The sequence below is a fragment of the Carya illinoinensis genome, chromosome 11 (assembly GCF_018687715.1).
Source record: "Carya illinoinensis cultivar Pawnee chromosome 11, C.illinoinensisPawnee_v1, whole genome shotgun sequence".
Classification (NCBI taxonomy): Eukaryota; Viridiplantae; Streptophyta; class Magnoliopsida; order Fagales; family Juglandaceae; genus Carya; species Carya illinoinensis.
In genome coordinates this window covers 16,394,731-16,462,546 of record NC_056762.1, presented here as the reverse complement: position 1 = coordinate 16,462,546, position 67,816 = coordinate 16,394,731, and the positions used below count along the sequence as shown (strand labels likewise).

The 67,816-nt window shown below is 37.3% G+C and overlaps 2 protein-coding genes and 1 long non-coding RNA gene across 5 annotated transcripts; 1 reads left to right on the top strand and 2 right to left on the bottom strand.

Annotated features, from left to right (window-relative positions):
* Nucleotides 1-7,303: 7,303 nt before the first annotated feature.
* LOC122281858 lies at nucleotides 7,304-24,216 on the bottom strand. Of its 3 annotated transcripts, none has more exons than XM_043093673.1 (7): nucleotides 23,749-24,213; nucleotides 21,147-21,235; nucleotides 20,963-21,038; nucleotides 16,962-17,011; nucleotides 16,536-16,877; nucleotides 15,686-15,724; nucleotides 7,304-7,608 (listed from the first exon to the last, which is right to left on the bottom strand). In XM_043093673.1, exons 1-7 carry the CDS (start codon nucleotides 23,939-23,941, stop codon nucleotides 7,432-7,434), a joined length of 966 nt encoding a protein of 321 aa, XP_042949607.1. In that variant the 5' UTR covers nucleotides 23,942-24,213; the 3' UTR covers nucleotides 7,304-7,431. The 3 variants fall into 3 exon arrangements, with proteins under 3 accessions (XP_042949607.1, XP_042949608.1, XP_042949609.1); XM_043093674.1 differs by lacking the exon at nucleotides 23,749-24,213 and adding an exon at nucleotides 23,605-23,738; XM_043093675.1 differs by lacking the exon at nucleotides 7,304-7,608 and adding an exon at nucleotides 7,711-8,029 and having other exon boundaries at nucleotides 23,749-24,216.
* Nucleotides 24,217-29,187: 4,971 nt separating this feature from the next.
* On the top strand, nucleotides 29,188-29,898 carry LOC122280549. Its single transcript, XR_006229933.1, has 2 exons — nucleotides 29,188-29,346; nucleotides 29,454-29,898. It is a non-coding gene; the product is annotated as an uncharacterized LOC122280549 (long non-coding RNA).
* Nucleotides 29,899-65,153: 35,255 nt separating this feature from the next.
* On the bottom strand, nucleotides 65,154-65,645 carry LOC122282261. Its single transcript, XM_043094215.1, has one exon. The coding sequence runs from the start codon at nucleotides 65,643-65,645 to the stop codon at nucleotides 65,154-65,156; it is 492 nt and encodes a 163-aa protein (XP_042950149.1).
* Nucleotides 65,646-67,816: the final 2,171 nt, after the last annotated feature.

Below are 67,816 nucleotides of genomic sequence, written 5' to 3'. Positions count from 1 at the left end.
GTTATATTATGTTTAAGATGTAGTCATCATAGTGCATAGACCGGTGATGGTGTGGTAACTAACAGGAGCATGCGGTGCAAAGGGGAACTGTGTTGTTTCCACTCTCTGAACAAGTATATGAGTTCCCATGTTTATGGATCACTTGATGCAAATCTTGTGATATTCTCTGAAAAGAACAAGTTACGTTAAGGTTAACAAGAAAGAAAAGAAAGTAAAGTTATTTTCTGAAAATATTAAGTCTCCATCACAAGTTTTTAAAGGTGTACAATGCCTGAGTTACGATTAGGTTTCAATTATGAGTTAAGTACATGTCCATGCATGCATTGCATGAAATACCTCTTGTATTCTTGTGTTAACTGTGGTATGTTGTGTAATTACTTACTAAGATTTCTTGAAATCTTACTATTACAATTTTTTCACTATCATTCCTCTCCCGGAATGGTAGAAGTTGTTACAAGACTAGAAGGTAATGCCGATGGCCAAGAGGAAGAGGACAACACCTCCTTTGGAGAGGATTGTGCCTAAGATGGACATAAGTAGGCCCGAGCCCACTATTTTGGAGCACCTAGAGTCTATAGATCAGGAGATTTCTAAGATCCTCCAGTTTATTGAGGAGTTGTGACGCCTCAATAATAGGGATAAGGACTAGGTTTTGGAGAAGTGAGTAAAGCATGAACCACTATGACTAAAAAAGAAAATAGAGAGATTCCTAGAGTTGGGACCTCGTTTCCCACAAGGGGAAATGCTTTTGGAAACTTGATATATTTTGAGAAGTAATTTGGTTCCGTGTTTTGGAAACATAAACTCATATTATGTTTTGATAACTCTCTTTTAATTAACGATGACAATGATGTGACAAAGTTGGGTAAAAGTTTTTTTTATATATTTTTTTTAAAGTTTGTACCATGTACAATGCAATTACCCATGGCATTGTTTAGATTTCTTTACTTTTTCTATTTTCCGCTATATGTTTATTGCATACTGTTAGAATATTTAGGAGCATTGCATATTATTTATCATGTATGAGGTGTATGTAGCCTTGTATTATATGTCCCAGCATCTCATTCACCGCCAAATCTCAAGTAGAGGCTGGAGGTGCCACACATAAAAACAACTAAAATGAATTGATGACTCAGTAATTTACTGGCCGATACACTTAACCTTGTGTACAAGGTTGTACACTGGCCCCAAATCCTCCTGCAGCGAGGGGAGTTGCTAATAGTATTCTAGCATATTATGATGGACCATGCTTAACTCCATGGCTTGCACATCCACTCATAAATCGCATTGGTACCATGCATCTAATGGTCATTTTATTAACTAATCTGAACTTATCTTACACTTGGTGTTATGAAAGTTTACGTATTTAATGCAATGTGAGATACATAATACATATATAACTATAATATGCAGAATGATGAATGACATGCTTGCAATACATGACATGTATGGTACGTAAAAACTAGCTTCGAAAGAACTGACTTTAATATTAATATATATAACTAGCTAACATATGCTAATCCTAATTTATGATCAAGCTACTTACCTTATAGTGTTGCTTCCTAAAATTTTCGATACAAAATCGATCACAGTGTTTGATTGTGAGGTTTATGGTTTTTGTTTTCAAATAACATGGGATAGGGAGATATTTATAGAAAGATTTGGGAGAGGTGACGACTAGTTTGAGTTGGACTCCATTAAAGAGTTTTAACATGAAGATGACTTGTAGAGTTGTATCCCTGTTGGAATGGGATGCCGAGGAGTTTGAGTTGAACTTGATTTCGATCATTCAAGAAGAGAGTCTGAATTTAAAAACATGATCTAGTAATTCATTCAATGTAGGGTTACTGAAACTGTGTAGGGATCTTCAATCAATGATGAGTTTAATTTGAAATAAATATCTAATAGCCAATCTTTAAATTCTAAAAAGAGTCTAACTCATTTAATAAATAATAAATATGATTTAAAATAGTTATTGAGCCTAATTAAAACTCCTAATCAATCTCAATAATTTCTCGCTTGTGAGCTTATCCAATATGACCTATTAAATCTAATTTAGGCCAAATAAAAATTATGAATATTCGAGCCTTAGAATTATTAGGCCGGGTCGTTACAACCTCTCCTCCTTATAAAAATTTCGTCCTTGGAATTTGCTACACCTTAAATAACTTACATACTTATCTACTATAATGTGCTTGTTTTTCAGTCTCTCATCCTCACTGCACAATAGATCTTGGAGGTCTGTCTCCTGGTGGAGATTTCGTCACTATAACTCATGTCGTAAGGTTGAAGAAGCCCCTGTGGAGAAGCTTGGCCAAAAGGTCCCCCAAGTAGTCTAGTTCCCCCCCCCCCCCCCTCTTATCTTCTATCCCTTGTTTCTTTATGTCCCATCCTCTTTCCTTTATGTCACTTTTCACATTTTCCTCTTGACAACCCATATTGTCTCAATCTTTTGTCCCCCTCCTCCCTTGTCTCTTTCTTCCTCTTATGAGACCCCCTACCTTGGGCTAGACTTAGAAAACCACTTTGGGTATGGTAGATTTTATACCTTCCACACTACACAGTTAGCTTGCCACGCCAATATAATTTTAAATAATAAAAAATATTAAAAGTAGAAAAACAAATATCAAGAATTACAAACAATAACAAAAAAAAATTAAACTTCAAAATAAGAAATAACACCAAGATTCATAACCTAATCTTTTTTTTTTTTTTTAAGTAATGCAATTAAAATAACAAACTAAAAATATAAAAGATACAATAATATTAAATCAACTAAAAATTAAACTCAAATACAAAAAACAAAAACTTAAAAAGAAAAGGCACCGGTGGCCATTAAGGACAATTGCGGGGTGGCTGTGGCCTTAGACAACCACCCCAAGGATCACTGATGGTTTGTTGAGTGCCCCTAGGGTATTGGCCACCATCTGTCACTTTGCATATCCATTCTGTAGGTAGCGGCCCAAATCAGGCCACCCATGGCCAGACGTGGGATGTTTTGTCCTTTTTTTTATTTATTTTTTTAATTTATTATTATTTTTTTTAAGCTCAAATGGTTGACTATATGGATAATATGAATATTAAAAAATATATATTTAGCATTCTTATACTGTACACATGTTTTTATTTTTATTTTTTTAACAGGCCTATATAAAAAAACTCTATGACACATGTCCTCTTACCTATAGCTATGACTTGGTAGATATGTTAACGTCGATTTTTTGGTCATAGAACTAACGAAGGCTTGGACGGATGAAACCTTCTGAATTAGGCACCTAAAACAATAACGCACTCCTTTTCTACACCTCTTTTCTTCTTGATTAGTTGATGGCATATAAATAAAAGGTTGTATTTTTTCATTAACTATTTAAGACGTTTATTGAAAAGGCAAAAAGAAAGCAAGAGTGATTCCTGTACTTCTCTAGACGATTCAAGAGCACCCTTATGAAAGGGTTCAGATAAAATAAAAATAAAAAGATCGTACCGCTAGATCAGGCCATCCCCACGGTGGCCCAACCTATGGCCTCCACGGTGGCTAAGATCTAACCACCACAAGGTAGCGAGAAAGTGTGTGCCAATCACCACATTTCGCCTTTAAGCCTTTTGCAATTTTTTTAAAGATTAATGCTACGTACAGTCGTAAAATATACAAGTATCGTGTAGTCATTTTGGAAAAAAAAAATTGATCTTATTATTAAAAAATTAATTTTCTTTTCATGTAGGTCTTATATTTATTCACATTTTTAAAAGTGATTGCATGTACTTATAAACTCATAACTGTAAATATTATTTTTTTTAAATATAAAATCTAAAATTGAAAAAAAAAATGTTGAAGACTGATTAGTACCCCAACAAGTTACTAGGGCTGTTCATCCGGGTTCCGACCCAGAAACCCGGGTATACCCAAACCAGAATCCGGATTTGAAATCCGGGCCGAAACCCGGACCGGATTAGTCCGGGTCAGATTTGGGCCGGAACCCGGATGAACCGGGTTTTGTAAAACCCGAATTCCGGGTTCCGGATTGAACTCGGGTCTTTTTGGAGAGGAGCTTGTTCTCGTTTCTTGCGGCCATCGCCTTCGGTGGTGTTGCTCGCCCCTTCTTTCCGGAACAGATAAACAACAAACAACAAACAACAAAGAACAAACAGATAAACAACAAACAGATAAACAAAGTTTTTTCGAGAAAGTAAAAAACTTCGAATATCAAAACACTACATCTAAAGCTAGGAGATTGATCCTATGGAGATAAACCGCCAGGTAAAATCAGAAAACGCTTACACTTCTCGCACACCATTGCTGCCCTCTCTCAATTTCCCCCTTCTCTGTAAGTAGAAAAATCGAAGCCCTAATCAGAAACCGTTCCAGATTGGGCCTCTACTTCGTACGAGCGTGTTGTTATATTTATAGAACAAAGTATGAAGGCCCAAAATGAGAGAACAAAACAAAGACATACCTGTGGATGAAAACGACGGCACGGGGATGGAAACGAGGCTTTGATCGGTAGAGGAGGCTGGGTTTCGGCGAGAGAGAGAGAGAGAGAGAGAGAGAGAGAGAGAGAGAGAGAGACGACGAAGACGACGACAACGACGCAGATAGACCCACAAAATAGAGACGACGGCACGAGGAGGAAGGGGCGCGAGGATGAAGGCGACGGGTGAGACACGAGGGGGGAGAAGGGCCGCGTGAGACACGGCGGCGGCGGCGGCTAGGGTTACGAAGTTTCTTTCGCTTGAGAGAGAGAGAGAGAGAGAGAGAGAGAGAGAGAGAGAGAGAGAGAGAGAGAGAGAGAGAGAGAGAGAGAGAAGGGGGTGTTGGGACGTCGACTGGGTAGGAACCGTAGGATATTTTGGTTTTATACCAACCCGGTTGTACTGGGTATTGAATACAGAACCCGGGTTTCATACCCGGGTCCGGACCGGCTGTTCTGGTTATTTTAATTGCGGATTTCGGCCTGGATTTGATCCGGTCTGAAACCCGTAACCGAAACCCGGTTATCCGAGTTCTGGACCGGGCCGGATAAAAATCCGACCCGGATGAACACCCCTACAAGTTACAACCATGAGTGGCTAAGATATGGTCACTGCGTGGTGATATGAACTTGAACACGTCTAGATCTGGCACCCCGTGGTGGCCCAATCAATGGCTTCCATGGTGGCAAAGATCTAAGCATCGCAAGGAGGACTAAACATGTACGTGTGCCAGTCACTACAGTTGGCTTTAGACCATTTTTCATAATTTTATTTTATTTTTAATCTAAAATTTATTTTTTACTTCCTAAGTAAATGTAAAATTGACGTGTGAAGACATGATTGACCTCATGTTTTCTTCTTTCCATTAACATTGATGGATGAGAAGATTCGTATAGGGTTCCATTTTGATCAACTCATGCCACATTTTTTTTTTTTTTTTAAATAGAGAAAATGGTTAATTACAAAATAATGGTTTTTCACAGTGTTTATAAATTGAGACTTAATTTTCAACTTTCACAAAATTTGTACCCGTAAACCTAAGGTTTAAGTGTCATATGGTTTCATTCCTACTTATGGATTGTGATTATAACAAATAAAGAAATTCAAGAATGAGGGGAATCTCAAGTTGTTTGCATAATGATAATTGAAAGAGATAGATGATATTTATAGTCGTAGACCCAATATGTTTAAAAAAAATGAGTAAATATGAGATTCATATGATAAAAAAAATTAATTTTTTATTAGTGGATCACATTCTTTTTCAAAAAGATTACATGATATTCAACGACTGTATCTAACATTACTCTTAAAAAAACAATAAATCAAGCATGAGCCAAAAAAAAAAAAAAAGAGCAAGCTTGCCAGTGAAGTGTAAGAATTTTTTTTGTACATTTCTTTTTAATTTAAAAAATTTCTAACGCTCAAACATATTTCTAAACTCACGATAATCTCATTTGCATCATTTGCATTTTGAGAAATGGAAGAAACTTTTTAATATTTGCATGATAAAAAAAAAAAAAAAATGAAATATGCTTTTTGTCTTTAGATATGCAAAAAGGAGTAAGGTTTTTGACGTTTGCATGAGAAATTTTGAAAACGAAAGATGCTCTTTTTAATATTTTCAGAGAGGAATGAAACCTTTCGACATTTGCATGAAAATTTTGAAGAACGAAATATACTTTTTGAAATTTACATTGGTTAAAAAGAAAGAAGTTTTTTACATTAGAATTGAAAACTTGAAAAAGGATCTTATACAACTGGAAACAAGCTTTCTCGTATCTGTATAAAAAACCCATTTGAAATTTTCTTAAATAAAACAATTACAAGCTCTATAAGAATCATTCATCAAAAGCTCATAATCTTTCTTTTTCAATATTGAGCCTCATAACTTATTCTGCTTTATAAAGATATAATTTGCGCCATATTATTTCATTTTATTCATCTATGAGTGTATCATGATAATTTATCCACCATTAGTCTTCGAGTGATAGCAAAAGAGTGTATAATTCTGGTGAGTGTAATAGGAGCTCTAGATAGGGGAATAGTTGAACCATTACTCGTACAGTAATGGCAAGTATAGATGACGTTTTACATAGATTTCTTAAAGTAGAATTGCTTAAATGGATAATAATTTTATATTTCCACCTAGAGCAAGATTGAATAGCAAACTTAAGAATCCTCAATGAGTACCTTAAAGCAATAACATATGTAATGGGGTTGAGCCTCGATAAATTCCATTGAGTATATATAGTCTAGGCAACAAAAAAATAAATTCAAAACATTCACAAGTAGGTATATATATTATTATCATGAGAAAACAATCGAGTGATCACCATAAGGCATACTAATGCCACGTTTAATCTTTAATTGGCTTACACGTGACATCAATATGTCACATTGGTCAACCAAAGGTAGGTGTTACATGGCATATCTCAATCTTGTTTCGAATTAGTTGCAAAATCAGTATGAGGTTTTCCAATTTTACAAATTGACGTTTAGGTTCTTTAAAAAATTGACTCTTGAATATCGAAATCTCACAATTAGGTATTTTTGTCTAATCTTTCGTTTGAAGTTTCAACGGCATAAAATTTAAAGGAATGGCAAATATCAAAACGAACCTTGAGGCAAGAAGATTAATTGCCTTGCGATCTTAACGACAAAAGGAGAAAAGAAAGTCCCCGTGATCGGTAGTTCAACTCTTCGAGTACATAATCTATTAGTACACTTGTGTGCGAAGTAATGTAGTTTTCTACTTTTTTTTTTTTTTTTTTTTTTGGGTCGTCGAAAATGATTCTGCCCAGTGCAAAGCCAAAACCAAGTCTAAACCCCTGGGTTAAAGAGTATAAGTTGATTTATTTATCATTTTTTTTTTCCCCATTTTTTGATAAGGGTATAAGTTGAGAGTATTAGGTAAACCACTTATATCGTTCTATGGCAAAGTGCTTAAAATCGCATACAAATCTACTTTTTTCTTTGCTTTCTTCGGCAATCAAAGCAATCAGTGCACAGATACTTATTTCTAGTTGAATAAGTAGCTTGAAACTTGCTGGGTGGTATTTTCAGATCTTCCATTAGTACCTGGCGAAGCTTTTCATTTTCCTCCACGAGCTCCTCAATGACTTGCTGGTGTTTCAGTACCTAGAATGCATGGCAACTCAGTTAACTCGACCATTTCAACAAATTCTTCACGCCAGTTGGATGATAAATTTCAAAGCTTCGGAGTATAAACACACAAAAAAGTTACTCAAAAGAGTCTTGCATGAGCAGTCCCCAAATGGAGACTGTACGTAGCATTACTCTAACTATATTCATTATCATTTCATTTGTTTTTATGATTGTGTAATTCAAGCAACAACTCCAAATTAGACACGTACGGAAGTTATAAACTGTTGTGCCAAGGCTACAAACAAATCATCCAACACAAATTTTCCTGCTCAATTCCCAATATATTATTACTCTTGTTTACTAGTGATTTCGCTGCCCAGGAATCAGATAATCCGGAGAAAACAGACATGCACGAGAGCTTGTCCAACTTCCCCATAAAAATCAGCCATCAAAACTGTAATAGAGTAAATATGTTGGGTTTAGTAACCAGTCATTTATTTCTACGTATTGGGCGCCTAGATTGTCAAAGAATAATACATCGAAGGTACACCTAGGTTTTATTAAATTAGGAACGAAAATCTGAGAAGACATGCTACTTTCATAGAACCCTATTTTATTTCTTAAAATAATCTCTTTCTACATTCCTTAAGATTTATTAGCAATCCAAAGTAACTTCTAGTTATTGCAGCATAATCTAACATAATCAGGAGGCATCAAAGCAGAAATATGTCCTTGGTCTCGCATCAAAAGAAATTGCAATACTAGGATATTAAGTTTCAACTTACGTCATGTAGGAAAGACTTGATGAGTTAGAGGTTCGTTCGTTGTTCTTGCAAGGAAGAGGCAAAATTGAATAATTAAAAAGATAGTATTGTTCACGTTCTTGGACAAAATGTGGTTGTAGGGTTGTGATAATTACTTGAGTCAGTTATTGATTGGGATTCACCTCCACTGTTTGATGAAGAATATTTTGTTGTGATAAATAAGTAAGAAATTTATTAAAAACATAATTACGCATAGCCCAAATACACTAAGTGTACAAGAGAGAGACACCTAATTACAAGCTAACCCTGAAAACTCATGATCAAACAGTACAAGCTAACCATAACACCAAATTCACCACATCTTTTGCATATAAAGCACCAATCCATTGCAACGATACCACACTTTCTTAACTTATCAATGGTAAGAATTTTCTTGTGAGAAGCCAACCACCCAAAGAAAGCCACCTTAAGAGGCACCTTGCATCTCCAAATATTTTTCCAAAGAAAAAAGTCAATAGAAAAATGCGACGCTAAGACCTTGTATAAAGATCTAACGGAGAATTTCTTATTACCAAACTGATTCCAAAGTAATCTATCCTGAGCCTATTTGTTAGGGTGCTTCCTTTGCAACATGCTTGTGCACGGCGGATAGTGTTATGGCACCTAGTGCTACACACATTGTTGCTTTGGGTGTTATTCGGATGATGTTGGCCTTGCTTCCATGGGGTTGAACTTGAACTCTATTTTTCATTGTACATTCAGTTGGCCTCATGGCGGCTGGGCCTGTGTGTTTGTTTGCTTCCTATTTGACACACCTATGCATAGCAGATGGTGTTATGGCACCCAGTGCTACACACTTGCTTCATTGAGGGGGCTTCCAGACCTTGATGGCCTTGTTTCCATGGGATTGAACCTTGCTGGTTTGGCTTGGCTCCCCTGGGGTTGGACCTCAACAATATATTGTTTTACTTTCTCCTCTTATTTCCCATGCCTAGCGGGGCAGGGGTTGTGGTTCAAATTGTTTGATGTTGTGGTTTGGCATACGTAACAGTGCGTGAGTGGTGATGAGGTTGTATGTCTTGACAGGCTCTGTGCTTGCGCATCGAAATATTAGGCGTGCTCCTCCTCACAAAGGCTCCTCTTGTGAATTGCATGTTGGCCTACTGAAGGGTTCCTATGTTACAGACCTACATGGATGGAATTTGTTCCTCCCGTTGCCCCATTTCCTTGCCAGTGCGCGTCTTTGGGTGCTGGTTGGACTTTGAAGTTGTCCACGTGTCACCATGCATACCTTCAAGTTTACGTTGTTTGTCATGGACCATGTGGGCATTCTCGTGCTCTTGGATGCAGAATCTCGACTCAACAAAGCAACCATGTTGTCCTACCTATTTAAAGTTTGAGAATAGGTCGAGGGCGTTGCACCCCTGACGCATCTAATCAGTAGCTTTAGCTGATAGAACTCGCCCATGAGCTCCAGCTATCCTAAGGGAAACTTCGGAGGGAACTAGTTGCTAGACGGATCGATTAGTCTTTTACCCCTGTATCCAAGTCAGACGAACGATTTTCACTTCAGTATCGCTGCGGGACTCCACCAAAGTTACCTTTGGCTTCGCCCCACTCAGGCATAGTTCACCATCATTCAGGTCTCGACAGGTATGCTCTCACTAGAACCCTTCTCAAAAGATCAAGGTCAGTCGGTGGTGCAACCCACAAGAGGATCCCACCAATTAGCTTCCTTGCGCCTTACGGTTTTACTAGCCCGTTGACTTGAACACATGTCAGACTCCTTGGTCTGTGTTTCAAGACTCCACTCTTGAGTTTATGTTTAAAGCATAAAGCAAGCTGTAAAAATAAGTAATGTCCTCCATTTCTCAATCTTGGACATCTCTAATAAAGCTTACTGACCACTGAACAAATATCCAGCAGTATTATCCATGTAAACAGCCACAGAAGCACCTTTATTCGAAGCAATTCTGAAGAGAGAGGGGAAACATTCTTCAAGGCCTCATCCCCACACCACAAATCATGCCAAAAATTGATCCGGTTTTCCCTACCCACCTCAAATATGAAATTTCTAAAGAATTCCCCCATCCATTATGAATGAATTTCCACACTCCCACACCATATGCCCCTCTTATTTCGTTAGAGCACCAACCACGCCAATAATTCTCATACTTGGCACAATAACAATCCTCCAAAGAGCCTCCCCTTCTTTATGATACCTCCACAACCATTTGATCCTTGGTATTGAAGTTTTGACTTTTACGGTGCCTAACAAGGTGAACAATGCAATCTTTTGTTTTTCATTCCGTTCTGGCCGGAATGGTAGGAATGTTTCATGCTGAAACAATAACCGGCACGGATATGTGAGATATTTCATTCTGGCAAGAATTCCGGCCTGTTTCGGTGCATTCTGACCGGATTCCAGTATTCTAGTCAGAAAGGACATTTCACTCTGAAATTAGTCATGATGGGAGTCCAACTGCGTTCCATTCCGGTTTGGGTTGAACCAAAGTGAGTGATATCATTGATATGACCATTCTAGTTGCTAATGACCGTTTCGTTTCAAAAGCCCAACTCATGGATTATGTGATATGACAAGGTCGTCCTTTTTGGTAAGAGTGATATCACTGATGAAAAGCTCATGGATTGTGTGATAAGGAATCTGTTGGTTCATGAAGCTAATTTCAGCAACTACATTTTTATCAATGTATATATATATAACATATATATTCCAGTTATAGATATATAAGTAATTTATTCATATAACTATCCCGAAACGGTATACCGAAATATACTAGTATTGAAATATTCCGTTCCCAATTGGAACAGTCACCGGAACAAATTTTTTTTTTTTTTTTTTTTGTAAGTATGGAACAGAATGTTAATGACATGTTTTGCACACCGGTCACTAGACTCCTGCAACACAAAGAAGGTGAGTGCTCGGGGTTTATGAGTCACCTTTGATGCCTAAGTTAGTTTGTTGATCCTCAGAGAGAATTTTAGTATGTGAGAGAACATAAGAAGGTATTCTAACCTGGGATTCAGATTTTATACTCCCTGCTGACATGGTCCCCCGTATCTTGTGTCAGAGGAGCCCATCCTTTGTACAGGGTACCTCGTTCTCGCCTTTAATGCGGTGCGACTCCCCTGATCATATCCTTTGTGGCGTTCCGTATATGGCCCTTAAATGCAGTGTGGCTCTACTACTATGTGCGTATGCAGGGTCATGTCAGAGAGGTTATCGTCCCATCATTCCATGTCGACCCTCTTCCTGCATTGGCCTTGGGCCTCCTTCCTTTTATCCTGACTCATGGGCCAACTATGCTTTGGTTGTTGGGCCTCCCAGGAACAAGTTAGGCTCAGCCCGGTGGGGAAGTGTGAACATCCCTTCCACAAAATTCAAAACTTTGGAACAATGGCCTCTTCATGATTGATGGATCTTTGAAGAGACAAGGGACACTTCACCAAATATTGCTTATCAAATGTTATTGACTGGTATATAGGATCTCCGAAAGGCGGCTGTGAGTTTTCAAACAAATTTTTCTTCAAGTCACAACGATCTTGTGGGAAAAAGTTTTTACAACCTTTTTATACCTCTGTTTTAAATGGAGGGTATTTAAGTAAAATAGAGTTAAGTATCATTATTTTGGGTAAAATCTCAAAAGGAAATGCTAACAGACTTAATCATTGTGTAGAATTAATTAATAATTTAAGTAATGGAAAAGTGACCCCGTCAAACAAGAGTCAAGTAGCGATGCCTGCTTAGATGTGGGAGCTTCAACTCTTTTCTTATACACTATCAGCATTAAGATCTAGACAGTGATTCTCTAAGCAAAGTAAGATAATGTATTTAATAGGTAAAATAAGATTTTATTAAATCAAGTAAATATGAGAAGATCAGCCCATGTACATAGGAAGTGTGTGTGTGTGTGTGTGTGTGTGTAGAGAGAGAGAGAGAGAGAGAGAGAGAGCAGCTAGTGACATGTTTGGAGCTAGAGATGGATACAAGAAAATCATGAAAGATAGGCCCATTGAGGACAATGACAGAAGCCCACAAGAATAAAATGTGGAAGAAGAAACATCTAAAGATCATCCAAAGAGCTTTCTCTCTGGGCCTATACACCACTAGAATTAGTCGAGTATTTTTCTTGGACACCTGGTGCCAATAAAATAAAATAAAAAATAGAAAAGAAAAAAAGCATTTTCTATCTTCAAAGTTCCAACCATTTCTTTCTAGCCAAATGCGCCACATGAGACATAAGGGAATTATATGCCACACTGTAGCAATTTGGTTATTACCCTAAAGGCCTCTCCAACTAGCAAGGAGATCTACCACCCTCCTAGGCATTAACCAAGTAAGTCCGGTCTTGCTAAAAACCTCATCCTATAAGGCCCTGGCCACCTCAGAGTGCAGTAATAAATGATCCACATTTCACCACTTTTTTTTACACATAGCACCAATCCATAAATAACAACAAGCCCTTGCTTCCTCAGATTGTCCATGGTTCAGATTTTCCCAAGAGAAGCAGTCCAAACACAGAAAGCAACCTTGGGAGGCACCTTGCTCCTACATATGCACTTCCAAGGAGAAGGACTGAATAGCGAACTTCCTACTCCCCAAATGAAACCAAACCATCTTATCCACCTTGTTGCTACCAATTCTCTATGCGTGCATCAAGTTGAAAAGTTAGGAAATAGCCCCATCTTCCCAATCTTGAGCCACTCAAGTAAAATGAGCATTCCACTGTAAGGCTCTTTACTAGAACCATCCAAAAGATCTGCCACCAAGGCCTCCAAGTCATGTGCAATAATCCAAAATCGGGCAAGAAATAAAATCTTGAGAGCCCTTTTGCCACACCAAATATCATGCTAAAATCTGACCCTGGATTCCTCGCCAACCACAAATCTTAAGTGACTTGCAAAACCCCATCCATTCCTAATATTTTCCCACAATCTCACACCAGCACACCTCTTCATTTCATTCGAGCACCAACCCCCAAGCACTCTCATACTCAAAATCAATTACAATCCTCCACAACGTCTCCCCTTCTTGATGATACTACATAACCACTTCCCAAGAAGAGACTTGTTAAGAATCCTCAACTTGCAAACCCCCACCCCTCCGCTTGAGATTGGGGCCTAAACCTTATCCCAATTAACAAGATGAAACTTAGCCTTATTGCCAATTCCACCCCCACAAAAAAGCATGAAAAATCTTCTTGATATGGTTTCCACACCTATAGGTAAAGAAAATAAGGATAGAGAGTATGTAGGTAAGGTTAGAAAGAGTGCTCTTGATTCTCCCCTTTTGACAAGTACATCCTTTTCCAGCCTATCAACTTTCTCTCATTCTTGTACCAAAGCCCCTTTCCTCTTTAGGGCTCCTACTGCTGCCTAGTTCTTTTGTCATTTTGAATCGGAACAGGTACGACCCAGATCATCTGATTACTACAGGGATGAACCCAATCCAGAAGAAAAACCAGAAAATGAAAGACCTATTGAACCAATCACGGGAATACCAGTTACAGTACCTATCAGCCAAAGAGGAATCCTTCTAGTAGTATCAGCCATTTTACCCCACTTTCCCCATTCCGTCTTGGCCTACTAGCTGTTAGGAGAGAGAGCTGCTGCAATGCCTTTACTTGATAGGGCTCACCTTCCTTTACACCACCTTTCCCCAAACCCGCACCTCCCAATCAAGTAAAATAGAAACTCCCAATTCACATGGTCATGAGCCATGTCCACATCCAGCTTACATAAAATACCTGGCACTTCCTCTTTGATTCTACCATCCAAATATTTAGAGGCAATTAGCACTGAGTCAAGCATCTAGGGTTTCAAAATAATCTTCTTCACGATCACACTTATACAATTGGCAAGACAAAGCCGTCGATGTGAAGCATCACAGTGGCCCCCTAATGGAAGAACTTTGAGCATTTATCCCCTTCATTCAACCAAAGAGCCCTAGATTTTTGCCTCCACGAAATCTCCTCCAGCAAGATTACCTTCTCAAGGTTAGACACGATGACTTTTCCTCAATATCACCTCATCCTAATGCACCACCCTCCAAGGGCTGCAACTCCTCCAGAAGAGAAGACTTCAACCATCAACATTCCATAAAAGTTCCGCATTCCACATCTTTAGGTCATTCTTCAAAGCTTTTAGTTTGAGAGCCAGCATAAAACTCGACGTTCCATGAATCTAATAAGAAGACCATCACTGTCTTACCTTGTTTACAACCATCAAATTTCAGCCACATATTTTCGAACTTGAAATATCAGTGCCCTTGTTCTGAACAAATCCAAGGCAATCTTTTCTGGCACACCTTAGGGAAATCCCACAAAGGTAAAACCAGGAAATTGTTCAATCTAGACCAAACCCCAATGTTGGACCACGTGAATGCACACCCCACGAGGGGCAAAGGCAAATCCAAAAGGCCCAAATCAAAGATAAGCATGGGAAAATCTGTAAACTGAGGCACCTCCTGCCAGCTATACAAACCAACAATCACATCCAATAATAGTCTCATGAAACTATCTAAATTCCAACCATAAATACCTACAAAAGCCCACACAAACCCATCCTCCACATTCTTGAAGAAGCATGACACCAAATAATCACTACTGCTCATTAATGCTGTGCAGTCCTCCACCATGCATGCTTGCCACCTCACTGCGGTGCTACCAATGCTAACCTCCTTTACCACCTTTCTACTTCTTTCCATGATACATATAACACCAGCCCCATCCAATACAAATTCAAACACTTATACACTTATGCATCCACCAGCAACTTCCTCAATGCCCCCCAACCCACCGTAATAATGAAACGAGGAGATTGACAATAAGACTAATGAAAAGGGGATAACAGTTGAGGAAACATGATTATTTTCAGTGAGAAGCACCAGAGACAAACATTTGGAGAAAATTTCACAATTAAGCCAGACAATTGCATTATGACTCTCTTTAAGCAAAGTAAGATTAAACTCTGGAAAAAAAAATTGTGAGTTGATTTCCATCTCTCTTTCCTGTCATAAGCCCTAAAGAATTGTATTCATTTCCGCAAAGCTGCATGATATTGAAATATTCTCTATACAATTATAATGAAAATCAAAGGCAGGTTGCATTGAGAAAAAAACTAATTTAATTCCATTCTACTCTTTAGGTTTTGTTTGCTGTTTCACCACAACAGTTAACTATTGCAGCATTATCTAGCTGGATCATGATGTCATGCAAACCATTCTTTCTAGTGAAAAAGAGGAGTTTTCTCACTGGATGCCAGTATTTTCATATGAAATAATCATGACTTGATATATTTGAAAATACCAGTAAATTTAACATTACCATTTGAAGCACGTTGTTTTCTGACCGCAACCGCCCAGCCTACAAAGGTAAAATCCAGGAATTAAAACGCAAGTACGTGAGAAGGCATACATGTGTAGAGGCTATACATATCAAACAGATTAAAGTCAGACATGGTATAACTCAAATATCTCCCTACTCGATAACCTTTTGCTGGATAAAAATTTTGACAAGTTGACTGTCGGATTATACAATGTTTTATACCTATTCATGCATCCCAAATTTCATTTGATTATTACTGTCTAATCCAAAACTCACACATTTGGCATATTTTTAAAATTTAAGGAAACTTTTCTTTCAAACATTTTGTAGAGGAGAGATATTTTAATCTCCAATCATCTTGATATTGTAAGGATGATGAATGTGTAGAGAAAATGTATCAAGCTGTCAGTTTGGAATAATATTGATTGAATAATTGGTTGAGTGAAATAACATTATTATAGGTTACACTAGGTGTAACGTTGTCAATAAATGATAATTTCAAAAATAAATTTAGGATCAAGTTACATTGCATTTTAAACAGTCGATAGACAGTTAATCAGGTCTGATAATGTTACAATTGGGGCCCTTTTTCTGAACAGTCGATAGGCAGTTAAACAGGTCTGATAATTCTTAAAGCAATTCTTTAACAACTGTTACCTAGGTGGCTTTAAGGCACTACTAATTCAAAACAGAGCCTAGTTTGACAGAAAAAAGCTACATCGCTTTTCTTCTTTTTTCCTTTTCAGATAAGTAGGATAAAGCTATATCCAAGTAAGTTACAGTGCCTATGAAAAGGAAAAAAAGGTTTGCATTCTACTGTAAAACTAGACAAGTTCCATTTGGTGCTTACCAAGTTATTCAGTTCAGTGTCCTCCCCTTTCAAAACTGGGTTCTGCAGAAAGCTGCTGATAACTTTTTCTGTCCGACTGCTGAAAGATGAGTCAGTTGGAGTGCCCTTTGATGCAAAACTCTCATAAGTTGAACCTGAACCTATATTTTCATATCCCGGCAGACCTTGACGAGTGTCTTCAGGTCCCTTGGTTCCCAGCTGCATGATACTTCCCATTGGGTTTTGACCTAAGGACTGATTCATCATGCTCATGCCACCCTGCAAAGACACTGGAAGGGCACCTTGTCCAATGGGTAAATTCGGAGCAATTCCAAACTTCAGCATCATCTTTGTCATTGCTTGCTAGAAAATTAACAAATAAAATGTTAGACGCACGAAGCTGTGACAATTCATGCGTTGCAGTAGTTATGACAGAAAAATACATACTACAAGACAAGATTGCATTTGATTCAACACCCCAGGTTTGACAGCAAGGCCTGCAATAGAAACTCACTGTTTCAGATATCATGTATGATGATTGTTAAAACAATTAAGTTTAGCAAATTATAAAATGCAGTAAAGGCTTCTATCTCCTAACCATGAGCTGCTCTAATAAATCTCACATTCCACTAGTGGGGGGATTACTAGATATTTCCAATACAGAGGCATCCTTAATATGTATAATCCCCACAGTCCTCCACTTTCTCCGCCACCCTTCTGTCCCACATTAGTAATATTGAACTAAGCTAGACTACTAATATAAGGCATACACCGATGCTGCTACACCATTCGAACTTACAACCCACGGGATGGAGCAATTGAATTGACTTGTTATTGGACATGGAGGAGAGAGCAGCCCAAAACTTGCTAAACCAGGTAAGCCACTAATCAGAAGCATTGGTGACCTATCTCCAGCATTTTTTTTTTTTGGGGATGTCAGGAAACCTCTCAAAGGCAGGGCCCTTCAAATCCACCCCTGCAGAGTAAACCCCAGCCCCGTGCACCGCACCGTCGGAAGTTTCCCTAAACGGAACTGGTTAAATCACTGGCTTTTCACTAGGAAGTGTGGCCCCAAATGATTATTTGCACTCATGAGGTGTTGAACCTTGGACCTTAAGGGTAGTGATACCCCAAAACCAAGGCCTTCACCACTTGGCCAACCCCTTGAGGTTATCTTCAACATATATGCTGGCATAATATTAGTCATTTTAACACCATTCATCCTAGAGGTGCCCAATTGTCATGAACGGGACTTGATAGATCTCCAATCATTGACACGTCTATAATAATTTATATGCAGGAGATGGTGAGGAGGAAATGATGGGGTTGTTGTTGGTGCCTTGTGAGGAGGAATATTTAGTGCTTGGTGTACAGTTTGGAGCTGAGTCCGAGGAAGATGTTGTCCCCCTAATATCTCCACCGATCAACAATATAGCTAGTTCATCATCGGATTGGGTTTTGCAAAAGGTTAATGAGATGCAACACTATGTGGGGATTACATGTGGAGGATTTGAGGATCAATCCACAATACTACTCATTGCAATTGAGGCAGGTCACTTACTTGGAACAAAATCAAGATCTAAGAAGAGTAGGAAGTCAAAGCGTCTTACTTGGGCAATGAACTACGACTCTTAAGGGAGGTAGTCCAAGTAGAGGGAGGACTAGAGTGAGGGCAAAACCAGTTGTATTACGCCCAAGATTTTAAATTGGAATGTCCGAAGACTAAACGAGTTTAATAAGCATCTCCAAATTAAAAACTTTCCCCGTTCATGGAAAGTTGATATTGTCTGTTTGTAGGAAACGAAAATGGAATATATTTCTCTTAAGATCGTTCGGAGTTTGTGGAGTTGCCAATACGTGGGATGGTCCTATTTAGCTTCTAAGGGAGCTTCAGGTCGAGTATTAGTTACATGAGATACAAGGGTGGTTGAGCACATTGAGGAGTGTGTTGAGGAATTTATAGTGGCTTGCTTTTTTTAAAAAGGTGGTAGATGATTTCAAGTGGGCCTCTGAAGGAGCTTATGGGCCAGCTAGATTGGTGGGACATATCTTGGTGCGTTGGTGGTGGCTTAATATTACCTGGTTCCCAAGTGGGAGATTGGAGGAGGAGTGTCTTTGTCCCAAGCATGAGGTTGGGGGATCATTCACATGGTCATCCAATCAGGCTTGGTCTAGATTGGATAGGTTTCTAATTTATCCCTCTTGGGCTTTCTTCAAATCATTTCCCTATAATAGGCTTAATTTTCAGAATTTCCTTGTATCTATTTCTGCTTCCTAGCTAGATGTTTTCTCTTTTATACATCCCGCATACCTGACTATGCTTATTGATAGTAACAAATTCTTACTTAAATAAAAAATAATAATTTTCTGTTCCAACATCACTAAAATTTCTTATACCCTTGTATAGGGATGAGCAAAAATCTGAAAATCTGACTCTAAATCCGACTTCACTCCAACTTCAACAAAATGGAGTCAAAACTGGATATTTTTAATTTCAGTTGAAGTCAAAGGTGTCGCTGGATCGACTCCGACTCCGATATTGTACATATGTTATAAAAATATGTATGTATCTATATATTTATCATATATACTAGTATAGTTATATAGTTATATAACTAGAACTTATATAGTTAAACAATAATATGCTAGTCTATGTAAATATCATAGTATACTACCATACATAATCAAGTATAGAAATAAGTTAGATACTAATATTTAAATAAGTCTAGTATAACAAGTAAATAACACATATACTAATTTACTAAAGAATAATAACATGTAATTAGACACCAGAAAGTCTAGTATATAATTAAGTTTGAAATAATTTAGAGATTAGTATAATAACATTTAACTATAGTATAAGTTTTGTATAGCAATATATTAGAAACTAATACAGAAATAACTAATAAGTCTAGTATAATAAGTTAATAACACATAAAAATAATTAACTAAAGTATAATCACATGTAATTAGACACTTATAAATAAGTTACACACTAGTATAATATAATAACATGTAATTAGACACTCAAAATAATATGTAATACTATAGTATGATAACATGTACTCAGACACTATAGTATAAGTCTAGTATAAAAAAAAGTTAGATATTAGTATAGAAGTAAATTAGCAGTGGATGGTTTAGTTTTAGTTTTTAATCTTTTGGAAAAATTGAAATTTGAAAGCCCACAAAAATTCATTTTTAAAATGGGCTAAATATGAAGATAAGAAAACAAAGCCCAAGCTTAAAGCCCAAATCCGAGTCCACTCCAACAAGTCGGAGTTAGATCGGAGCCTACACAAGTTGGAGTCAGATTTAGGGGAATCTGACTCCGATTAAGTCGGTGCTCACCCCAACACTTGTACAGTAAAGGTATTGGAATACTCATGATCGATTATTTCAATGAGAATCTATTGTGCATGAACTCAATAGGCTCGTTATGTAAAAATAATAAAAGAAAAAAGGAAGTTGATGCAACAAGAAAAAAGAACTAAATTTCTAACATTACAAAGCGTGGGGGACTATGTTAGCACTAGTTTTTGATAATTCCACACCAGCCCCTCTCACACAGTAAGTCCCACATGGGCCCCACCAAACGAGGGGTCGTTCGGAAATATCATTTCCATGATAACTTTTTTAATGACGTGGAACTTCACCCAAGTAGGTCCTTCAAACCTACCCCTGGGGTATAAACCCTAGATACACAATCCCACTGCCAAACCCTGATGTTAAATAACAAAACTGTAAACTTATGACCTACATTTTGGCATTTACGATTGATTTTATCAATAATACAACTGGATCTGGCATTATTTTCACACATTTAGTAACATATATTATAAGAGTGCTTCTATTAGATGGAGAATGATTCCTATGTGTTTAATGTGGTATATATGGCTGGAAAGGAATGGAATATGTTAGATAAAGAACGTTCTTTTGATGATCTTCGTTATTTTTTCTTTTCTACTTTGACTTTGTGGGCTAGGATCTTTGTAAGGAATGATGATAATGCACTGAATCTGTTTCTACCGTAGTTTCTTGCTTTCTAGTGTGTGGTAGGTATTTCCTTTGTATACTTCATGTGTACTTGGGCTTTGCCTATTCTTGGTAATAAAATTCTTATTAACTAAAAAAAAAAACGCATATAGTATAAGTTCAATTTGATTAAATATTCACCATTTTATTAGATATTCACTTTTTTCAAAGAAACTATGATTTTTAAATCTATTTTACCATTTTAAAATGCCATAATGTGCATCCCTTGACATAAAGCCACATTTGGACCTCATATATTTCCATCCACTTACAAAATGTTTGAGTGAATGGTGGCTAGATGGAAAAGGCTCATGGACCGTGCCCTTTATTTCTTTACAATTTAGTCCTACCCATGTATGGATTAGAAAAAACATAGGACCAATATCTTCCCTTAAGAGTTCAGTGTGTCATACCAACTCCAAAACCATGGCCGAAGCCAACACCACAACCGATGCCTGCTTCAACATTCTTAGCTCCCAACTTCCTTAGCTAAAAAAGGAGACAGATAAACTATTGTTATTAAAAAAAATTAATTTTGGTATATAAACATTTTAAGTAAGTAGTAGAAAACAAATAGAAAGATCAATTTTGACTTACAGATTCATTCACATGTCTGCTAACACCAGAAAAAGCATCAGTTGCCCCTCTGGTGGCACTCATAACTTGACCCAGCATTGGTAATGCACCTGAGAATAGGTCAAATCAAATTTTCTCAGAAACCAGTATCCCGCTAATAAGGTAAATAAAAAACCAATAAAGCACCTACTCTCAAGAGTATTACTATTGAACAATACACAACGTGTTGTGTAGCCCCCCCCCCCCCCCCCCCAAAAAAAAAAAAAAAAGAACCATCCATTTCATCTCATATTTTGAAGACTCATTCCTTATCCTACTCTTAAGCAAGATCAAATGAATGTCCATTGAAAGAAGTATAAAATTACAATGCTGAAGTAATGGGATAGAAAAACTAGAAAACAAGACAGAACTTGGTACCATGATGGTCTCTAATCTTTGTATCAGGCTTTTGCCTTCTTTTGATAATATAATTTATTTTACTTATCAAAAAAAAAACTTGGTACCATGATGAAATTGCATGATTAATGATAAGAAAAATACAAGTTCAAATAATTGAAAGAATTGTAGCTTTTTAGCACGTCAATACCATGTCCAGGAGGAAGCTTTCGGTGGGAAGGGGGTTAAGGAATCAAGGAATGATCAATTCATTTTAATCATCAGTGAGACCACAGTCAAGTTAGCAATGAGGAAAGAGTTAAATAACATCCACTAGTTACATTCTATCTCAGATGTTAGGCAATTATAAGGGTTAATTATGTCCTCCCCCACCTCCCCTGAAAGAACTATTACCCCCCCCCAAAAAAAAAAAACTTCAACTTGCTGCACCCCTGTAGAATAAAGTTCCAGTGTTTAGTTACACCCCATAGTAAATATGTATAAATCACCATTAACTTAATGAAAATATGTGCAAATGTACAAATTAACCTTAATATTAAAATAAAGCCTTCTGATAAAATAAAGGGTAATTTCATCTGACTATATATTTCATTAATGTTGACAATGATTTGGAGCGGAAGGAGAGTTTGGGGGGGGGGGGGGGGGGGGGGGGGGGGGGGAGGGGACAGACTAGCACTAAACTAGAATGAGGGTCTGTGTTACACTCGCTCAAAGTTTATCAGGTAAATCACAATGGTGCAGTAGTTTGTGGAGTAAGGGAGAAATGTAACTATCACCAAACCGAATATGACGAGACTTGTCTCATTAAACAAGATTGGGATCTTTGAAGTTGAAAATTAATTCCAAAGTGCTTAGTTGCATAAGCCCAAAAAAATTAGAGTCATGCTAGATACAATCCAAGGGTGTGCAAGTCCACGCAGTCCCTTTGAAAAAACAGGGGGCCAACATGAAAAAATAGGGTTTTTCATGTGGGTCCCAGGTGTGCCCCATTTCATTTAAGCATGTATCTATTTTGACTGCCACCTTGACAATGAATCTGAAGCACAGAGAGAATAACAAGGGATTTTTTTTTTTTTTTTTTTATGATAAGTAGAATGCCAAGGAAAAATAGAAGCCCTCTTTAGGTGGTACCCAGGGTTGCACATCCTTTGGGCTCCTTGGATGCTCACTTGGTTCTTTAGTACTGTTCACATGGCTCTATATTATCTTGGTGCTTATGGTTAATTTGTCCTACTATCATTATTGATTTAACAAATAACTCAATCCAAAATAAAGCCTAATTGTTAAGATTTTTCATGCTGTAAACCCTATAGAACTGCATCATACACCAAGAACGCATTTGTTTCCTTTTTAAAATAATACCTTATATAATAGACTAGCAAACTTAACAGGATCTTCATACATTTTTAAAAATGTTGAGGGTGGATAAATCATCAAATAAAAGATGGCCAATCAAACAAATGCATTGAACTCAATTATAAAATAAGACTTGGAGCCTATAAGGATATCCAATGCAACTTAACCAAGTGAAAGAGTATTTATTCCTAGAGAACAATAATAAAGAATACGCCCATAACATATTACAAAGAATGATAGAATGGGATCACTTTGAACAAAAAAAAAATGATCACTTCTATGCATCTAGTGTACTTAGGTTGCGCCTTTTGTGCTTTTTAATAAAGATTTCGTACTTATAAGAAAAACGCATGACATGACAACATTTTAAATCTTCGATGAAACAATTATATATTTTGCATCAGTTTCAATAATAGATTATCGGCAAAAGAAAACTGAGACATTATATAAAGCAATAGTTTTTAATGGAACATTAAGCATGCCTCCATAAAACAAATTTTACAGAACACGCCCACAATAATGTATTCTTCACTACTTTTTTCTCTTGTTTTGTACATTGTTCAAGTATTCTCTTCTATTATTTTGGTTAGCTCTAAGTAACACACCCAAGAAACAGGAATTAGATTAGCCATTACCATTCTCTCCAACAAAACAAAGCACCATTCAAATGGAAAGGAAAAAAAGAAAAAAGAAAAAAGCAAAACAAGATAACATAAAATGAACCTACATGGTTGCTTAGACGCTAATAAACGGGTTTCACCATCTTTGGGTTTGAAGAGCTTTCCCAAGTCCATCCTCCAAATAATTTAGAATTTAAGATGCAAAATATCAGGAGGAAAGTGAGGAGGAGTTGGGGGAGGTCGGGTGTTACCTAGATTTATAGGGCGGCCAACGCCGATACCAATACCACAGCCGACGCCAAAGCCAGTAAATACTTGACCAACTTTGAAAGTAAACGGATTCTCTATTCGGAATCCCTGAAACTCTTTTGCCTTTCTCTGATTCGGCACTACGCTACTGTTACTATCAATAGCACCGTTAGTGGTACTACTCCCAGCCTCCATTCTCGAACAATCTTCTTCTACCTTTGAGGCTTTTTCTATTTCTAAAAGCTAAAGCTACTAGCTATCGTTGTCTGGAACTTTTGGTCGGTGAACTTTCCTGTCTCTCGCTCGCTCTGAAACATTATGTACAGAGGACATTGGAACAACATAACGGAGATGTCCGTGCTACCATATGGTCGTTGAGGAATCAGTTGTACCTAAGTAGTAAGCTCCTAACAAAATGTCAAATTAGGAGCGTACCATTAAAGTCAATTCCCACGAGTTGGGTTTGATAGGGTTTTGGGGGGTTCACAGAATCACAACGTTAGAGACTCCATTAAAAATCCTGTAAAATTTTCTTTTCGAATTTTGTTACGTATAAGTAAAGTTACATATTAATTTATGTATAAATATTGATTCTTTTATATTCAAAATTTAAATTAACATTATTTTTAATAAATTCTATTTTTTGATCAATCATATTAGATTAGTACACATATTAATATACAGTTATACTTGTAATTAGATTTTTCCTTTTCATTTTTATCTTCAACTCCCCAAAGGGCATTAATACTGTAGGAGGCAGATTGTACAAGTTAGCTAGCTATAAGGGGATATTTTAAGATGTGTAAAGAGCGTTGACAAATGTAAACACATATATAGCTAATAATCTCATTTTTCTACTGCATTGGGTAAGCTATATGCAAATTTTTTGCTTACTGTAAACAATATTTTTATATATTTCTAAATCTATTGTTTAACATTCATCTTTTATTGGTAGAAAATGGAAAAGGCTTGCAAGAGAGAGGGCTATCAGCACTAATTTGAACACTAGGAAAGCTTTAACAGAAATCTCTAATAACCCTTTGAAGATCTATACTAGAGGTAGTCTCAAAAGACATTTTGATGAGAAGGAACATGAGGGGAAGAATCAAAAGAGAAGGGTGGACCAAACTGAAAACCTTCAACCAATGGCAGTGGCTGGTTCCCAGCCCTGCCATAATCAATGAGTCTCCTAACATGGAACTGCCGAGGGCTTGGGAACCCTCGGTCAGTTAGAATCCTTAGGAATCTTACTAAGGAAAAGAACCCATTCTTAGTTTTCTTGATGGAAACTAAGAGCAGGAAACAAAAGCTTGAGGAAGTGAGGCTGCAGTTGCACATGTATGGGTGTTTTGCAGTCGATAGTGTCAATCTAAGTGGAGGAATTGCTCTTCTGTGGAGGGAGGAATGGCAAGTCAAAGTCATTAGCTACACAAAATGGCACATAAGTGCACTAGTACATGAGGTTGAAACTGGCCAAACATGGCAATTCACAGGATTTTATGGACACCCGGTAACTGCAAAGAGAAAGAGTAGTTGGACCCTACTTGAAATGCTAAAACCATCCAATCCTACTGCCTGGCTCTGTGCTGGAGATTTCAATGAAATATTGGACCAAAAAGAAAAGGTAGGTGGAGCTAGAAGACCTTATAATCAGATAGAAGACTTTAGAAGAGCAGTAGAAGCATGTGACCTCAGTGATATACACTCTCAGGGACCTCAATTTACCTGGTCAAACAATAGAAGTGGGGGAGATTTCACAAAGGAGCGATTAGATAGAGCAATGGCAAATAAAGAATGGAACTTGATGTTTAGTGATGCAACCTGCAGTGTACTAGCAGCAGTAAAATCAGATCACTCTCCTTTGCATATCACAAAACAGAAACCAAACAGTAGCAGGAGGAGAAAGGGTTTTTGTTTTAGGTATGAAGCAGCCTGGGATCTAAGTGAAGAATGCCAAAGAGTTGTTTCTGAGGGGTGGAAGAGCCTTAATCTTGGAGGGCATGGGGCAGCTACAGTGAGACATAAACTGGAGGCATGCCAAAGGGGTCTGCAGAAGTGGCAGCAAGAAACTAAGTTTTCCAACCAGAAGGCCACCAAACTAGCTTTGGACCAGATTCGACACTACCAACAAGTTGGTACTGGGACACATATCCCCTCCATGATTCAACTACAGAAAACAGTAGAAGATTCAATGGCAGTTGAGGAGCTAAAGTGGCGTCAGAGAGCCAAGCAACACTGGCTGCAGTTTGGTGACAGAAACACACGGTTCTTTCACTTACATGCATCTCAGAGGAGAAAAAATAATACCATAAGATGTGTGGAGGATCCTCAAGGTAGGATTGTTGCTGAGCAGGAGGAAGTAGGGGAGGTATTCACAGGTTATTTTTCTTCCCTTTTTAGAACTTCTGTCCCAACTGGTTTTGAAGAGTGTTTGGGGTCTATGAGCTCAAAACTGAATGATGAGATGGCACAGTGGCTTAAAAATCCTTTCACCAAGGAAGAGGTAAGAGAGGCAGCCTTTCAAATGAACCCTCTTGGCTCTCCAGGCCCTAATGGTTTCCCTGCCCATTTCTTTCAGAAGCATTGGGAGGTAGTTGGAAATGAGGTCTGTCTTTTTGCCCTGCGGGTACTCAACCATAATGGCTCTCTTCAGGAAGTCAATGACACTTATATATCACTCATTCCAAAGGTTGCAAGGCCAAAGAAAGTTGGTGAATACAGACCAATTAGTCTTTGCAATGTTATTTACAAGATTGTTTCTAAAACAATTGCAAATAGGCTGAAAGTGATATTGCCTAGACTCATTTCCTTGAACCAAAGTGCTTTCGTGCCTAATAGACTCATTTCAGACAATGTTCTAGTTGCCTATGAAGTATTACACTCTATGAAGTCAAGGATGTCAGGGAAAAAAAGGTGCATGGCCTTAAAACTAGACATGAGTAAGGCTTATGATAGGGTAGAGTGGTCTTTTGTCAAAGCAGTTATGGTAAAGATGGATTTCCCCTCCCACTGGATTAACCTCATTCAATCCTGCCTCAACTCAGTTTCATACTCTATCTTGGTTAATGGGGAAGCTCAAAGGAAGTTTAGACCCTCTAGAGGCCTTAGACAGGGTGATCCCGTGTCCCCTTATATCTTTATTATGTGTGCTGAAGCTCTCACTGCTTTGTTGAACAATGCAGAACAGTCTGGTCTAATTACACCTGCACCAATAGGGAGAGGTCCCATATCGGTCAACCACCTATTTTTTGCAGATGATAGCCTTCTCTTCTGTCAATCCAACCCCCAAGAGCTGGCTACTGTGCTTGACATTCTCACAGTTTATGGTAGAGCCTCAGGCCAAGTACTCAACAAAGAAAAGTCTTCCATTTTCTTTAGCAAGAACACCAATCGGGGTGTGAGGGACCAAGTTCTGAAACAGGCAGGGGTAAATTCTTGTAGCAATTTTGAAAGGTACTTGGGATTACCAGCTCTTGTGGGTAGAAGGAAAATTGCAGAGTTCCATAATCTTGTGGACAGGACTTGGGCTCGAATTACCAACTGGAAAGCTAAGTTCCTATCTGCAGCAGGTAAAGAAGTTCTTCTCAAAGCAGTATTGCAAGCCATCCCTACCTATTCCATGAGTATTTTCCTGATTCCAAGCTCAATAACAAGAAAGTTGAATCAATTACTAAGGAAGTTCTGGTGGGGCTATAATGAGGAATCCTCAAAGATTCAGTGGGTCAACTGGAAACAGATTAGTCATAGCAAAGAGAGTGGGGGGCTTGGTTTTAGAGACTTTAGAAGTTTCAACTTGGCTTTACTCTCAAAGCAAGGGTGGAGAATCCTTCAGAATCCCACTTCCCTAGCAGCAAGGGTACTCAAGCAAAAGTATTTTAGCAAGACTAATTTGTTGGAAGCACAATTGGGGTCAAGACCATCCTTTGCATGGAGGGGCATCCAGGCAGGTTTGGGGATTCTGAAAAAAGGCCTCCTGTGGAGGGTAGGGAGTGGAAGCAAGGTGCACATATGGAAGGATAGCTGGGTCCCTTCCCTCCCTGCATTCCAGATTACATCTCCTCGACCAGTTGATTGCAGGTGTGATCAGGTCAGTGACCTCATTGAGGTACATTTGAAGACCTGGAAGGACTCACTGTTACAACAGCTATTTTCACCAAGGGAGGTTGAAGCAATAAAAGCCATTCCAGTAAGCGTGGGAGGTAGAGAGGATAGGATGGTTTGGCCGTATACTACCAATGGACAGTACTCAGTAAGGAGTGGATACCATTTCCATCAACAATTGGAGGATGAATTGGAAGGGGAGTCATCAAATAGAGCTCGGGACAAGCATATTTGGAAGGGTATATGGAAGCTGAGAATCCCCCCTAGGGTCAAGATGCTTGTGTGGAGAGCATGCAATGAGGCATTACCAACCATGGCAAATCTGAAGAGAAGGAAGATTGTGGGTGATGATTTGTGTTTTATCTGCAAGCAAGCACCTGAAACTTCTAGCCATGCATTATGGAGCTGCCCTGCTACACAGGATGTTTGGAACCAAAGCAGCAAAAAGATCCAGAAGATGGTATGCCATAGTGACTTCATCTTTGATGTGTGGTCTCTCCTTGCTGAGAACTTGGACTCTATTGAGTTAAAACAATGTGCTGCAGTTTTGAAGGGTGTCTGGTCCAGGAGGAACGATGTCCTCCATGGAAAGAACTTCTTGCATCCCACAAGTGTGTTTCAGAAGGCAGTAGAAGAGGCTAGAGCTTATGAAGAATCTGTCACACCCTCAGGTGAAACCAGTGAAAGTGTTCCAGTAGACATCCAGAGGTGGAAGAAACCTAAAAGTAACTGGTTTAAACTTAATTGGGATGCTGCAATTAGAGATAGGGAGGGGCGTATTGGCATAGGTGCTGTGGTCAGAGACTCCCAGGGATTGGTTATAGGTACTCTCCGTGCTCAAAGGTCTCTCAAAGGCTGCTCATCGGATGCTGAAGCTTATGGTCTACTTGTGGTTGCAGTTTTTTGCAAGGAACTTGGTCTGCAGCAGGTCTGCCTGGAGGGTGATTCTAAGCATGTGGTGAATCTGTTACTTAGCAAGGAAGTGGACTGGAGCATGGGGGGTTGCCTGGTTGAGGATGCTAGGAAAATACTAAACTCAAGCATCAGGTGGACAGCGTCTCATGTCAAAAGGGAAGCAAACAAGGCTGCCCACCAGCTAGCAAAGTTGGCTTTGGAGGAGTCCGAGGATATCTATGATATTGAAGTGTGTCCTCAATGTATTAAGTCCATTGTGGCTTCAGAGCTGTTGTAATTTTCTCATCACTATGCTTGGTGTGTTGTAAAGTGTAGTGTCTGATTGTAATATCTTGGTTAATGAGATCAGTATTTCAAAAAAAAAAAAAAACATTCATCTTTTATTTTATTATTTTTTTCTCCCTCCTTCCACTTGCTCTCTCTCTCTCTCTCACCCAACAGACTTGTTTTTTTTTCTCTCCTCTCAACTTTTCCTTTTCTCCTCACATTTGATAGACCCTTCTCTCGATGGACAAACCCTCATCTCTCTAGATGGCAAATGATGGAAACTCCACACAATCTCGACGGATCTCATGATGGTTCAAGTATGATTTTTTCCATCTATTCTCTATTTCTTCATTCTTTCTCTCTAGCCGAGTGAAATTTCCTATCTCTCCCTCCCAAAACTCTAATCCTCTGTTATGATTTTCAGGTTTTCAATCTTCCATGAGGACATTGCACTTCCTCCATCAACGTCGTTGTTATCACCCTTCCCAAAACACTTGTTTGGTTGATGTTCATTATCGACAACTAGGGTAAAAAATACTTGTTGGTTGTTGGTTGCATGATAATGGATTTTGATACAGGGGATTTTTAGACAGCTTTCTGAATGGAATGTAATGTAATGGAATGTGGCATTGATTTTTAGACAACTTTCTTAAACGGATTAATGGAATTTTTTGTATTACATATATATTCATGTAATGTAATAGAATGTGGCATTGATCTTGAGATAGCTTTCGGAAATGTGTAGATGGAATTTTTTGTATTACATATATATTCATGTCATGTAATGAAATGACATGATTTTGACACATGGAATTTGTATTGTAGACAATTTTCTGTATATTGAACCAGTTTGAGACAATTTTTTGAAATTAGTTGATGTTCAATTTTAAGTTGATGAAATTGTTGTATATTTTTTTATGTTCAATTTTAAGACAGCATAATTGGCATATATTTGTAAATCTTATGTTGTGGAAATACAAAATATATAAAAAAATTAATTTTAAGAAAAAATAATTATAATAATTAAAAAATAATATTTTATTATTATTTTAGCTAAAAGATGCTTAATCCGTGGACTAATCCGTTAGATATGTCAAAAGCCTATAATAGGGTGAAGTGGAATTTTTTAGAGGCCATTTTGATTAAGTTGGGTTTGGCATGAAGTGGACTAAACTTCTGATGAGCTGTGTCAGAACAGTCACTTACTCCACCGTCATAATTGGGATCCCAGGAGAGATAATCACACCTACAAGAGGTTTGAGACAAGACGACCCCTTGTCACCTTATCTATTCCTACTGTATGCTGAAGCCCTTAGTTCCCTTTTGAGTAGTGCTGAACAGAGAAATCTCATCAAGGGGGTAGCAGTGTCAAGGAATGGCCTAAGAATAAATCATCTTCTTTTTGCCGATGACTGTGCAATATTTTGTAGAGCTAAGCTGGTAGAATGGTACCAGGTTAATGGACTTTTGTCAGTGTATCAGGAACCATCAGGTCAAACACTGAATAAGAGAAGACAAGTGTATTTTTCAGCTCTAATACAAAGGTGGAAACAAAGGATTTTATTTTGCAGCAGGTAAATGGCTCAAGATGTAACAATTATAATAGGTATCTCGGGGTCCCTATAGTTGTGGATAGATCAAAATACTACACCTTCAAAAGTCTTAAGGAAAAGGTGTGGAAAAGGGTAAATAACTGGAAGTACAAGTTTCTATCCTCAGCAAAGGAAATTCTAATAAAGAGTGTGTTACAAGCCATCCCAACCTATGCTATGAGTGTATTTAAGGTACCTGGAAAGCTATTGAAAGAAATTGAAGCTATTATAGCCAAATTCTGGTGGAACCAAAAAGAGGTAGGAAAGGGCATCCATTGGAAGTCATGGAGCAGTATGGGGGCAGTTAAAAACCAAGGAGGGTTAGGATTCAGGGACCTCAATAGCTTCAACAGAGCCCTCTTAGCAAAGCAACTATGGAGAATGATAAAAGAGCCAATGTCCTTCGTCTCAAGGGTTTTCAAACAGAAGTACTTCTTGAACTGTGATGTGATGGAGGCTGAGCTGAAGGGATCTCCCTCGTACATATGGAGAAGTATTTGGTCTAGTAGGAACCTGGTGAAGGAAGGGTTAGTGTGGAGGGTCGGAAATGGAAGAGATATACAAATATGGAAGGAAAAGTGGCTGCCTCGACCAGTAACATTCCAAGTACAGACTCCCATCAATACTTTAGATTCAAATTGTAAGGTGAATGCATTAATTAATGTAGATACTAATTCGTGGAATGGGAGTTTAGTCAGGCCATTTTCAGTGAAGAGGAAGCAAACTTGATTTGTTCAATTCCCATAAGCAAGAGGGGCGCAAGAGACAAAAGGATATGGGCAGGGTCTTCAAAGGGCATTTTCACAGTCAAAAGTGCTTACTACATGGACACTAAACTTTGAAATAGAAGCAGGGGTGAGTCTTCTTCAGGAGGGGGAAATGCAGGGTTGTGGAAGAATCTATGGCAGTCAGAAGTCCCGGGGAAGACATAATGTTTGTATGGAGGAGCCTATCCAACATCCTTCCAACAAAAGACAAGTTGTATAGAAGGAACATTGTGGAGATAACCTTTGTCCAATCTGTACAGAAGAGGCTGAAACTGTGTTACATACCCTGTGGGCCTGTCCAGCAGCTAGAGATGTGTGGGGAGGTGATAGTAGCAAGCTCAAGAAGTGGAACAGCTTTTATTGTGACTTCCAGTAGCTGTGGGAAGAAATGTCAACAAGACTAGATAGAGAGGACCTACAGATGGCTGCAGTATTGTGTTACCTTCTGTGGGGCAGGAGAAATGCGTTTATCTTCAAAGACTAGTTCATGAGTCCTGAAACCATTACAGCAATGGCTCAAGCTGAAGTTACAGTGCTAAGGGAGGTAAAACTACAGGTTAGTAGCAGGCTAGAAGAGAGAAGGTCAGTAGCAGTGGCAAGTCAGCATTGGCAGCCACCTGAGTGGCCTTTTGTTAAAGTAAATTTTGATGCAGCATATGATAAGAGTTCAAGTAGAGTGGGGATAGGTATAGTTGTGAGAGATAGTGAAGGAAGGTTATAAGCATGCTTAACAACATCAAGAGGTCAGGTCTTCTCAGCTGCCCAAGCAGAAAAAACAGCCCTGCAAAGGGCCTTAGATATGTGCTTAGACATGGGCATGAACTAGGTTGTTTTCGAAGGGGACACAAAGGCAGTTATTGGGGCAGTTAATTCCAATTAAGAGGATAGTTCTTGGGGTGGCCAAGAGACAGATGATTTACAGCAGTTGATGAGGCTTCACCTGGGGTGGAAGTTGTCTTTTGCTTACAGGTCTTCTAATAGTGGTGCTCATAGTGCAACAGGGGTAGCCATTAGGGGTGTAACCGGTCCGGTTTGGTCTGGTTTTGGACAAAATCTAGGACCGAACTGGTAGGTACCGGTTTTGTATTTTTCAAAACCGATTACGCACCGATTTTTCTTATAAACTAGTACTCCAGTTTTCGGTCCAGTTTGGTCCGGTTTTAATAAAATATAAATTTTTCATTAAAAATTTTGTTTAAAAAAAAAACTGATTTAAAATTTCTGTTTTAAAAATCTGCTATGTAAAAAAATTCTGTTATAAAAAATCTGCTTTATAAAAAAAATCTACTATGTAAAAAAAATCTGTTACAAAAAATCTGCCTCATAAATTGTTAATATGCTATCTAAACAAAATTCTACTATATAAAAAATCATTACAACACAAAAACTGAAATAAGAAATCTAGTGTAAAAAAAATCTGTTCTAAGCTTATAAGCCTTTAAATAAAACTGCTACAAAAAAATAAAATCTACAATAAAAACAAAAAAAAAAAAAATCTGCTATGAAATAAAATAAGTCCAAAAGTCTAAATTACAAGTCCAAAAGTCCAATAAATTATAAGTCCAAATTCCAAATGTCTAAATTACAAGTCCAAAAGTCTAACAAATTACAAATCCAAATACCAAAAGTCTAAAGTACAAATAAAAAAGTCTAACAAATTACAAGTCCAAAAGTCCAACAAATTACAAGTCCAAATTAAAAATCTAAATTAGAAGTTTAAATTACAAGAACATCCAATAAAAAACCTTACAACTAGAACAAATAGCTAATAATAATAGCTATGCACGTAGCCACCAAATCCAATAGTCCATTCAACAAATCTTGCAATTGTATTAAAATAAAACAAGCAGTTAATTTCAATAAAAAGTTAGTAATTACATTAAATAAATAAAAAAAAACTTTAAGAAAAATGTTATACAAGTTATCCTACCTTAAATTTAATCATCTCCAACCAAAGAAGTGGGTCTTGAAGAACTCCTTAAGTCTTCCATGAGCTCTACACAAAAAGGAAAAAATAAAGCATAATAATTAAAACAAATTACTAATATGATATACATTTTAAAGACACTTAAAGAAAAGGTGAATGATGCTACATACCTGTATCAAATTTCTCAAATTCCTCAATATCATCCATTAAAGTGCGAATGTTTAACAGGGCAGAAGATGAGTGAAGCCAATTTTGTATATAGATAAGGGCTTCAACCATAAGTGGAGATAGGCTATTGCGGAAAGGATCAAGTACTCTACCTGCTGTGCCAAAAGCCGACTCAGAAACCACTGTAGATATCGGAACTGCAAGAACATTCCATGCAACTTTTGAAAGCACGGGGTATCTAATGCTGTTAACCTTCCACCAATTCAACAAGTCAAATTTTGGATCACCCTTTTCACATTTTTCAATTAAATACCTCTTCAATTCAAATTTACTCTCCAAAGAGTTTTCTGACTCCAATCGCATCTGAACTTTTAAACGGATATATGATCTCATTGATCCAAAATCACCTTCACCTACCCCAGGATTTGAACTTGTAGTAGTAGCTCATCCCTCACTTGATTGGCTTATAGTTTGATCTTGTGCCCCAACATCACTTTCCTCATGTGCACAATAACTATCATATAAACGAGTCAAAGCATCTTTAACCAAATCCAACAACATAAGAACTTTTGAAGTCTTATCCTCATAGAATCCTTAAAAAAGAATATCTAGACATCGTATTTTATATCGAAGATCAAGAATCAATGCAATATACAACAAAAAATTTATTTTTTCAATATTTCCCCAATACTTCTTAAATTTAGATTTCATATTAAATGTCATTGTCCTCAATTTATAAGGCCCTTCTGTACACTCCAAATTAATTGTAGCATGAATTGTCGCAAGCTCAAATGCAAAACAGTTGCAAGTGACATAATTGGCCCCAGAGAAATGCAAGGTTGCATCATAAAAATGTTTTAGAAATTTTACAAATAACCTACTCTTATTCCAATCATCTATGGTTGGAGGCCCTAACTTGGAAGCCCCTCCTTTACCCAACTCACTAACACCATCATCATCCTCACTGTCATCCTCCCCAAGGCTCTTAACATATCTTGAATCTTCATCCTCTAGCCGTTGAAATGCTTTTTGAAACTTTTCAGCCCTATTTAACATCATAAAAGTGGAGTTCCAACGAGTTGGTACATCTAATCATACACTACTTTTACAAGTAATATCCTCACTATCACAACATTGATTAAATGTGTTCCACCTTTGTGGAGATAATTTCACATACTTCACAGCTGCTCGAATTCGTGTAATTGATTGATCATATTCTTTCAACCCATCCCGAACAATTAAGTTCAAGATATGAGCACAACATCTCATATGCAAGAACTCATGTTCCAAAATTGTATCTTTTTTATTCCTTGTCTTTCTTTTGATATACAAAACTATCTCATTATTTGAACTTGCATTATCAAGTGTAATTTGTAAATATTTTGGGCCTCCCCCATTTAAGCAAACACATTTCAATTTTTTTTCCCAATGTCTCATCTTTATGGTTTTCCACCTCACAAAAGCTGATAATTCTTTTGTTTATTTTCCAATCTTCATCAATAAAATGTGCGGTGAGACACATTTAGTTAAAATTTTGCACGGATGTCCATGTATCCGTGGTTTAGCAAATGCGCTGCCCCTTAAGAGCAATTTTCAGCTTGTCTTTCTCTCTCAAATAAAGTTTAAAAATATATTTTACAACCGTTACACGTGATGGAATCCCATTCCCATCTAGGTTGCACAACAAACATAAATTTCTTAAACCCTTCCCCTTTCACAAATTTAAAAGGAAGCTCATCAATAACCAACATTTCAGCTAAGGCTGCTCTACAAGCTTCAACACTAAAAGCAATAGATACAAGCCCCTCATTGCTTTCTCCAGACTAAAAACCTAACACAAATTGGTTTCTATCCACTTTCCTAAGTTGGGACTTCTTACAGGTTTTTTCCAAGTGTTGTAACATTGATTTTGTGCCATTTATATTAGGATCACAAGCATAAGTAGTCCCGCAAAAATTACATGCAGCTCTAGGTCTTGAATTATATTCAGTTTTAATCCTTTTAAAATAGTCCCAAACTACATATCTTTTTCTACCACTCCTAGGACCAGTAGATGGCTTACTTTCATTGGAGGGTGGAGAAAGTGGATCGTTAGTCGCTGTTGATTCCATGGTCTTTTGACTCATTTCCTTTAAAGGTCTTACATCGTCGAGTGTTTCATTTGATTGATCCATCTATACTAACAACAATAAATAACATTAATATTATATTACAATCACACACTTTATAAAATAATAGACCAAGCAATTTAGCAATCACACGCTTTATAAAATAATGGACCAAGCAATTTAAAAAACATATTAATATTATTTAAGCCACACGCACGTACAAGTAGTAATTTAGCAAATTACCAAAATAATGTTCATCAAATAAATAAACTAACAAAGAAAAAATATATCACATTGCCGGATCATGTTAAACTCCAATAGATTTCTTTTCTCACTAACCAAGAATATACTACGGTTACTACCAAAATAATATTCATCAAATAAATAAACTAAAAAAAAAAATGTACAAGCAAACTAGTAGTTAACATACATGGCCATAAATGATAAATATACAAAACTACAAATAATAGATTAAATAAATGTACAAAACTACAAGCTTTCTGATTAGATTAAATAAATGATAAACGTACATACACGACCATAAATGATAAATGTAATTATGTACAAAACTACAAATAATTGATTAAATAAATGATAAATGTACCAACTATCAAAATGTAGGCTTTTAGCACATCCAGGGTCTAGTCGCCAGCGTCGAAGCAGAAAAGAAGAAGAAGAAGAAGAAGAAGAAGAAGAAAAAGAAGAAGAAGAAGAAGAGGAGGGGGAAGTCTTAGTTGACGCAGTAGAAAACTGGAAAAGGCAGTAAGGCACGCCGCACGGATTGCGGAAGCAAGAAAAAAAGTCTACTTTAGTTTAACCTAATTTGAAAACGCACCGTATGGTATATTATTATTGCAGATTTTCAGACTGGGCTGGGCTGCCGGCTGGGCCAGGCTGGGTTGCTGGGCTGTGGTGGCAGTACAATCACTGCAATGAGCTGGGCTTAAAATAGAGAAAAAATACACTTAAATGGTTAAAATAAGTATCCAATAAAATAAATATAAGACAATTAAAAACACTATAACAATTATATTATTAAAAACAAAACAATGACTAAGACTATTATAGTATTAGTGTTACTACTACATATAATGATATCAATACTATAAGTCTATATATAGGCTATATAGTTATACATTAAATAATATAATTATTAATGACTATTAATATTAGTATATATATATATATAATAAACTATTAGTATTAATACTATAAGTCTATATTAGACTATTAGTATTAGTATATATATATTAGTACTAGTTATAGTTATATAATATATTAGACAATATAATAGTATTATTGGTAAACTATTAGTCTAGTTATATCTTAGTATTAGTTATGGACCTTATAGTGAATTGGTGATTTAGTATAACTATATCAGTATAAGTATAACTATAGTCTATATTAAACTATTAGTATCATTATAAATATTAGTATTCATTATAGTGATTATAATTACCATATAATGATATTAATATTTGTTAATTGTTATAGTGAGTTTGTTTTATTATAAATATATTACCGATAGACTATATTGATAGTATTAGTATATTAATTTAGTATTAGTGTTACTATATCATTATTTTATATATAATTATTTAGTATAATGATTTATATACTAATTTATAGTATTATACATATACTTAAAGTATAATACTAATAGTAATATAGTTTTAGATTATTAGTATTTAGTATTAGGTCATACAATTTAAATTGTATTAATATAATAGACTATATATATATATATATAATAGACTACATAGTTATACATAATAAATTAAAGAATATAACAATGCAATATAGTATCAATACTATAAGTCTATAAGTCTATATTAGACTATTAGTATTAGTATATATATTAGTATTAGTTATAGCTATATAAATAATATTAGACTATATTAGATTATATAATAGTAATAGACTATATAATAGTAATAGTATTAATATTTGACTATTAATATAGCTATATATTAGTATTAGTTTTGGTGATTTAGTATAACTATATTATTATGATTATAACTATAGCCTATATTAGAATATTAGTATTAGACTATTAGTATATATGTGATTATTTTTTATGTAATTAATGATTATATAGACTTAAAGTATATTACTAATAGTACTATAGTATTAGACTATTAGTATTTAGTATTAGGTCATAATATTTGACTATTTAGTATTAGTGATTATTTCAAAATTTAGTAATAATATTTGACTATTTGAGTAATTTTTTTTTTCTTAGTTCTTACTTCTTATAATAAAATGTTATTAATAATATATATTTATAATATTATATATTAAAAGCATATGATGAACTAAATTTTTATGTTCAAGATTAAACACTTATTTTATAAATTATAATAACATTATCTTATATATAATTATAATTTATATTATTTTATATAAAAAGTATATATAGTATAAAACATATTATATATAATATTAATAAATAAATATATATATAAACAGTACCAGTCCTGTGATGACCCGCTTTCGCGTGTATTTTCACTGAAATTGTTGTTTTTATTTTAATTAATATATTAGCTTATTTATTTTAAATTATTGCGTTTTAAAATTATTTTTTAATTTAATTGATATTGTGTTTTATTTCTTTTAGTTGTTTACAGTTTTTAATATTCTTACGGCAGTTTAGTGTTGTTTTCCCGGAATGAGGATTAGACCTCATCTTCTTTCCCTACACCTATTTTCTTTTTCCTTTTCCTTTTTTTTCCTTTTTTTCTTTTTTCTTCTTTCTTTTTCCTTTCTTTTTCTCTTTTTTCTTTCTTTTTCTTTTTTCCTCTCCTTCCCGCTCGACCCCCCGTCCCTCTCTCTCCTCCCCTCTCACGCCGGAAAGCTTCCCGCCCTCGAACCGCCGCCGTCCGGCCACCGTGCGGCTCACCGCCGGCACCGGTCGACTCGTCTCCCTCCGGCGCACCTCACCATCGATTTCCAGCCCCATCCGGCCGGCCGTTTGGCCGGAAAACCCCTTTAAAGCCTGCACGGTTTTTGGCTCGATCCGCCGCCGTCGCTCCACCTCCGGCCACCATTTCTTCACCACTTCATCACCGGTCCCTTGCCGTCCTAACCCACCTATTTCCGACCTCCAACGACCACCGGAACAGCTCCCACGAGCTAGCTTTCCTTTTTAGGAAATCCAGCCTCTTTCCGGTGTTTTCGCCGCCACCCACGGCCAACCACCACTTCCAATAGCTTCACAATCATCCCTAGACCATTCCCTATCGATTCCAAGCCCTGGTTTGTCCCCGTTCAAAAGTGGGTATTTCACAACCCACGACCACAGTGATTTTTCACTGTAACGTTGCTTTTTCATCGCCGTTTGCAACGCCGGGTGTTTTCTAAAATTGCCATATAGCGCGGTAAGTATTTTCCAAACCCTATTTTCAAATTTAAATATATATCGCTCATTCAATTTATTTTATCTGCTGATTGGTTGATTTCAGACTGAGTCCGAGGAGTTCGGGGGTCGGATGGATGGAGGACGGAGTTGCTTGATTTATTGTTTTATGGTTGGTTGTTTGTTTTGTGCATTGATAATTGCATTTGCATGGTGCATGCACGTGTATTTTATTTTATTTGAGAAATCCTGTTTTGCTGGCGTGAGTGGATTTTCGGGTGCGTGTGTCTCACGAGCCCAAGCCGGGATGGGTTATTATCTCGGTGGAGCTCCTCTGGTCACTCGGGAGTGGATAATACTGAGTGACGTCCCCTGAGTTGTCGCTGGGCGACGACGGGAGCGGGGCTAGAGGATGGCCCGGCCAGGTACACGCGGGGCGCGAGTCTGGGTATCGCTCTACTCACCGACTCCGTGGCCCTTCGCTGGCGAGGGCTATAGGATGGCCTGGCCAGGTACGCGTGGGGTGCAAGTCTGGGCATCGCTCGTTTAGGTGTCACATACGTAGTCGTTACCTGCGGTGTGGCACAGAGCCAGGGTGTGCGGATGATCCCTAGGGGAGATCATGGTGCATGCATAATCGGTTTGTTTTTATGGTTTTCGGATGTGGGCCATTTTCTGGGAAAATGGCGAGTTTTGGTTTTGAGGCTTTTGATCAATTTTCTGGGAAAATGGTGGTTTGGGCTATTATCTGGGATAATGGCGAGGATTGGTTTTAAGGATATGTTTTTATTGGGCCAAATGGGTTTTTGGCGTGCGTGGTAAAAATGTGGTTTTGTGGGACATGTGCATTGGCTTTTCTTGCATCCATGTTGTTTGAGTTCTATGTGTTTTTATCTGGTGGTGTTTGGGTTTTACTTACCTGCGGTACCATTTTTGGTTCCGTAGCTTTTGGTGCAGAGTTCGAGGATGAGGAGGAGAAGGCTGAGCCCGAGGATGCGGCTCCGCCAGGTTGCTGATTTTATGCTATGTATTTGATATTATATTATATTCGTGTTTTGTAATATTTATTTATGTATGTTTTTGAATAGCTTTATATTAAACAAGAAAAATTCTGGTACTTAGTTATTGACTTGCTTTTCGCTGCGTTTTTCTCGTGCACTTTGTTGCCTTTGCACACACTTGGCACACGTCGTTAGGGTGGTGACCCGTGATGTCATCATCTGGACGTCTCGATTTCCCCGTGTTCGTGCGTGGGGATTTGGGGGCGTCACAAGTTCGGTCCGATCCGGTCCAATCCAATGTTAACCGAAACCGGATCGGTCCCTGCCGGTTTTCTATTTATAAAAACCGGTTCCGGACTGGACCAGTACAAAACCGGCACAACCGGTCCGATCCGATCTAGTTTTCCAGTTTTTTGGGTTTTTTTTACACCTGGGTTTTGATGAGGTTAGCTTTATTTTGATTGCATATTCCTATGAAAAAATAAAATAAGAGCACTCATAATGGGTTATGTAAAATACATTTTTTTGTAAAATTTAAAGAAAATAGCTCAAAATAGCCCATCAAATGGATTGTGTATTTTATTACTAATATCATATCTATGAAATAATGTTCACACTTGTATAATATTTAATTCATTTATTTTTCTACTTTTTACTTTTTATTCATTTCTCTCTCAACCTTCTACATTTTACTTTATTCGAAATGAATAAAATATATTAAAAAGTATAATATTTAAATGATATAAAGAAAAATGAGATAAATTGATGGATGATATATTGTAACAGCCTGCTAAGAATTTAATTGTGGAATTTCTATAGGCTTTAGGAATTTTGTGAAAACTCCGTAAGTTTTCACTAATCAACTAATCGTATAGGTTTTAGTCTGTTAACAAAGTTAGTGTTATCGCACACCATGATGCCAAAAGTGTAATTTTATTTATTTGCTGTAGTTAGAAGTGTCAGAATACGTTATGGTCTGCGCCAATTGACTCAATTGATTATTTAGTATTTTATAGTACAATAATCATATTTTCAGTTTTCGAACGAGACACTTGTTTGAAAACATATTTTGCTTTTTCTGAGTCATTTTGGGGTTGAATTTTGATAAACGAATTGTATAGTTAAATTTGTATAAAGATTTAAGGTTTTACAGTGTAAAATTTATTTTTCACTTTCTCTGAGTGAATAGTAACACCTCAATAGTCGCAATTAAAGGAAAGTTTTTAAAATCATAGTGTGGAATGTCCAAATTAGGATAGATAAGTTTTATTTAAACACTTGGAAAGATCTTATCCACACTTGGTGAATAGTTTTGGATACTTACACAAAGAGGAACCATGAGATGGATTGTGAAGGAATCAAGATGTGAGATCATGCCATCTAAGTAAAACCCTAGTCTTTCATTTGATCAACCAAAATGAGCCAGACTAAAGAGGGTTTCAACCCTTGTGAAACCTTAAATGGTTGGAATCCAATTGAAACCCCAAAAGCTTGGTTTACCCTAAAAGGTTTCCCCAAACCCTAAAGTTGGCCTCTAAACCCTTTTTTTATCCGATTTCTAGTATTGTATTTAATTACTTGATTAAATCACTTCCACATGATATTAATTCACCAAATTCTTGTGATGACATCATTATCCAACCTTTTAAACATTGCAAGTTTGATTGGGCCAAGAAAAATTGAATTTGGCCTTGATAGCATCTTAAATCATAACCTAACCCTCGTTAAACCCCAAATTAAAGCCCACTTAGTTGAGGCACATCAAAGCACACGAATTTGATCATCTTAGCAAAATTTTTTGAAGAAGTTTCCTCTCCCACAGTGCAGGCCATCCACTATCTTTGACTGCACCCAATAGTGCCTTGATGTGAAGTATAAATCCACATCATCACCCTCCATACCTCACAACTACTGCAAGCAGTTCTTGCCCCTCACTATTCTCCACTTTTGGTGACATAGTCATCTCCAATCAAGCGTCATTCAAGCCCATACATTCGCCCTCTATAAGTCTAAAGTTGTGCAAGACACGTTTCACTCCCTTTCATCACTTATTCACTTCATTCTTAGAGAGAAACCCAAAAAAGCTCTCTTAGGTAGATTTCTGGGTCTTTTTACATAGAGCTTTTCAACCATTTGTAAGTATTTTCACATAATGACTCCTTAAAAAAAAGTTGTTCGTCTTTGAGTGTAGTTTTTGTAGATATCTTATTCACCTCATCCTATGGTTATTGGTGTGATAACCCGCTTTTGCGTGTATTTTCACTGAATGAGTTGTTTTTAATTTAATTAATATAGTAGTTCTTTTATTTTAAATTATTGTTTTTAAATTGATTTTTATGTTATTTGATGTGGTGTTTAATTTATTTTAGTCGTTTTATATTTTTTAAAATCGTTTTCGGCGGATCAGTTTTTAGTTTCCGGAGTGAGGACTGGACCTCAGTTCTTTTCCTCCATCTTTTCTTTTTCCATTTTTTCTTTTTTGTTTTCTTTTTCTTTCCTTTTTCCTGCTTCTTTCTTTTCTTCTTCTTCTTTTCCTCTCTTTTCTCCCGTGCACGCCCAGCTGCCTCTTTCTCCTTCCCGTCGCCGACCTTTTGACTGCCTAGACCTACCGCCGCCAGCCGGCGTGGTCAACACCACCCCACCATTCGAACCCCCTCTGGCCGGTGATCACCCCCACCAATTTTCAGGGCCATCCCTCCAGCCGTTAGCCGCCACGCACGGCTGGAAGTCACAACACCAGCTCTCCCTTCTCTCTCTGTCGCCGGTTGCTTTCTCAGCCTAGAACAGCCGCTCGCCGGCGGCGTGGCCGACACCACCCATCCAGTTTTCTTTCCCTCCCATTGGTGAACATTTCCACCAAGTTTCACCTCCATCCGAGCCACCGTTAGCCGCCACGAGCTCCTCCAAGCCACACGGTTTTTTAGCTTTTCTAGCACCGTCGTTCCACCTCCGGCCACAACCTTTTCATAGCTTCTTCCCCTACCTCTTGCCGACCTAACCCACCCATTTCTGGCCCCGATCCGTTGCCGGAGCAGCTCCCACGAGCTCAACTCCGTTCAGTCCCTTTAAGCTCTTCCACCGCCGTTTCCACAGCCACCCATAACCAAAACTCACTTCCTTTAGCTTCATAAACATCTCAAGGTCATTCCCTATCAATTTTGTGTCTTGATTTGTCCCCGTTCGAAAGTGGGTAATTTATTACCCACGGCCACAGTGTAAAATACACTGTTACGTTGCTTTTCCTCCGCCGTTTGCAACGCCGCGAGCTTTCAAAAAATACCGTATAGCACTATAAGTATTTTTTAAATTCTACTTTTAAATTTAAATATATTATACTCTTACAATAATTATTTATCTGGTTGGTTGGTTGATTCCGGACTGAGTCCGAGGAGTTCGGGGGTCGGATGGATTGAGGACGGAGTTGATTGGTTTGTTGATTTGTGATTGGTTGGTTTTTTTGTGCATTGAGGCGTGCATTACATGGAGCATTACATGTGCATTTTATTTAGTTGAGAAAATCATGTTGTGCTGGCGTAAATGAATTTTTGGTGGCATAAATGAATTTTCGGGTGCGTAAATGAATTTTCGGGTGCGTGTGTATCACGACCCCAAGCCGAGATAGGGTATTATTACAGTGGAGCTCCTCTGTTCACTCGGGAGCGTAATATATTGAGTGATGTCCCCTGAGTTGTTGCTGGGTGACAACGGGAGCGGGCGAGATGGTAACGCTCTTCGTATCGACTCCGTGGCCTTTGGCGGGCGAGAGGATGCTTGGCTACGAATGCGCGGGGCGCAGAACTGGGCATCGCTTGTTTAGGTTTCACACGCGTGGTCGTTACCTGCGGTGTGGCAGGAGCCAGGGTGTGCGAATGACCCCTAGGGGAGGTCATAGTGCATACGGATTAATTGGTTATTTGGATATGAGTTGGATATGGGCCAAATGAGACTTTTGGCGTGAATTGGAAAATAATATGTTTTTGGGGCCAAATGAGACTTTTGGCGTGCGTGGAAAAATATGGTTTTACAGGTTATGTGCATTGACATTACATCATGCATATTGTTTGAGTTTTAATATGCTTTTATCTAGTGGCGTTTGGATCTTACTTACCTGCGGCACCATTTTTGGTACCGTAGATTTTGATGCAGAGTTCGAGGAGGAGGAGGAGGCTGAGCCCGAGGATGCGGCTCTGCCGGAGTTCTGAGTTGGAGTTTATGCTTTGTTGTTGGATTTGAACTATATTTGTAGTTTGTAATATTTTATTATATATGTTTTGAACAGTTTTGTATTAAACTAAGAAAAATTCTGGTACTTAGTTATATGACTTTCGTTATCTGCTGTGTGTTTCTTTTCGCACATTTGTTGCTTATACACACACTTGGCACTCGTCGATAGGGTGGTGACCCGTGTTGTCATCATCTGGAAGTCTTGATTTCCCCACGTCCGTATGTGGGGATTTGGGGGCATCACAATTGGTTGTTCAAAAGTATTTTTAATCATAGAAAGGTCATTCTGGAAGTGAAACTGGAGAGTATGTTATGTTTTATAATTTTTGACCAAGCTAGTAGACATATCTTGGTCAGAAAATTTTATGGAATGTTCTTAGATCTAGAAACTTGAAAACCAGAAGTGGAACAGTTTTGTTTTAAGAAAATTTGAATATTTCGTTGTTTGATCTTACTCCAAAAGCTTTGATATTTTCATATGATGATCCTAAGTCTCTTAATTACATGTTAGGAGTTATTTTGAATATATTTAGTATTATTTTAAAAGATATGATTTTTCTATGTGAGGTGCTCCCAGCCCCCACTTGGGATTTGGTAGAAACTGAGACGCTGAGACATGCAACATAAGGTTACATACGCGACTTACATGACAGATAATATGCATGCTCCTAGATATTCTAACATTATGCAAGAATTGTACAACATAAATTAATAAAAGGTAAAGAGAAAATCTAAGCAATGTCGTAGACAATTGCCAAACACATAGTACAAAAAAACACTAATTTCCAAAATTTTCCCAAAATACCATCATTCCATATTAAGAGAGTCTCAAAACATAATCAGAGTAGCAAGTTCCCAAAACACGGGACCAAAAATCTCTTCTTCTTTTTTTTTTCTTCCTTTATTTCCTAGAAATGGGCAGGCCACTTAAACCTCCCTAAGTTCTCATTATGCAGTTGTCCTACTATCAGGGATCCATTAGGAGACAAGATCAAGCAAGCTCCTGTCGAATTTCGCATTTCTAGCGATGGGAGTCCTAACTCCATAATGAGCCTCATTCCATCCATGTAAAATGCGTTAGCTTCCTCGAGAAGATGCGTTACTTGATTCAAGTTCCAAGAAAATTTCATAATGCATAAAAGATCCAAACACAAAACACCAAAATTAGGGTCGTGAAGACCCCTCAACATCTCATGAAGAAAGGGAATGGTGCATTCCAACATAGCTAGTGCATATCGTATACGTCCCCAAACAGTGTACTCATCTTCTATCAAGGAACCATCTAGATTCATACTTCTGGGTTATTGGGTGCATTTGAAACTACTTCTGCCATTTTGGGAAAAGAAATGATAGTGGTAAAAATGCAACAGTGAGATTTCAAAAAATCTCAGCAAGTAATCACACAACATACCAAAGTTAATCACAAGCATATATGAGGTAAATCATGCAATGCATAGACATGTACTTGACAGATGATGTGACAAAAAGCTTAACTTATGCACGTGACCTTTTTCAAAGACATGTAACATAATTATTTGACTTTTCAAACAAACATACTTTTGTCTTTATTCTTAACTTGCTTAATCATGTGATCCAAAACATATCATATCATATCATATCACATGATTTATATCATGTGATCCAGAGCATATCATATAGGCATGTGGCCACATTCTTGTGGACACATTGCGGCTCCCCTATGTACCGCGTGTTCCTGATAGTTACCTCACCACCAACAGTTCGTACATCGTGGTGAATACGTCTTAAACATATTCATATCATAATAACACGGTAGTACTTTGTCAAGTTACTTGCCTTAATCATGGCACCCACTAGCGTTAGGTGCTACCTCGCCCCAGTATCTTTTAAAAAGAATCATTTGAGGCATATCAACGGGTTCTTTGTCGACCCAGGGGTTACCATTCCATTTTTAAGCACTCCAGAGTGGACAGAGGAATTTCACTAGGACACTTCCCCGGACACTTCCCCGTCCTAGCATTTGGGATTGTGAAAAGACTTTTCTTTTAAAAATCCTTACTTTTCGTTCTTTGAAAATGTTTTCTTTGAAAATCACTTTTCTTGAATGCATGTAACATGAGACTTAAGACATATGCTCTTAGACTTGAAATATGACACATGAAATGCAGTGCATGAAATAACCATGCATAACATATTAGATTCATGGCATGTTAACATAAAACACATAAGATATGAAATTGCATACATGGAACCATGAAAGCAAGTCTTGGCTGAAACATGCATTTTCAAGATCATGAAAATTCATCACTTAAAGGTGCTTCAATCTTCATCCAAGATACTTAGAGTTCATGATATAGCAAAACAAGATATGAAATCATAGCATTTATACACAATCTGAATCATTCAAGGTGTGGTAGAACCAAATCATCAAGAACTTTGAAACTTTAATATCATTTCCCTCAAAACTGAATCATGCATAACATTTTATCACCATTTTTCATCAAAACTAAGTTGCATTAAACATTCCATATTCATATTCCAAGTTCATATAAGAGTATTCAAACAAGCAAACAAGAATCACAATCCAAACAACAACAACACTAAAAGGATCTATACAAATATATGCAAGCATTAACCAAGAGCAAGTTGAGTGTATACTTACAAAATCCAACGATTTAAAGTAGCAAAATATGACAACATAGCATAGTCTTATTAGAAACTCATACACAAAAACCCTAAGTTCCAAAAATATAAGTGAGTGTGAGTGTAGAGTGCTTTTGAAATCTTTTTCCTCAAAACAAAAACCCTAGGAGCCGAAACTCTTGAAAGTTTTAAACCCTAGTTTTTTCTCCAATGAAAACTGAAACTTAGGCTTTTTTTTTCCTAAAAATTTTGTTTTCTACACTTAAGGTGCTAAGGGTATTCAGGTTCCTTCTTTTTTTCTAAGGATAAAACCCTAGCTTTCATTTTTAAGCAAAATCGAAACCCTAATCCCTTCCACTTGTGTTTTCTTCCTCCAAAACTCATAGGCTTTTAGGGTTCATTCTTTCTTGAAGAGAAAATCCTAGTTACCCAAGTGAAAGTGTGTGTGTGTGTGTGTGAAGAAAGGAGTAGAAACCGAATGAGAATGAGAATCTTCCCTCTTGGCCGTGTGTGTGTGTGTGTAAAAGAAGGAAATGGTTCTCACCTCCTTGAGCTCCTTCCCTAGCCAAATGGTGTTGTGTGAACTCCTTGTGGTTCTTGACTTAGAAGAAATAAAATGGTAGGGTTTGGGTGGAAAGAAAGTGACAAGAAAGTGAAGAGAAAATGTTGAGACTAGAGAGAGTTGGTGTGTGCCTAAACCCTTAAGAGCAACAAGTGAAACTTTGAGCAAAAGACCCTCTAACTTTTCGACCAAGCCATTATATAGTGCTCAAATCCCCTTCTTGAAATGACAAGGGTCCTTGCATGTATGATGACTTGCAAAATTTCGTATTGCAGATTTACAAGATCACTCGAGCAGAGGCTTTTGGCCGCTCGAGCGAATTCAAGCAGATTCAAACGCTCGACAGCCACTCGACAGTGAGCTCGAGCGGGTTGCGGGAAAACAAAGATCGCTTGAGCGGAGGCTTTTGGCCACTCGAGCGAAATCAGGCAAAGTCGAACACTCGATGTGCGCTCGACACCCCACTCGAGCGAACATCGTATTTTGACAGATCCAGGGTTTTCCGTCGTCACACCATATAAAAGTGATTTTTCACTCTATGGCCGTACCTTTTGACTGGACAACATTTTTTGGGACAGAAAAAGACAGCTAGAATGATTAAAATCATTTGTTTTGGAGAGGGAATTCCATATATTGCACGTACGTTGGAATCATACACGAGCATAGACGGGAGAAAAGCATTGAATCATTTCCTTGAGTTTTTGAAGACGAGTTGCGGCTGGGAGGAGTATTTTTCAGCTTTTATTTTCTTCTAATATTCTCAGAACAATTATGGTGAATTCGTTTATGTTGAATTCTATTTCTAGCATGAGCTAAATTTTATTTATTCTGTAACCTATTTTCGAACTATGCTTGATTGTCTATGCTAATTTAAGGCAATTCTCTCTTTGTTTATCTGATTTATTTTGAGTTTATTGCTTCTAATTAACTGGCCATTGATTAGATGATTTTTAATCTTGTGATTTGCTATCGAAAGAGGGAATCATAGGGTAGATCTTGAATATTTCAGCATAGGTGAATATAGAGATTGAAAGACTTGTATGAACCTATGTAGTATTTAAATCATTGGTTTTAGTGCTTTCTTGCTTTATTAATTTGCATATTCTTGTGTGAATTGATGAACAAGAATTATTTTCAATTGACTATCGAAAGAGGCTGTTGGATGAATTAGAGATTTGCTAATGAACAAAAAGAATTAAATTAAATTAGCTGGATGAGAAAAGCATAGTGAAAAATTAGGTGAAATCGATTTCCTAGAAGTTTCCTTTCCCATTAATTTGATCTTCAAACGTCAGTTTTATTTCATTTGCGTATTACTCTTTGAGTTGATCTTAGTTTAATTTGCAAATATAAAAATCTTAGTGATTCTTCTAAATAAAATCGAGATTAGTATAATTTTGGTATTTGACGAAAGTAAGGTACCAATCCCTGAGGACGATTCTCTTCTTATCACTTTATTATAAAACTACGATACTGTGCACTTGCAGTTTTGCACCGATCAATGTATGCCACTTGGCAAAATGGCTCTTCCACTTCTCCTAAATGGGATTGTATTGGAAACTCAAAGGGCACACTCTAGGATAGCGTGTTCCTCAAATTCGATTTAAGTGCAAACAATAGATACAATTCCTGAACAAAGAAAGGACACTCGGACGCCATGCATGAATTTCCGACCACCTTTCACCTTTATCCACACGACACGTCACATTGAGTCCCTTGACACCTTATAGCTTTATTGACAATGCATATATAAGGCACTCATCAATGAGGTCGAATACTATATATAGATGGAAAGGCAACACTTAACACTTTCTCTTGGTCAGCTATCACACCTGAGCACCCTCACACACTACTTTTATTCTTTTTCCTCATGTCTGGAAGCAAACCCAAAAGGGAGAAAGAGACCGAGAATGGCACCATGAGAGAGAAACCAAGAGAGAGGTAGATTGAGCAAGAGAGAGAAGAAGACTAACCAGTAATTTTGGCTAGAAGAACCTATTATTGCATCTGAGAACTTTGCTCAAACCACGAACATTGTGACAAACTTGTACTAAAGAGAAGCGGTAAGTTACCTTCGAACTCCATTCTATGATATTCTGTGAATGAAAAATTATTAATTGTTGATGTTTAGCACGAATGATTTGCATTACTAGATACTAAAAATGATCATTTTATCATATATATGGCATTATTGCATAAGACATTAAATTATATATGAAATTCCATCTGTGTGTGTAGGAAGTATTAAAACAATGTATTGAAGATACTAACAACTAGAAAACACAATAAAAGAGGTTTGGAAAGTGTTGTTTTACTCTGTATATTTCACTACTTGTTGTCTGTGCAAAGGTCTACTATTTATAGCATCTATATGCATGTCACTACACTACAAATTAACTACATTACAAAGAGCTTGCTATATGCACTACTCAACCAACATTGCTTTTACACTGCATGAAAGAAATCGCATGGTCAGTGACAAAAGGACATTGCATGCATACAAACAAAAATCACTTTATTCTTTACTGCTTTCTATTTTCATTTCCCTTTGTAAATTCTTTCATTTCCTTTGCTGACCTACCATCCAATGTAGCAGGAGGGTGACTATGCTCTTGCCTTTCCAACTCGACGGTTTCCTTATTCTTCAATAGCCCCCCGCAAGATGGAGAGTAGATACCTGCTACTCCCATCTTGAGCATGTAAGAGTAGAGACTTTGGGAATCCAAAGCTTTGGTAAGCATGCCTGCCATTTATGATTTACTTGACACATGTTCTGTAACAATACTTCCTTCTTGTATCTTATCTCAAATTAAATGGTAGCCAAACTCTATATGCTTGGTTCTTTCATGAAACACATGATTGGTAGTTATGTATAGGGCTGACTTGTTATCACAGCATAGAAAAGTAGCTTGGGGATGTTTAACTTGTAGGTCTTCGAACAAGTATTTGAACCATGTCAATTCACAGCATATATTTTGCCATGGCCTTATACCCTGCTTTTGAGGAGGACCTGGAAACAACATGTTGTTTCTTGGACTTCCAAGACACAAGTGAATCACCTTTATACCCTGTGACAGACCTCCTGCTATCAGGACAAGCCCCCTAATATGAATCAATGTATCCATGTAGCTACAACCTTGAATTTTTTGGATAGAATAAGCCTTAGCCTGGTGCCCTTTTGACACACCTTAGGATCTTGTGTGCAGCATGTAGGCGAGGGACCCTAGGACTATCCGTGAACTGACTCAATAACCGAACTACATATGAGATATTAGGCCTAGTTATCATCAAATACAACAATCTACCAATGAGCCTTTTGTAAGTAGTTGGTTCTGGAAGTAGCTTTCCTTCCTCCTTACTCAACTTCATGTTTTGATCCATGGGGATCTTAGTAGGTGCAAACTCAATGGCCCCTGACTCACTCAAAATGTCTAAAACATATTTCCTCTGACATATATGGATACCATCTCTAGACCTGGCCACCTCAATCTCAAGAAAGAACTTTAGCTTGCCTAGGTCTTTGATTCTGAATTTCTCATGAAGACTTTTGAGACACTCAATGCTTTTAATGCAATCACCAACCACTATAATGTCATCCACATAGACCAAGATGACTGTGAATGATCCTTTAGTACTCTTGGTAAACAAGCTATAATCAGCTTTGGACTGTGTGAATCCTTGCTCAATAATGACGATGGAAAGTTTAGAATACTATTGTCGCGATACTTCTTTTAAACCATAAATTCTTCTTCAATTTGCACACTTTCTTACTGTTATCACTACTATACCTAGGGGGTAGTTCCATATAAACCTCCTCATCTAACTCACCATGCAAAAATACATTGTTTACATCAAATTGAAAAAGGTCCCATCCTTTCATTGTTGCTATAGCCAAGAGGGTTCTCACAGTGACAAGTTTAGCCAAGGTGAGAAGGTCTCATGATAGTCTAGTCCTTCTTGTTGGGTGTATCCCTTTGCTACCAATCTTGCCTTAAGTCTTTTACACTCTCATTAGCTTTGAACTTAACCTTGTACACCCACTTACATCCAATTGTTCCCTTATCAGGTAGTAAATTAACTAAGTCCCAAGTTTCATTAAGTTCAAGGGCTTCTATTTCAGCTCTCATAGCTGTGCACCACTCAAGCAAATTTTTGGCTTCTTGGTAAGTTCTAGGTTTAGATTGGGATGTAATGGAGGCAACAAAAGCTCTATGTAAATTGGACAATTTTTCATATGAAATGCTATCACTGAGAGGATAAGCATTACTTGTGAGAGTCTTGCCTTTATGTTTGTTCAACATTTGAGACGGGTGAAGAGAGATAGCCTGTTTGACATATGAAATCCTGCAAGTGGAATGGTGTTTTTCAAACCCTTGTTGACCTCCTTGGCAAGTGATTGATAGGTGTGGTGTTTGTTGTACTGTCATGAGGAGGGGGATCTTGTGGACTAGTTTCTGACTCAATTTGAGAAGGGATATCAATAACTTAATGTTCAAAGATGTTGTTTTGCGAGTCTGCCTCATTTTCTTGAGCAATGTTTGAGGCATTTGTGACAGGTTCTGTAAAGATGTAGGGGCTTGAGTGAAAATGATGTTGTTTTGGTCAGATTGCAAATGAGTATTAGTGAAAATTCCATTTTTGTAGGGGAAAACATTTTCATAGAAAACCACATTTCTTGAAACAAATACTCTATTGCTTTCAAAGTCTAGCAGAGTATATCTTTTAATTCCAAAGGGATATCCCATAAATACACATCTCTTTGCTCTAGGGCCAAATTTGTGCCTTCCATTTACAATGGTGGTGGCAAAAGCTAGACACCCAAATACTTTAAGATGTGTGTGGCTTGGTTTTGTTTTGAATAGGATCTCATAAGGACTTTTATTGTTCAAGGTGGGTGAAGGTATTCTGTTTATGAGATACACAACAGTCAAAACGTAATGGTTCTAGTACCTTAAAGGAACCCCACTTTGAAATCTTAGTGCCTTACTGTGTTTAAGATGTGTTGGTATTTTCTTTCCACCACAGCATTTTGTTGTGGCGTTTCAACATAACTTATTTGATGTATGATCCCTTTTTGAGATAAAAGTCTTTCATGTTAAAGTCCCTTCCATTGTCACTTCGAATGGTTTTTATTTTAGTTTCAAATTGAGTTTCTACCATAGCACAAAAATGTTGAAGAATAGTGGTGGCATCAGATTTTAGTTTTAACATATAAGTCCAAATACACCTACTAAAATCATCAATAACAGTTAAGAAATATTTTGAACCATCATTGCCAATCTCATTGCAAGGACCCCAAATGTCACAATGTAATAGTTCAAAACAACTTTCTGTTTTGTGTATGCTGGCATGGAAGGGCAGTTTGTGAAGCTTGGCTAAGGGACATATGGAGCAAAGTCTTTCAATAGAAGTTTTGGCAAAATGCACATCGCCACCTATGTCAGAAACTGAGTAAAAAGAATGTCCTAGTCTATAGTGCCAAAGATCAAAACTTTAGGTACAACAAGAAGAAGTTTTGGTCATTGTTGGTGGTTAGAGTAGAAACTGAAAGTAAAGATGAAGATAAGGGACTCATTTTGTTCAATGCATCTGGCAAGGCTGAGGGAGAGACCTCTCTTTGTAGCATGTGGTATAGCCCCTGCCATACTTCACCCATGCCAATCGTCCTTCAAACTGAAAGGTCATGTATGTAACAGAAATAAGGAAAGAAAAGCAAACAACAGTAAAGTATTTGTATTAGTTTTCTAGTAGAAATTAGGTTGAAGGTGAAACTAGGAACCCAAAGAACATCTTGTAGGATTAAAGAATTTGTAACTCTTACTATTCCTATGTGTGTAACAACAGCTACATCACCATTAGGTACAACAACATAGTGAGAGGTTTGTGATTGTATTAAAGAAAGCAGTGAGGGGGAGTAGATCATATGATCTGTTGTCCCTGTATCAATGATCCAAGGCACATTCAATTTATTTGAAAACTTGGAATTAAAAATAGATAGGCAAAGTGGTATACCAAACACTTAATGAACATTTCCATTAGAAGATGAAGATGCAAAGATGCTTTGAACATTGTTGGCTGAGGGGTTCGAGTGTGAGAGACTTGTGGCTGGTTTAAGCAAAGCCATGAGTTGAGAATATTGTTTTTGGCTTAAAGATACTTGAGACTTGTCATTTATCAACTCTTGTGCTAAGGTTGGAGATCCAGTGGTTTGATTTGCTGAAGGTTTATTCCTCCCATCAAACTTGTGAGTTGATGGGTATCCATGAAGCTTCAAACACGTATCTACTACGTGACCCGAAATTTGATAGTGAGAACAAACTAGTTTGTTTAGCTTAGCCTTAAAACATCTTTCTAGAGAATGGCATGATATTTTGCAAAAAAAAAAGAAAAAACAATAGTATCGATCATTCTTGTGTGCAGATGATTGAGTTAAAATATTGCATATTTTTATACATTTAGAATCAATATATTTTAATTCTTTTATTACATTATTATTGATTTTAGATAGAAAAATGATTAAGATACAAAATCTGAGTTGTAATTTAAATTGATAAATAGCATGGTTTTTGCTTAATATTATAACTTGTGATTTAATTAGACAATGTTCCTTTACATGCATAACATATTTTTGATATTCTATTCTTTATTTTTATTTTATTTTATTTCTAATTTTTATTTTTATTTTTTTATATAGGCTAAGAAATGCAAGGGACTTAAAGGGGAATTCACTCTTTACTTTTGACTTGGGACTACACGTCAAATATGAGATTATTTCTATTAGGTTCATTCACGCCACATGACTTGGGGACTTTTTAACTCATGCACCGACTTTTGCATGCCACATGGAAGGGATTAAAAGGACTTTTGGCATTACATGGAGAGTTCAAGACCTGCACGGCACCACTTTTTATGGGATTGGAAATTTTTAGTCGCAAGATACATTTTTCTTTTGGGAAATTCAATTCCACGCCGCACGTCAATTGGCATTAGAGGACTTCAACTCATGCATGGCATCATATATATTATTTTCACCCAGCGTCGCATACAATACTCTCTCTCAAATTCATTCACGCAAAAAACACATTTTTGGGGCATCTTAGTGTCACAAGACATTTTTATTCTACTTGGACTTGGACGCACCAGAGGATTTCTTTCTTTCAACCAATTCAATTCAGCACTACATGCACATAATTTCTCTGAGGCATTTCAGCACATGGGGATAGAGCTTTTTGGTTCTACACTGCAGTGCCGTTGAAGAGCTCCTTGAGAGGTCTAATTGCTGCTACAGTATAGCCTCCTTCACTGCTTTCAATCTCCATCTCCGTTCATTTAGCTTGATTTTTTCATTCCCTACTTTTTATTTAATTTCAATTTGAAGTTTATGGTGTATTCTTGATATTTTTTGGATTAAAAGTTTGGGCATTTTATTTGCTGTTTATTTTATTTTATGTCAGTTATTTTTCTTGTTTCTTTAACCTTCTATTAAATATAATTTTTCTTGTCAATTATATTTTAGATTAATTTCAGTTTATTATTTAATTTTCAGATTTATTAAAATTGTTTAGTGTAGTTGGAGTTTTAATTGTTAATTTCAATTTGTTAGTCTTTTACGTTCTATTTCGACACTCGAAAAAATCCAAAAGTATGAATCTAGTTTATGACTAGTGCCCTTTTTATTTCCGTTGCACTTTTCCATTCATTGTACATATTACCACTTTTGTTTGTGAAACTTTTCACCATTTTATACGAGTTTGGATTTAAGCAATTTTTTCCGAGGAGATGATGTAGGAATTTTATTCCTAATTATTACATGACATCTTCCTGCATTTGTGATAGCCTTTGTACTACTCATTTTTTAGTGAGTTAAGTTTTTCGTACCGTTGTCGGGGATAGTTGTCTAATTTAAATTTAAACTCGTTATTTTTAATTTTAATTTTTTTTTCGGTATCTTATCTCTGATTACATATTTCATTTGCCATCCACCACTCAGTCACTTGAATCTTATTTATGCTACTTAGACTGATGTTTCATGTCATGGGTGAGAGACAGTTCAAATAAGTTGCTTAGAGTTCAATCGAGCATTGAGAGTAGTATACACAGCTCAGAGATAGATAGCTCTTATATTTCTTCTATGAGTGAGGATATTGAAATTGATCAAACCATGGCTGCACCTGCACTACGCACTCTTAAGGATTATTTATAACCCACTCGTACCACTACACTTTCATGTGTTGTTTTACCCGATGATGCACCTAATTTTTCTATTAAGTATGGTATGATGTCAGTGATACCTCAGCTCTACGGGATGGATTCTGAGAGTCCTTACCAACACCTAACAGATTTTGAGTTGGCTTGCACTATTTTTGTAATGCCCGTCCTTGTGGTGGGTCATTTTCAAAACGATTTTGATAAAAATCAACGAGAATTACGGTTCCTTTAAAATTTCTTTTCCTTTCATGCCAGGATACAAAAGAGTCAATATTATAAATAAAATTCATTTTCTTAATTAAAAGATTTAAGCAGAAAACATTAAATTTTATAATTAAAGTTTCTTGTACAAAATATCTTGCTTAGGCCTTCGTGCTCTTTTCCTTAGGCTGTGCCCGTCCTGGCCTGTCATGCTTATCTTGTCCCTGGGAGGGCACACATAAAAACTAAAATAAGTCGATGACTTGTAAGCATTACTTCATACAGTTAAAATATAATAACATAGATTTTCAGTCATGCATTTATCATTCCATACATACATATCGTACTTAGCATGCATAAGTCTTTTAGTTCGTTTGAAAACGTTGCAAGGTGGATTTTTTATTTAAAAACATGCTTTCTTCTTTAAAACAAATCCCCACGCATTGCTGCCTTCATTTCTTAAAGAATATGTTCATGCATTCGTCTTTTTATGTACATTCATGCATACATATCATTCATGCATACGTACATTCATGCGTTCTTCTTTCCTTATGTTCATTCATGCATTCCGTTCATCCATACATATATGTATTCTTTCTTAACATGCATCTATTCATTCTTATCACTTTCATTGGCCATAGCATACTGTTACACCCCGTGTGCTGGGGATAGCGGTCTTTTGGACCTGATTTCGCCCGTGGCCATAGGTTGGGAATCCATTCCGTCAGGGTGCAGCACTGGGTGCACTACTAGTACTACATACCCGGCATTGCAATCTGCCCAGTCCAGTCCATTCATTGGTACCATTTTCATTTTAGTCCATATGGCCGTTACGTATTTTCATACATCAACTATTCATTTCAGTCCGTTCATTCCTTTACAGTCATTTCCTTTCCTTTCCTTTGCAGTTCTTACGGCTCTTCAGTTCGTTTCTTTCATAAAAAATCATTTTAAAAGAAAATAATTTTCTTTCTTTCCATAAAAGTCATTTAAAATAAGTTTCTCTTTTCGTAAAAGTCATTTTAGAAAAAGTCATCTTTCATGGCATCATTTAAAGTATCGTCTTTCATAGGGACATTTTAAAACACTTTCATAGGGACACTTTAAAACATAGGGCCAAGGCCTCACTTTCATATGGACATTTTAAGACACTTTCTTCGCATTGTTTAAAGCATAGTTTTCTTTCTTTTTTTGTAAAAGTTGTTTTAAAAGAAGTTTCTTTAAGAGAAAATGGTTTTATTTGTTTTAAAAAGTTATTTTATTTTTTTAAAAAAATAGTTTTCTTTCTTTTCTTAAGAGTTGTTTTAGAAACAGTCCCTTACAATTTCAGTCCTTACAGTCTTTAACAGTTCTTACTTGTCTTTTAAAGCTTCATTTCATTTTCTTTCATGAACAAATATACAATACGTACTACTTATAGCATCCATTCACATGCATAAACGTACATACTTTGGGTGCGTAAAAAAGGGCTGCCAAGGAGGGCCGCTACGTACTTATACGTGAAAACTTATGTTTGGTTTCTTCTTTTTCGTAAAATGTGTCTCGTGGAGAAAAGTTTCGTGTTCCTTTTAGAGAAAAGCTTTCGTCTTATTCTTCATTTATATAAAGAAAACTCTAGAAGAGTATGAACGTAATACTTACCTGGACTTCATGCCATACTCGATCCATGCAGTCCATTTGTGTGCGTGCGTGTTAGATGGCAACCTACATGCATATACATAACCTTATGTCATCATATATCTAATGCATAAGGACTATTCTAAAAATAGAACAATGCCTCACTTGGAACACTCTCCGTCCATTCCTGGGCACTTACGGGCCATTTACTATGCTAAAATCTTCATAATCTTATTCCTTAAAGTGAATCCCTGTGATTCACCTTAGGGTAAGACACTAAGACCTCCATCTCATTATTCTATTTTCACATTCTGACGCATGATTCCGACCGACAGAGTCATGCATCCCAAACTTAGACAACTTACCCATTACTATCTTCACGTATCCTAACCCATACTAAATCCTCATTTCCATCCAGACATGCTACATGAATTTAAGCCAACTCTGGAACTAAAACACCATGTAACTATGCTCAGGACAGATTACCCATTACATATGGTAAACCTGTCTGGCATACGTGTCTCGCCACACCAGAGACACCTGTATCTCATTCCCTTTTTTCACCTAAAAACAACTTATAATTTCAATGAACGCCTGCTTGTATAAACAAGCTCCATACTCTAATACCAACTTACTCACACCCGGTCGATAGGACTCTTCCTACTTCCCGGTCCTGTACAAGTTCATCCCAACACTTGATAGGAGAGGACTGCATCAAAAAATGTGGCTGTCACACTATGCAGCTGAAGACAAATTCCTGAGTTACAGCACAATGCCCATCATGCTTTCGCTGCACTCTCTGATACCTTCTCATCACTTCACACATACCTTCAGCCACAAGTCAGCCTCAAGGTGACACCTGTCACCTTGGACTACACCACATGACCACTGCTTCAGGACACTATTACACAGTTCTTGACGCTACACCATACATTCCATACTTCTCCGCTACGCCATCAAACTCTTAGTGACACGCCATCTGGTGTATCACGACATAACACAGAATACGCTCACGTGAACTCTCTTCCATCCACACTACAACATACATCACTACGATACACACCTCATAGTGCATCGTTATGCGACATGGAGTACGCGCCATGCGTACTCCCTTTGCTACAACACTTATTATCACGATGCACACCACACGGTGCATCGCCATCCTAAATATTCATACAAACCTAATCATGAACTTTTTATTTTTTATTTTTATCGAAATTCAACTTCAAAGTGCCCTGAAAAATAAAAAACAATTTCAAACAAATGTTTCGTCTAAAAAATGAAAATGAGATTATTGCATCATAAAATCATAAATGATCATCTGAGTCTAATGGCGTAGACCATATTACATTTTGACACTTCTAACTATCTCAAGTAAATAAAAGTGCACTTCTGGCATTACAGTGAGTGGTAACACTGACTATGATGACATACTAAAACGTATATGATTAGTCGATTCATGAAAACTTACTCACGAGGTTCCTAAAGCCTATAGAAATTCTACCATTGAATTTCTAGCGGGCAGCTACAATGTCTCTATCAAATCTTGAATCGTTGTATTAACACATTTTTCTTTTAGATATGTTGATATGGTACCATATTTGTTCAATCTCAAATTTGTCAGCTTATCTATGTTTTTCTTTCTTTCTTTCTTTCTTTCCCTTCCTTTGGGTTTGGATCTGTATATTTGTTTGTTTTGTTTTTTCTACTGAGTTTTTTTATTTCATTGTTTATTTGAAAATTTTTAAACCTAGAACGAGAAGACAAGATTTGATTTTTGTAACCCAAACCTCCATTTCTAACCCACTATATATTTTTGCATGCATACATTGAATCTCACTTACAGTGTTGAACTTTGGCAGTGAAGTTTCACAAAGACATTGCATCCAGACCTCCATTTGTAACCTACTATATCTATCATTGCTACAGAAGAATTGATTTGAGACATTTGAGTTGTTCCACAAAGTCTATTCATTCAAAGTATAGTTAAGACAAGGTTAGGTCAGAGATGGAGGCTACTACAATGACTAACAAATCCTCTGTCATTTGTTTTCACTATACAAATGACTCTTAAAACCACATTTTTAAATGTGTGGATTAACCCAATGCAGATAGACTTACATTTAATTGTTTTTAGACAAACATTTAAAAAATGTTACAACGCAACATCTAAACATGTAAATTTTTAGTGAACTCATTGAATTAGTAATATTTTAGTGAGGGGCAATTGTTAATTAATTTCATAATAAGTTGCTTAGGCCAATCACTTTCCAATCTCATTGCTTACATAAACTAATGTATTATTTTTTATAATGTTTGATAATTGGTGGTGGGTGGATTGAGAAGACTTCCTTTAGTTTTAGTTAGTCTGCTTTGCCTGCTTGAGGGGTTGGGAGATGGGGGAAGGTTTGTAACAGATTGTGAAGGAGATCGACACTAGTTATGGATCGAAACTGTAAATCAAAGTATTTATTTTGTTTTTCCATGTTTTGGATAGGGATGTAACTGGTCCAGTTTGGTCTGATTTTGGATAAAATTTGGGACCAAACTAGTATGCACTGGTTTTGTATTTTTAAAAACTGATTACGCACCGGCTACCCTCCTAAACCAGGACCTCTGGTTCCGGTCCGGTTTTTCGGTTTTAATAGTATTAGTATATATATATTTATATATTTATATAAGAAGGTATAGATTTTATTCATCAAACTCAAGCATTACCAATTTGAATCAACCCTAGCTTGGGAGATACAATCTGGAATTGAGTTCCACCAAATACATATATCATCTAAATTCCATGCAAAACAAGCCAAAACATGAGCAACTCCATTTGTTTTCCTTCCCTTATGATGGATGGACCAATTTGGATACCTTTGAAGCAAAGTCTTAATCTTTTTAATCAATCCACCCCATAATGTAGTGGAATACCCTTCCTTCTCCAGCTCTTGAACTACTAACAAAGAATCAGACTCTACTTTAAGAGCTGTAATTCCAAGGGACACACATAATTGCAAACCCCTTAAAATTGCAAGAAGTTCAATCTCCAAAGGGTCAGCTATAGTAGGTTCAGATTTGCTTGCTGCAAATATAACCTTCCCTTCCTTGTCATGAAGCACAACACCAACACTAGCTTTACATTGATCACTGAAAAGAGCACCATCAATGTTCAACTTCAAAACACCTTATGGAGGAGGCTGCCATTGACACTTGTACTTGTGTTTGATCTTCGTGGCCTCTATTGTAGCTTTATGTTCCTGGTATAAGGTAAAAGCATGCTCCATCACTTGCTGAGTTGATAGAATGTTTCCCTTATATATACTTTGATTCCTTCTATACCAAAGCCCCCAGGCAAGTAGGAAAAAATTCTCTAACTCTTCTGTTCTCCTTCCTTTAATTACAACAGTAGCTAATTGTATGATTTGCATCCTTACTGTTGCTTGTATTATGGAAGGGAACACCTGCAACCAACAAATCAACAACACCAGGGCAATAAATCAGTGCATGAGGTAGATCTTCATCTTCTGCTTGGCAGTAGTGACAGGTAGCTTCTTCTATCACTCTTCTATTCTTCAAGTTCTGAAAAGTTGGAAGAATGTTTTTTACACACTCTCCATGCAAAAACCTTGACTCTTTGAGGAACATGCATCTTCCATAGGTGCTTCCATAATAATTTTTCATCTTCTGCTCTGGAACTTTTAGCCTCATCTCCATTATGCTCAATAGTCTTGAAAAAATCATATGCACTTTTAACATTGAAAATCCCACTTATCTCATGCTCCCATATGAGTATGTCAGGTATATTATCCATAGGCAATCATATACTTAAAACTTCAGTAGCTTCTCTTGCTGGCAAAACACTCCTCACCTTCTCAACATCCCAACTATTTTGTTCTGGCATCATTAGAGAGGACACTTTCTGTAATCCTGCTTCAGGAGGAATATCAACCACCGTAGATAGCAACTTTTGTTTTGGTAACCAATAGTCAGTCCAAATATTTATGGATAGACCATTGCCAACCCTCCACCTGCACCCTTTCAGCAAACTATTTTTAGTTTCCCATATGCCTCTCCACAGATAAGAAGGATTCACACCCAATCTAGAGTCAATAAAACTAGTTGTTGGAAAGTATCTTGCTTTAAAAATCTTATGCGAAAGCGGAGATTCTTCATGCATTATCCTCCATCCTTGCTTAGCTAGAAGGGCTTTATTAAAAATTTGAATACTTTTAAAACCCATACCTCCTTCCATTTTTGACTCACACATCCTCCTCCAACTAATCCAGTTTAATTTTCTCTCTTCTTGCTTCTGACCCCACCAAAAACTCACCATTAAGCTCTCAAGTTCAGTACATAGGGACTTAGGTAATTTAAAATAGCTCATAGTGTAAGTAGGTATAGATAGAGCTACAACTTTCAGCAACACTTCTTTCCCTCCTTGTGATAAAAGTTTTTCCTTCCAACCTTGTAATTTAGACCATACCCGATGCTTCAACACTGAAAAAGCTTGGTACTTACCTCTTCCAACCATAGGTGGCAATCCAACATATTTCTCATATTGCTGAAAGTGAGTAACATCCCAAAACTGCATGATCTCCATTCTCTAGGCTAAAGGTACATTGTGACTAAAAACCATTGAGGTCTTTGCTCTATTGATCTTCTGTCCAGAGGCTTTTTCATAGATATCAAGTCTATGTTGCAAAACTAAGCAAGATTGCATATTAGCTCTGCAAAATAAAATACTATCATCTACAAACAGTAGGTGATTCAGTGTAGGAGCCCCTCTACATACTTGAATGCCTTCAATCTGGTGTTGCACATTTGCCTTGTTCAACAATGTTATGAGACCCTCAGTACATAGTAGGAATAGATATGGAGAGATGGGATCCCCTTGTCTTAGTCCACGAGTTGGTTGAATTGGTCCTTTAGGTTCTCCATTTACAAGAATAGAAAAAGAAACTGTTGTGACACAAAACATCAGCAATTGAATCCATCTTGAGCTGAACCCCATCTATCTCATCACCTCTTCAAGATAGTTCAATTCGATTCGATCATAAGCCTTGCTCATATCCAGCTTTAGAGACATGAAACCATCTTTTCCACTTTTCTTCCTCCTTAAAAAGTGCACCATTTCATATGCCACAAGAACATTATCCGTGATTAATCTACCTGGTACAAAAGCTGTCTGTGATGAAGAAATAACAGTAGGCAAAACAGACTTAAGGCAAAACTGACTTAAGTCTGTTTGCTAAAACCTTTGAGATTAACTTATAAATAACATTACACAAACTGATAGACCTGTAGTCAGAAACAAACTCTGGTAGTTTCTTCTTAGGGATCAATGTGATAAAAGTATGATTAATCTCCAAAGGGAATGAACCACTGTTAAGAGCTTTAAGCACTGCATCAGTGACATCAGTACCAACAATAGATTAGAATTTCTGATAAAAGATATAGGCCATTCCATCTGGTCCAGGTGCTTTTGTAGGATGCATTTCATCTAATGCTCTCTTGACTTCCTTAGCTGTGAAAGTTGCATCAAGTTGTTCTGTCATCTGAGCATCAACTCTACCATTTAGATCTTACAAGAAATCCATATTGCCTAGTTCCTCAACTGTTGCAAAATGATTCTGAAAATACTCATTAATAACTCTATCTCTTTCCTCATTGACTTGCCACATTCCAGTTGAGTCTTTGACCCCTTTAATGCAATTCTTTTTCTTACTTTGGGATGCTTTATGGTGGAAAAATTTAGAATTCCTATCTCCCTCGGCCAACCATAGAACCTTAGATCTCTGTTTCCACATTATCTCACTTCTTTGCAGCCATTGTTGGACATCCTTTCTTGCCTGTTGAATTTGCTGTCTATTCTGTGATAAAGGGTCATTCTGGTGAGCCATTTTGAGTTTTTCTTGAGCCAAACTTAAACACCTTTGCACATTGCCAAAGCTTGCTCTATTCCAAATTGACAGTTTTTCATTGCAGTACTCAATCTTCTTCATGGCTGTACTAAGTTCCATTCTTCCTTCAACAGCATTCCAAGCACCATCTACCACTTACTTACATCCATAATCTTCAATCCACATTGCCTCAAAATGAAACAATTTCCTTCTTGGTCCCTTTTGCACCTCATTTGACAGTTTTAGAATAATAGGCTTATGGTCTGAATAAGCCACTATTCCATGAATGACCATAGCCATTGGATAACAAGAGTGCCACTTCAAATTCGAAAAACATCTGTCAAGCCTCTCACTAATTGTCTGACCCTCTTCCCTCCCATTACACCAAGTAAAAGGACTGCCTCTAAACCCAATATCATGCACTTGACATACCTCAACAAGATCTTTAAAGGCCTTCAATTGTCTTTCTGGTTGCTCTACCACCACTTTTCTCATTATTACTCATGATCTCATTGAAATCTCCCAATATAATCCAACCTATATTAGGATGAACTTTTAGAGACCTCAACAAAGACCATGACTCATGCCTTCTACTCACTTCTGGTTGACCATAAAATCCAATCAGCCACCAAGAATCACCAATTACTCCTTCCTCAGTTACCTTAGCATGAATATGAAACTTAGAAAAACTTTTAACTTTAACAATGTATTTCTTCTTCCAATATAGAGCTATTCCTCCACTTCTCCCTTCACTACTCATAGCTAAACAGCCAAAAAAACCCAATTTAAACTTCAACCCTTCCATAGCTCGAGAATGCATTCTGGTTTCTTGTAAAAATAAAATATCAGGGGCTTCTTTCTTGACCAAGTCAGATAGAATTTGAATTCCCAATGGGTTCCCAAGCCCACGGGAATTCCAGCTTATGAAACTCATTGATCTTGGCAGGGCTATTGTACAGCCTCTACCGATCCCAATTGTTTATTTCCTCTTCTAGAAAGAATTTCTTTATCAACATCATAGGATAAATCTGTGTATTTACCTCTTTTATGCCCACTTCCAAGTACTTCATCATCAGCATTCCCCTCCAATGATCTCTTCCTTTTGGCTTCTTCCTTAGCTTTGCCTAGCAACTGCTCAGTTGAAACATGAGAAGCTGCTCTAGCTATTTTCTTCCAAATGCTTCTGGTGCACATTCTCTGCAATGGCTGAGCTTGATCACTTTGAGACTCATTCAGATGGTCTTCAGTTACTTGGACAGGCTTTGCACCCTTCCCTCCATTTGCATCAGACAGCCCATATTCAGCCCCAATAGGCCCATTGATAGGCCCAAGATCACCTACTTTGTGCATATGGTCTTCAGTAATTACTTCAGCTTCAATATTGTCAACATACGAAATAACATCAGAAGCTTCCTGCTGACTATAATAGTTTGTAACTGATGTCTTTTGGAAACTATTGTGAGTTATTCCTGCCATTATACCTGAATGAATGCTCCCTTCATAATAGTGCAATGAATGAGAACTTCCGTTACCTTTTGTGGCCTCAGCCACCGCTGCACCACCAGCCACCACCTTATTCTGCTCCTACATCACCCCATTGTTCTTGGCACCACCTTTGATGTTATGATCTTGCAATGGTTCCCATTTCCTCTTAAAACTTGACTCTGCCCGCAACCAAGCACCAAATTGAGGAGTTGATTGAGGTTCCAGTTGACAAGTGGAATTTTCATGTATGATTCTACCACATGTAAAACAAAATCTAGGGAGCTTCTCATACTGAATAGGACACCACACTTTAGTTCCTTGCACCATGCATGTCCTTCCTTGAGCCAGTGGTTTCTTCAGATCAATCATAATCTTGACTCTGAGGCAGCTACCTCATCCAACCTCATCATTATCAACATCCACATCCAAAACATTGCCAATAGATCCACCCAACTTGACACCATACTCCTTATTCATACCAAATAAAGGAAGGTTATGGAATTGCATCCAGAAAGGAGCAGCATCAAACTTCAAAGCCTGTAATGGAGTATTGCCATCAAATGGGATAATCACAAATAATTGGCCATCAAAAAACCATGGCCTTCCTGCTTCAACTCTTTCCTTATTAGCGTGAGTTGCAAAACTCAGCACAAAAACATTCCTACCAACTTCCTTCAACACAGCAGGTTTGCTAAGCCTCCAGATTCTTGCCATAGTCGACTCCACCACCTGCTTCCCCAGCTGTCTATCACACCATATTTTCCCTATCAAACTCAGATCACCCTTACTCTTCACCATTGAAACATCCACCTCCTCCAATATAATTGATGCATCCTCCTCCTCACTTAGTCGTAGATTACTCCACAAATTTTGCAACCCTTCCATTCGAAAATAACACCATCGAGACTGGAAAAGAGACCACCCCTCAGGGACAAAACACCACCTCTATAATTCTCCCAAGAGAGAACCTTGAGAGAAAACTAGAGAGGAGACTCATGCTTCGTCAATCAGAATATATTAGTATATATATTAGTATATTGATTAGTATTAGTTATAATGATTAGAATAACTATATATTAGTATTTGTTATAGTGATTTTAATTTATTATAACTATATTATTGATAGTGATAGTATTAGTATAGTGATTTATATAGTAATTTATATATAGACTTAAAATATATTACTAATAGTAATATAGTATTTTTTTTTTTTTTGAAAGGAAAATGGATTTCATTCATTGAGAATCAATACAACACTTTTCAAATGAAATAATTGAAAGAATCTGTGGAGGACAATGCTCCAGCCACACATGCTCAGAATCTAAAGACAAGGCCAACTTGGCAACGGCATGAGCAGCTTTGTTACCAAATCTGCTGAAGTAAGACAGAAACCAACAGGAATGTGCAGACAACCTTGACTTTATATCATATGTGAGCTATCCCAGCCAAGAATCAGATGTGACTCGACCATTAACTATATCAACAATAGTCTTCGCATCTCCCTCAAATTCAACCTGAGTCAGTCCCAACTCATCAGCTAAAACAACAGCCCTTAGCAAAGCATAGCCTTTAGCTGCTACTGCTGATAACACAAACTGTCTTGGTGCAGCAAGAGTAGCCACAAGATTCCCTCTGCCATCCCGTATAACAATTCCTATTCCCATTTGTGAGCTCTGTTTGTCAAAAGCAGCATCTACATTAACCTTAACATACTCATTAACAGGCTGCTTCCATCTGTGTAGTTGAGCTTGACTAGATGGTCTGGTGTCCAGCTGATTAACATCTCTATCCCCATGTTGCAATTGTTGAAATAATTCCAACTCAGCCACTGACCATTGCCATAGCATAGTAGGATCTTTGAATTTGTTATGAAAAACAAACTCGTTTCTTCTTCTCCATAGACTATACATCACTGTTGCCACCTGAGCCAATTTAGCATCCACCAATTTTGTCTGCAGAACTGCCCATAAAGAAAAGAAATCTGGAATAGAAGAGGAAAATTTTTGAACAAAGCTATCCGAGACCCCCCACACATCACCTGCAGCTGGACATTCCCAAAGGGCATGTACTACAGTTTCAACCTCTTGCAGGCATATTGGACACAGAGAGTTGTCTGTGATAGTACGTTTAAATAGCTTCTCTTTTGTTGGTAGAATATCAGTTAGTGCTTTCCAGATCAAATGTTTTACCTTTCCAAGAGTTTCCATACCCCACACTTTCCTCCACATAGCACCATGCTGTCCATCTCGAGAAGATTGTCCCTGCAGAGCAATTTTATGCTTCAAATCAGTAAAATATGCACTTTTAACAGTAAATCTGCCATTTTCAGTTAAACCCCATATGAGAGTATCATTGGCCCCACTGTAACTTAGAGGGATGCAGCAAATTTTAAGAGCTTCCTCCTGACTGAAAATAGCTTGAACCAAATCTGATTTCCATGCCTTCATCTCAACATCTATTAAAGCATCTACAGTAGCATGAGGGTTCAAAAGTTGGATGGGAGACTAAATCTGAAAAGTACTAGGGATAGGAACCCATTTATCCTCCCAAATATGAATACTTTTTCCATTCCCTACTCTCCAAAACATACCTGCCTTGATCAAATCCATCACTGATCTTAAACTTCTCCATATGTGAGAAGGACAGTAGCCAAGCTTAGCCTCAACCATAGTGCCCCTAGAGAAATATTTCTCTTTAAAGATCCTTGCAACCAGAGAGTTAGGCTCTTTAATTAGCCTCCAACCTTGCTTAGCTATAAGTGCCCAGTTAAAACAATTAAGGTCTCGAAAACCCAAACCTCCCATGTTCTTAGAATAGCCAAGACTACTCCAAGCCTTCCAATGCATACCCTATCCATCTTTGTTGTGAGACCACCAGAAATTTGCAATAATAGCCTCAATCTCATGAAGTAACTTCTTTGGCAACCGGAACACAACACATGGTATAAGTAGGTATTGCCTATAACACACTCTTAATTAAGATCTCTTTTCCTACAAAAGATAATAGCTTTGTTTTCCAGCTCGAAATTCTTTTCCAAATCCTCTCCTTAAGACCCC

Excerpts from the sequence above, each read along its gene's own strand:
- LOC122281858 (XM_043093673.1), bottom strand. The coding sequence starts at position 23,941 with ATGGAGGCTGGGAGTAGTACCACTAACGGTGCTATTGATAGTAACAGT. Across the intron at positions 17,012-20,962 it reads CGGCCATGGTTTTGGAGTTG|GCCTTGCTGTCAAACCTGGG; the intron begins GTATGACACACT and ends TTTCTATTGCAG. Across the intron at positions 15,725-16,535 it reads ACACTGAACTGAATAACTTG|GCTGGGCGGTTGCGGTCAGA; the intron begins GTAAGCACCAAA and ends TTACCTTTGTAG.
- LOC122282261 (XM_043094215.1), bottom strand. The coding sequence starts at position 65,645 with ATGGAAGGGTTGCAAAATTTGTGGAGTAATCTACGACTAAGTGAGGAG.